We start from the raw sequence: 72,089 nt of genomic DNA, 5'->3' as shown, positions 1-72,089 counted from the left end.
AAAATTATAGCTTTTCTATGTTTTCTTTGGTTTGTCTTACTTACAAACAAGAAGAACTTATTTTTATCTTAATAACTCAATGAAAAATAAAACTAAACATACCATAAAGTAAGTTACTTCTTTGTCTTTGTAATAACCCAGCATATTTTTATTTTAGTACAAATGCAGGTCATTGTCCGTTTAAGGTTTTTACTTCTCATCTGCTTTAAATTGAAAAAGGCACAACACATTCCCCTTTGAAAGGGAACAACGGTTTTATAAACAAATAACAATTAGAATATTGCTTCTAGTTTTTAAGATATTGTTACTATTTTAAAAACCCATGTATGATAGTTTAAAACTTGAGAGATTATTTGATTAATAAGACCACAATTCCCCATTCTACCAACTCTAGCTTTGCTAATTTTTCATAGACTGTTTCTTCTTGTTTGGAGTTTTGTGCTGTGAATAGTTGCACTTCAAATCCTTGTTTTTAACCACAAAATATCACTGAAATAGTGGTCATTGTTCAGCATAAGGGTTTCAAAAAAAAAAAGTCCTTGATTCTGCTGACTTTGAAATCTTAGCATGAATTCACAATTCATTATATTTATGTACTGTATATTTTTCTATAAAACCTGAAGACCTGCTTCTGCTGACACACTGCCCCCAGCAAGTCTCCTTTTCCTAAAGATTCCACAACTTCCCAAACACAAGTTCCAGCTAGGGACATGAGCCTACAGGGGACATTTAGCATTCAAGCCCTAATACATGGTATGATACCTACAATTGACAATAGAGTGTTGGAACATAGCTAATAGAAAGGATTTGCATTTTTCCAAGGAAAAAGTAGTATATGAAAGAGGAAAAGGGTATTGCAATTTCAGAAGTGCTCATTACACATGAATTGAAATACCAAATGTCCCACACAGTGTATACAATTACTGTGTCAGTTAAACCTTTTTAAGCATACATATTTAGAATACTTGCTCTACACTTTGAAAAACTGACTTGACAGTCTTTTCTTCTGCCGTAATACAATCCTTACACTGATTATTACCATTATTTTAATTATTAATAATAATTTCTTTATTGATTCTTTGGGAATTTTACACCATGTACCCAAATTCCTCTCACCTCCCAATTGCCCCATATCTTCCTCTTACCTCTGCAGGGCCCCCCATAAAGAATTTTTTTTTAAAAAATCAAAACAAAACGAAACAAAGAAAGCAAGAAAACAAACAAACAAACAAAAACCTCTTTACTTCTTTATCTTTCCCATGCCTCCAATGCCTCTTCATTCATCCTGGTGGCACTGGGAGCAGTGTGTCACACAGTAGACCTTTTTGTCCAGTCAGCTTTACTAGCGAATGTTCATTTCATTGAGTCACTGGTCTGGTTTCTGGTACACCATTATCACTTCATCCTCACCCAAATTCCTCTGGGATATTCCACAGACACCCTGAGTCATGGAGATCCTGCAGGTATCCTTCCATAGGACCCATAGGACCAGTTGCTTCATGAGCTCTAACAAATCCTAAATAGGTATTTAGGTTCAGGTGGGTCAGCCCATGGTTGTTTTGTTATTGTTGTCTGAAACAAAAACAAAAATAAAACACAACTTCTCATCAAGCTGGGTGCTTTTCATATATCATTTCATGTATAGATACTACAAAATTAATGTTGCTAAATGAATAATTGAATGAATAAATAAATAAATGCCTTAGAAACAGAAATGAAGATAAGATAGAGCATTTTCAATTAATTTCCCTTTGAAACCCAGCGGTAGCTTGCTTTAATAAACAATGCAGTATTAGTTAGGTAACATATTTATATAATAAAAACTTTAAGATATCAAAGAAATAAACTGAATAAGACACCATAAGATGGAAGGACCTACTGTGCTGAGTAGTAGGATTGGTGTTGTGAAAATGGACATCCTACCGAAAGCAATCTACAGATTCAATAGAATCCCTATCAAAATTTCAACACAATTCTTCACAGAAACTGGAAAAAAATTCTTTCACTCCATATGGAAGCACAAAATGCCCAGGATAGCTGAAACAATCCTGAATAATAAGAACTGTTGGAGGAGTGGGCGTCCCACATCCCAAGTTATAGGACAGAGCAAGAGTGAATAACGCAGCGTGCTATCAGCATGAGGACAGATATGGAGAAGGGTGGAACCGAACTGACAACCAGACACAACTCCATACCTAGGGAGACAGCGTCTCCAATAAGGAGGGCTGGTCAAACTGAATGGCAGCGTTTAGAAGAAAATGGAGCCTTATGTATCACCCTGCACAAAAACCAACCCCAGATGAAACAAGGGCTTCAAGATAAACCCAGAGGCCATATTTCTGACAGTAGAGAGAAAGGAAACTAAGTTTGACCTCAGTTAGACTCGTTAGAAGTTTATTTATTGACATTGTGTTTCTCATAGACAGAAATGTTTAGAGAATAAGATATATGTATTCAGGAAAAGGATGGCAGTTGGGTTTTGGGGAAAGCCTGAAATGCTCTTGCAGGGGTTACTGTTGTTGACTGACTTGATTTATGCCATTCAATAGTGAAGACTCCATGGAGGTGAAACACATTTGTGATGAAATAATAAAATTATGGGGCTGCATCCTTGACTCAGTGGCTAAGAGCAGTGACTTATCCTCCAGAGGACCTGATTTAACTCCCAGGACCCACAGAGCAGTTCATAACTGTCTGTTACTCCCCCATTTGACCCCTATTTCTGGCCCCCACCATCACTCTTTGCAGACAAAACCCTCATACACATAAAATAATTAAAAGCCATAATTAAATTAGGTGGTTGGTTTTAAGTAGGCAGCAATACAATTGAAATTGCTAAATTATAGAAGTGTATAAAGTAATTTATGTAAGGCAGTTTAATATGAAGCTGTAATATTGATCCTTAGAATGAACAGCACCTCACATAATTAAGCGTGACTATAAAAGTCACACAGCCTGCTGAACGGGAGGAGTTCTCCTCTTGGTGTTTGTGCCTCAGTAACAGCAGAAGCAGGATGTTACCATCCGTGGATGAAGGTAAGCATGTTTTGGTGGCTCTCTTATTCTTCGAAGGACAATGAAAATATCTCAGTTGCCAAACAACATGAGGTTTTTGAAATATAAAATAAGTATAATCACTACTGTCTTAACATATATAATAAAATGCAAGTTTCAGTTTCAACTCTAAATTCATAGTTTCCCATCTTATATTTATTATCATTTGGTTTCAGGGCTATTTAGATCCTAGTGTAATTTAGACAAGATAAAAATGTTGCAATAAACTTGCTTCTATTTGAATTGTTTGAGTTATTATGGTGTAAAGTATTTTAAAAAGTTTTATACAAACTGAGACAAACCCAGGTAATAGATAAGGAGAATTAGAAGTACTTCAACCAGAATGTCTCTTTCAACCGAGGACAGACTTTGAACTCTAGAAAGTATGGTGTTAGCAACCGGAGACAAACCCAGTAAGACACGTCCATGTGATGTTTAACTAGCTCTGTGACGAGCGCTCCTCTTGAGGAACAGCACTAGGGTAGAGGCCAAGAAAGAGCTCCTCTTTTCAAGCAGACTTCGCATTTGAAATCCCGTGACTATGAATTCTATGAAGAACTAATAACATTGCCGTGCAGAGGAGGCTTATAAACAATGGGTGTCTCCAAACGTGTTTCCCAATACTATCAGGCATACTGGAATCAGCAGATAACATTCATATCACAATTGCTGAAAAGTATCATTAAAACATATTTCCAACATAAAGATAAATGTCAATGTCTGATTAATGAAATGTTTGCATTTATAAGCATTAACATCAATAAACTAGATTTATCTGTCTTAGTTCATTCTAAAACTTGATATGCTATCAGCTTTTCCGTGTCTGGAGACCAACTTAATTAACTTTTTTTAATGCCTCACATTTGAAATGAGCTAACCAGATTTGCATTGTTATTGACTGTTGTAGTAGTCGTTCGGAGCACAGTAGCTAAGGGACAGGCTGCTGGAACTGGCTTGGATAATCTGTATCACTTAGGTTTTTGTGAAGTAAAAAGTGGGCAAGATTTGTATATGTTTTCTCTGGGATAGGTACTAAATGTTTCTCTGCCCCTTGGTAGAAAAAGGGAGTGGTTAGTGTCACCGTGATTTTGTGTCTGAGCACTGTGTGTGTGTGTGTGTGTGTGTGTGTGTGTGTGTGTGTATTTATTCATGTTTACCCACAGTGAGCAGAATTTTCCAACTGGAACTCAGTTTTTACTAAATTGCGGACATAGCTTGAAGACTTACAGACTCTCAATGAACCTTATTCTCTGCTCCCTTTCTTTCTTTCTTTCTTTCTTTCTTTCTTTTTTGTTTTTGTTTTTGTTTTTCAAGACAAGGTTTCTCTGTCACTTTGGAGCCTGTCCTGGAACTAGCTCTAGTAGACCAAGTTGGCCTCGAACTCACAGAGATCCGCCTGCCTCTGCCTCCCGAGTGCTGGGATTAAAGGCGTGCGCCACCACTGCCCTGCCTTCTCTGCTCCCTTTCTGACCTCCCTCAAACACTGAAAGGACAGCAGCATATAAAATATTTCTCCAGTCCCTATCATTTTTCAGAAACAGAACAGATTTTTTTTTTTAACTGTATAGAAGCCAAGAGAACACAGCTGGCTAAAGACGGTGGTCTGAACACACAGGACCATCGTAGTTCTCATCCCAAAGTCTGTGACAATCCTGTAAAAATACCATTGTTTTTAAGAACCTGTAAGTCTAAATCAGAATAGGAAAAAGATTGTTAATGTCTGGAGCCATCAATGATCAGGAAATGTGTAAGAATTAGAAAAATAGATGATGATAAAATAATGTTCATAAAGTTATTAAATGAGGCAAAAGCCAAGTTAAACATTGAGCAAAGATAACTGTGATGAGAAGATAGGAAGGAGGGCCTGGCCACAGCGCCACACGCTTGAAGTGTTTGTTAGAGATTCTTCCTTGGGGAGAGGCAGTCAGAGCTGATGGGTCGATACCACTCTCCTTAGTGAGGGGCGTGAAACGATGGTGGGTGCTGTTGGTCTGTGGGCTGAGGGAGCTTGTGGGCAATTGGAACCTACAAGGAGTCAGTGCTCCAGGGCTGCTAAAGACAGATGGAGACTGTACCTGGATGGGAAGCTTCTGCACGCTGAACGGCCCCCAGCATCACCTAGGTCTCCCTCCCCCACACACCAAAATCTGTCCCTAGTAACAGATGAGGCAGGAGAATAGAACTATAAGGCACTCAAATGTGTGGATGGATTACTCAACTTCTGAAGGAAGCCAGTACAGCAGAAAGAGAAAGGGGAACGTGAGAGCAGAGGAAAAGCAGGGACAGGAAGTAAAGTGGGTGGGAGAAGAGAGCCAGTCAGAAGGCTCTGTGGCTAAGAGGACTTCAGTCTGTCCATGTGAGTTTGATCACTGGGACCCACAGAAAGAGTGGAGGCGCAAGTGTCCAAAATGCCAGCACTCCTGATGCAACAGCAGGACAACCACGATGGAGAGACAGGAGGCAGAGACAACAGAATTGCCCTGGAGTCCCTGGCTCCAGTGCTGTTAAAAACATTAGAGACCTGCCTCAGTAAGATGGAGACAGGATTACCTGACACACAGACACACACACACACACACACACACACACACACACACACACACACACACAGAGACAGAGAGACAGATAAACATGCACACATGTATACACAGAGAGAGACACACACATACAGAAGACAGACACACACATGCACACATACACACACAGAGAGACACACAGGCACACAGTACACACATACAGAGAGAGACAGATAGACAGACAAATGTGTACACACACACACACATAGCAAATAAAAATTTCAAAATGTGAGACCATATTACCCTTGTAGACACTGGATAAAAGTCTTTGAAATAAAATTTCTTCATAAAATGAAAAGATACAGATATTTGAAAGATGAAGATTAACTAGAAAATGAAACTGTCAGCTCCATGGTCAAATTAAAACATCTTCCTATAATACAGTACAAAAGGACAATGATGTTTAGAAACTCCACGATGGTAATCTTTAAGTGCAAGGAAAATGGGCTAAGAATTTTTAGAAAAAAAATCAGTATAAAACTTAAAATAATTGAAAAAAAAAACCTCTGAGAAGCAGCAGCAGTGGCAAAGCCTTCAAGGATGAGCTTAATTCCAGAAAAGTTAAATTCTGGCTCTAAAATGGACTGCAGAGGAAACATGCTGCAGCAGAGAGTCTAAAATGCCTGGTGAAACTCAAAACTGTCCAGATAAAGATGCAACAAAATGCAAATTATACTCCCCAAGAGAAAACTGTGGGGGAAAAAAGAGACAGATTCTACGAGCGTGTAGACATTAGATTTGACAGTTAAATATTTCAAGTTAACTAATATGAAAATTTTAGAAGAATGAAGAAAACGTATCTAAAAAGTAAGTGAAAATATGGCACAGTGTCAAAACATGTGATTTTAATAGAGAAAAGGAGATTAGAACAAAAATTCAGAAATGATATTTTTAGAGTTGAAAAAAAGTTCTAAATGTTATTTTCACTAGTAGACTCAATGGACAGCAAGATGGAAGGAGAATCCACAAACCAGGAAATATCTCAGTGAAAACCATCTAAAACAAAAAAAAAAAAAGAAATATTAAAAGTTGATGACAGACTCGTGGGGCAACAGTGAGTTTGCTAACACATATCACAGAAGTGCTGAAAAGGGAAGAAAAGAGAGAAGGGGAAAGAAAAACAATTGGAAGGAACAATGCTGAAGAGTTCAAATTTTATTTAGCAGTATTACTCTTCAAACTCAAGATATGAACGTGTCTCAGACAAAACACAGAGACACACACTTAAGCATATCCTTTACAGTCAAGATGATGAAAAAGAAAGACATGTTTTAAATACAGAAAAAAAAATCCCGTTTGTTGTAAGACAGAACGATAGAACATTTTAGCATTTCTTTAGAAACAGTGATGGTCAGAAGTATGGTGGTACTTTAAGTGTAGGGGAAAAGAAAGAAAAGAAGCAAGAGAAAAAGAGAAAGTCACCGAACCTGCCAAATGAAACCTTGATATCAAGCACATAAATAGTGTATATAAGAAATCTGTAGAGGGCTCAGCTAAGAACACAGAGGATCCCTCGGAGACGTGGGTACTGACAAACTTCAAGGAGGAGAACCATTTTCACAACCATAGTGAGAATTCCAGTAACTGAGCACAGTATAGAAAATGACCAGGGATATTAAAAATGTGAACACTATTATTAGTCATCTTCACCTGAATAATGTGTTCGGGGCCTCATCCAAACAACAGAAGAACACATGTTCTCACACTGACTAATCTGAAGGATAGACCACAAGCTAGCCATGAAGCAGAAATTTATAAACTGGTATATATGTCTATTTTAATGATTTATGTCTATTTAAATTATACTAAATGTATCCTCGGACCAAAATGATACTAGATTGAAAATTAACAACAGAAAGAAATGTGCAGAAATCTTATACACTTGGAAATCAAGCAACACACTCCAAACAGTAACTTATGAGTCAGTGAAGAAACCACAAACAAAAGCATACTGAGCAGGATTGATTGCTGCAGCTGTGCAATGCTTGGCCTCTGTTTTGTAAGTGGGTTTTCTTCTTCCAGAACCTCCTGTACGGCAGGCGAGTTCTCTAATGGTGAGTTACTCTCCCAAACCATAGTCTATGATAATATTGTTATATCGAAAAAAATCAGAAAGGAAGAACACTAAGTAGGAAAATAGTAAGAGAAAAAGAAACTCAAAAAAAATGAAAAGATGAATAAAAAATGATAGTTAGCTAGAAAAGAGAGGCTACACATTATTTTTTTTTTAAAGAACACAACAAAAACCATTATTACAGAACTTAGATTCTGGAGAATTTTGTAAACAGGTTTATGTCAAAAAAAAAAAAGACAAATTTCTCAAAAACATATATTACCAAAATTCACACAAACATAAACCAAACTAATTCTATAAAAGTTAAGAAAATAGAATTTGTGATTTATCCATTATTTTTCTTTTTAATTAATTAATTTATTTATTTTTGCTTTTTCGAGAGAGGGTTTCTCTGTGGTTTTGGAGCCTGTCCTGGAACTAGCTCTTGTAGACCAGGCTGGTCTCGAACTCACAGAGATCCGCCTGCCTCTGCCTCTCAAGTGCTGGGATTAAAGGCGTGCACCATCACTGCCCGGCTTCCATTATTTTTCTTATTGCTACGGCCAAATACTAGACAAGCGACAGAGGAAGACAAGTTTATTTGGAGAGGACCTAGGATCACAGTGTGGAAAGCGTGCCAGCAGCAGCTTGATATGGGGCTGGTCACATCACATCTGTAGTCAGGAAGCAGGAACAGACAGGAAGTGGGGCTGGCTTATGAAACCTCAGCATGTGAATCTCATAAAACCTCAGGCCCACAGCCCGTGAGTCACTTCCTCCATCATGACTTTGCCTCCCGTTACTAATATTCTAAGACACCTTCCAAAACAGCACCAGGACCAAGTGTTCGAACTCTGGACCCTGCTGGAGACAGTTTAAGTCACAACAGTGATGAAGTATCTCCCCAGAAAGCAAACAAAGAGCTGTCCTGATGGGTTCTGCACGGAATTTGGAACGCAGTAGAGAAGTTCCCCAGTACTTCTGCAGGAGGTGTTCTAATCCTTGATGCCCCGACACAGGGATGGCACATTGCCGCATTATTAAAACCCTGTCATCTTAACTAAGCATTTGTATATGTGACAAGTTTTGGGTTTTATTTTGCTATTTTGAAGCCTAACATAAGTTTGCTTTTCGCTCTTAACAATTCATAGATAGAAAAGTATTCATAGCCTAGTTATTGGCATATAATTAATTTTTCCTTCACTAAATCAAAACCTCTCCTCTTTTCCCTCCCTCCCTCCCTCCCTCCCTCCCTCCCTCCCTCCCTCTCTCCCTCCCTCCCTCTATCTCTCCCTCCCTCTATCTCTCCCTCCCTCCTTTCCTTTCTTATGCTTAAAGGAAACATTTTACCCATCTTATTTTGGATATTGGAACTAACAGAATGAGGATTCTCATGTTTTGAAGAGGGAAGGGAAATACTGTATAAAATCCAGGTTACTTGGAGACAAGGACCGGCTTGTGGTAGATGACTTGGCTATACAGTAACTAAATAGCAGAACAACTTTATAGCATGGAGACACTGGGAAGTCATTCATTCATATCCAGAGTGGCAGCAAGCAGGGAGATGCAATATTTGATTACACCATACAGAAGAGTACATGGTTTAGAAATTATGAATTGTTTCTCAGAATTTCTACCATCTGGTAGACTATTAAGATAATTTAATATTTTTAATGGTGAACACCTCTCCTCTAAGATGGGAGGACAAACTATGACATCTACTCTTCATGTCTTCTCAAGTGTGCCAGAGTGTGTATAGATTGGTTAGAGGTGTAGAAGGTAAGTATCATCATAAGATATAACAGTTGGTTTCTGTTTGGTTTTTCTTTTTTATAGACAGGGTCTCACCATGTAATTAAGGCTGGCCTTGAACTCCATATACATCCAAGCCTGGCCTCAAACTACCAAACCTGCTGCCTCTGCCTCCTGATCACCTTCTGGGATCACAGGTGTGTGGTACCATTCCTAGCTCAGACAAAGATGGCATGTAAATCATCATCATCATCATTATCATCATCATCATCAATTGTGTATATGCTCATGAGTGTGTATGTATATGCAGATGCTTCTATTATGGGATCATCAACTATCAAGCACTTTTTCCCTCACTGGCTCTCGGTGTCCATTTATATGCATAAATTTCTTTGAGTTCTTTAAGAGAAACTACTAGGATTGATGAACAATACTTGTGATGTGTAATCTAGACTTGTATGAAAATTCCATTTTTTTTCCTCTGTAATGACTTCAGACCGTCTCAAAGAAAAAGTGGCAAAACTATTCCATTCCAAGTCATTCAAAGCTATTAAAGTATTAGGAACACATCAGACAGAAGTGCTCATGACAAACAGATACAACACTTAAGCCTGTTGCTGAGAGACTTGAGGGTGTATCTATCTGTACATATGGGGAAAATCTCACTCATGGATCAGAACACCCAACGTTCAAACATGGCATTTTCATTAATAAGATCTGTAAATTCAAACATAATCACTTAAAAATTCTAGCATGATTTTTAATAGCAACTGAGAAGCTGATCCTAGAATTTGTGAAGAAACACAGAGGATTTAGAATATTGCAAATCATATGGAAAATGAAGGAAAAAGTCTGGGTGGTTCAGATCATCCAACTTCAAAGTTTACTGTTATGAAGCTACAAAATCAAGGCCATGTAATATTGTCTAAAGTACAGACTTATTGTATTAATATATACAATCCAATAGAATAGACATAGACCCTAAAATTTGTGATCAATTAATATTTTAACAATATTTTCAACAAATGGTATCAGTTGTTCATCTAACTTCACAGAAAGAACATAGGCCTATGCCATACACCACACTAAATATTAGCTCAAAATAGATCTACGACAGAGCTAGAACTATATACTCTTCCAGAAGGAAATATTGCAGACAACTTGGAATTAGCATAATCAGACATACCTACATATGGCATCCAAAGAACAAACCATTAAAGACTCACTAATTAGAATTCTACCACAATTTAAAATTTTGATATTGAGAAGATATCACTGAGAAAATAGGAGTTATATATTCTGAAAGCATTTACCTGAGAAGAATCATATCTAGAATGAAGGCCACTATAACTCAATGGTAAGGAGGCAATTTAATTTTCAAAGAGGGACAAATTTAATAAGTGTTTCATCAAGAAGACTAATGAATGACTGATAAATATGTGATTACATGGACAGCATTATAAACCAATGGGGGAAACGCTAATTAAATGGTGATGTCATCATATGCAATGCTATTAGCATGACTATAATAAAAGTTGATAATTCTAAGTTTTGAGAACATAGAGTAATTGGAATACTTCTGCAGTGCTAGGAGCTGTGTGAAGTGGTTTAGTCACGTAGCAAAAAACAATCTATTAACTTCGTGAGACTAAACATATATCATACAAGTAGATAATATCATTACTATGTGTCTGACCAAGTAAATGAAAATGTATTTCTACAAGAAGTTCTACACAATGATATTCAGAAATAATCAAATGACCATTAACTACCAAATAGATCAAGAAAGATAAGAGGGAGCTCCACTGTAGGGTACAACTGAGAATAACAATGAAGAGATTCTTTATATTCAGGGCTACTTTTGGGGATCCCAAGTGCATTACCATAAGCAGAAGCCATAGGAAAAGTCTCTGTCCGTAGTGCATGACTCCATGTGTCTGACACGCCTAGCAAAGAAACAGCTTTAAAGATGGAAGCCATTGGGGACAGCCAGGTCAAAAGTTGGTGGCAAGGAGGGCCAACTGCCTTTGGATTCAGGAACTTTTTGTATTGATGGAGGTATTCTAAAACCGGAGCATGACTGTTGTGCAATTGTACGAATTTGCAAAAAATATATCAAACTGTACACTTACCACAAAGAGATTTTAGTTATTTTTTAAAGATGCAAAAAAATGTTGCATTCCTCAGTAAGTTTATAATGTTTAGATTAAAGTAGCCAGTTTTACTTTTAATTGTTGGTACTAACAAAATAGATTTGAAGGTAATGACTGAAAAATAGAAATATTTTTTGTAATTGGCCAAGTCAAGCAACTTCGTTGGAACAAAATAAAGACAACTTTGGATGATCTTGTTAGTTGTTTTACAGTTTCTTTCACCTGAAATACCCAGAGTTTCCCTGGGAATTTAAATAAAAGCATTTAGTTTTCTTTTTTGAATACGGCATTATCTAATGTCAAAGCATAATTTGGTAATAAAATACACCTTCTGGAAGCATCTACAAAGTTTTTTCTGCTAATAACTATAATTATTTTGAAATTATCACTGGCAAAATAATTCTATTTATTTCTACTCATCAATAATTAAATTTCAAATGAAATAAGAGCCTCATTGTAAGTGGCCAGCTAATGTCTTAGTCTGGCTGTATTATGTGTCTTAAAAGTTCAGTATTTTGCAGGAAAAGAAGCTCCATTTATGAAAAGAGGATTTTTGTTTTGCTAGGCAGGAAATGTACCAATTAGTTAGAAATGACCACAGAAATTCCTGATTGAAAAAGGCATGAAGTAGACAAGTCCTGCAGAAGATAAAAAGAGAGATTACTAAACATTTCGATTTCCTAGCAGGAAGGAGGAGATTAATCCTAGCATGCTAACCAGCTGTCTTCCAGCATTAAACCAGGAATGGGCAATCAGTCTTTGAAGGACCTTGTCTATCTTTGAGGATAGGTGTGTATAAATGGGGAGCGCCGGCAGAAGGTGTCATTCTATAGGAATTTTGTCACCAAGGGATACAATAAAAGAGTGATGGTGGCTGCTGGTGACCATTCTTCCAGCATCATTCCCTTGCTGGAGTTCCTTGACTCCACATTCTTCTCTTAGGCTGACAGCTCTCTGATTTTTCTTACCACCTCTGCCTCACCACCACCACCACCACCACCACCACCACCACCACCACCACCTGCTAAGCTACATTCCTTTGTTCTCTTTGAACTTCTATTACACTTTATGCATTGGGGCAGAAACAACTAACCATGGTCATTCATAATAACGGGAAATCTTGTTCACCCAGAGAGTGGATCTCATACGCATACGTTTTCCTTAGTTGGGTTTTCCATATGAATTTCGTTTATCACCTTCTTCAGACAGATCCCTCCTGTGCTGTTAGCAGATGCTGGTGTGAAGCTGTGCATGGTGAGGTTCAACACCTCCATCCTCCACCCTTTTCCCAGCAATCATCACCCCCATCTCAGGGGTGGAACTGGTCACAACTTGGTGTATGGATGAGAAGACTTGGAGAACAAGCCTTTTCATGATTTCTTGATGTCCTTAAACTTATTAGACTCATCACTAAATTCAGCCCAATAGAACTAGGTCAAACAGGCGACATTTCCTGGGTGTAGCTTTGTGTTGTAACTGGCCCTGCTTCCTCTGCATTTTGGGATTAGGTGGTAGTGATCTGCGTTGGTGAGAATCAGATGCTCTGGAATCTTAAAGGAGCTCAATTTGTTAAAGCAAAATTCTGTCCTATACAAACTCAGCTCACTTTGACAAAATGTTATCAATGCCTTCTCTCCTTGGGCAAGTGGCAGCAGTGGTAACACAGACTTCCTGTGTAATGTCTAATACAAAACGAGCCTCTTTGATGGGGCAGACACCCTTCTTTGTCCACAGTTTACACCCACGCTGTGGATGAGTGATTCAGGGCAGACCCAGGAACACAAAGCCCTCAAACAATGCTACTGACAACCCCCTCCACAGATCAATAGCAGTTTATAATTAACCCGACATTTTTATTAACCAGTCTTAAACGTCAAAGCCGCAAAGCAGAAGGCGGCGTTAATAATGTTACCTACAGGAAATGAGATCTGAGATCCGAGTCTAGTACCAATTCAAAATTGTAATCACCTTATTCCGACATCTGGGAAGAGAAATTTTGCTGGGACTCTTACTTCCCAAAATTCCGGAGACCTTCCCTTCTCTAGGAGGTGGGGATGGATGGGAGAGCCCCAGAAGCTTTATTGTACTGAGACAATCACAGGTAGCCTAGGCTGACTTCAAACTTGCTGTGCAGTTCAGGATGACCTTGAACTTCAGAACTTTCTGCTTCTGTCTTCCCAATAGTGAGACTATATACAGATGGTAGGATTGCGAGAGGAACTGCACCATCATGCCGGGATTATGCCCAACTGGGATGAAACCCAGGACTTCCTGAAGGTTAGGCAAGCGCTTCACCCATTCGGCAATATCCCAAGTCCAACTCCCAGATTTTTAATTGGGGGAACTTTTTTCTACAAGTTCTGGATTACATTCCCTCTCTCCTTCCCCACGCTTTCCTGTCCCATGATTTCGTCTCCACTCCCTGCCATTTCTTTGATGGGTTGTTTTGTTTTGTTTTTAAACAATTTCACTGGATTCGCACCAATTTGGAATCTCACTGTGTTCCTCCAAAGAGGCAAGTCCTGGGCAGATGCCCACGTGGTTCATTTCTGGATTCCCGAGCCCCGCCTGCGCTGCTTGCTCTACAAGTAGCCCTGCCCGAAAGAAAACTCCTTACAGAAGTTTCCTCCTTGCCTGCAGCAGAGCTGGGCTTTGGGTGCAAGGATCTCCCAAGTGGAGCCCCAGTGCAGGTCCCAAGCTTGGCTCCAATTTACAGTGCCCTGTCACCAGGTGCCGCCTTGTGGGGAGCAGCTGCACCAGCTGGCGTCCAGGTGGAGTCAATGAAGTGCAGCCTGAGGAGAATGCTGCGCCCAGAGGAGAGGAAGGAGATCCAGGGCGTTGCCTATTGCGGCGTGAAGGAAGACACGGACTGCTTTAAAGACTCCTTTAAGGTACTGGGAAATCAGTCGGCGGCCTGGAGCATGCTAGGACCCTGTGGGAGGTGGGAGGCTGGGGCTTTCCTTGCCAGGAGTATTTTGATTCATTGGCTATACAAGTTCAGGAAGCAGTGAGTGTGGACAGCGCAGGAGACCAGTGTATCAGGGTACTGAGCTCTATGGTAAGTGATGCTTAAGTTTGTGGACCCTGGGGTCACACTAGGAAAGCGCCAGTCACCATGCTGCCAGATGGTCCTTTGTTTTGCTTACCTGTTTGTTTAACCCCATCTTGCCAGGAGATGGATTGATGCCAGAGATGTTTCCCCGAAATACTTTTGATATATAACAGAATTAGAATCCCGGGACGGCATGAAGCCAGAACAAATGTGGAGGGTGTTCCCTTCCACTTGGACGTTTAAGTGGAGTTTTCCTTTGAACTGAGGTGGATGCTACAGCTGAGGATGTGGTAGTCAGACAGAGATCCAACAAGTGTCTGGGGGTGGAGAAGCAATTTTGTCTAAAAGTGGAACAAAGAACTCAGCGCTTGCAAAGGGTACCTGATGAGGACAAATGGAAGCAAGACCAGCAGTGGGTGTGTCTGGGTTCTCCTCAGAGGGAGACCTAGTGATTACCTGAGAATAGCTGTGATGGGGGCTCCAAAGAGATCTCACTGGATGCTCTGACTTACAAGAAAGTCGCACACACGACCAAGCTGATGCTGAAGCCGCCACTCTGCACTGGCTGTCAGCTGCCCAGAAAACCTATTAGATATCCATAGCTTGATAGCAAGAAAGGGAGGGGTTCTTTTGAAATGTCAAGATATTAACTGTGGTTTTTCAGCACCCATTGAGAATTCCTCTCCACTGTGGAACCATGTTGATAGTTCCTTATGCATTATTCAGGGGAAAACAAAATGCTTGTGCAAACACAAACTTTCACAGAGTTTTCTTTAGCTTACAAAGGTATGAGCTCACAGAGACTGGACTTTAATTCACACATTAAGTAAATTTTAGAATACTTTTCAATTCAGTACTTAGAAAGTTGCTTTTTTTTAAAAAAAATAAATAACTGCTTTACAACATTCCATTGTGGGGGGATCACATCATGTTTTATTTAACTACTTATATACTGATACATACTTTGGTTATTTTGTTTGTTTTGCCGTTTTACTTAGCTTTGATTTTTTTAAAAAATCTATGACTGTAAATGTGGTTTCGCAATCTGTATATTTGTCCATTGGCAGTTTTGCCCTAACAGAGGCAAGAGTGTCAAAACAGATTTAGTTTCGGTAGACATTGCCTGACCGGCATCTAAGATGCTATTCCTGCCAAGTCAGAGGCGTCCTACCTCACAGAAACTTATACTTAAGGCCTCCAGATTGAACACTGCTCCCCATCCCATGTAAACTTAGCATGTAAACCAAGGCCTTTTGCTTTAGTAGGAGGAACCACATCATGGGTGAATTTCAGTACTAAGATGCTATCATTACAATTAATGTGGGGCAGAAAAGAATTTTAAGATTTCAAAATATCCTCTTTGTATTCAGTTTTCTAGAGATCTGTAGAGGAATTTCTGCCATCTAGTCCCAATATTTTCTTTATGTTTTTATTTTAGTATCTTTAGGTTTATTGACTGGCTCAATGGATTAACAGAAGCTAATGCTTTTTTTTCCTCTTATTTTACAGTCCAACCACAGTTCCCCCTCCCCCTCCTCCTCCATCCCACCCTCCATCCACTCCTCCCAATGGGTAAGGGCTCCCATGGGGAGACTCTGGAACACTAAGTCTGGCCAGGACCAAGGCTCTCCCCCACCCTCCTGCATTAAGGCTGAGCATGGCATCTCACCATAGGGAATGGCCTCCAACAAGCTACCAGGGGCTTTAAAAAATAGTTTGGCATTTAACCACGATTTAGCTATATATAGTTTCTCCCTTTAGTTTTCTTCCCCTTTTGATTTATTTTGATTAGATATATTTCATTCAAACAGACTAAAACAGATGGACCTGAAGTCTCTAATTTGAAGGGCTTGACTTAGAACTGATTTCTGTAAAAATAATCTAGTGCCTAGTGTTGTGAATATAATCATAGAGATCGGAATTCAAGAGCCTAAGAGCTTAGGGGGTACTCAGAACTGGAAACTATTCTAGATTAATTATTATATGTAATCCACCAGAGGCTTAAATATATAAACTAGGAAGAAATAATGAAACCACACGGCAGTTCTGGGATAACACTGAGATTAAAACGATTTCTTAGTGTGCTTTCCAGATTTGAAAATATGCATAATTTTTTTCAAAGATATCTCTTAATAAATAAATATCCTGTTACAAAAAGCAAAAACAAAATGTACTACAAGTCAGTAGCATTAAACGGTTTTATTTTATATAATAATTTATCTATAAGTATCTCAGGTCTGTCTTAAGAACTTGCTTAAGAAATTTCCTGATGATAGTTTAAGTTCTGAACAGAGAGGGCTTAGAACACTTCATGAGTTCCTGTGACATGTTTGTAGACTGCTTTGTCACTGTGAACTCAATAGTATCTTTCAAACCTCTGAAGCTAGTCCTTTCTCTAAAGAGTGTGGAGTGTTTATGTCCATTACCAACCACACAACAGACTTAGAAATTGCTCTTTTCAGCACTGGCGATGGGCAATAGTACCCCATATTAGCATTCAAAGAAATCGAATTCAAGCACTAAAATGCTTTCCAATTGATTTAGGTGAGCAACTTCTTTGAGAAGGCAAGGCGTTAAGAGGAGGCGGCTCCATTTCGTCAGGAACCTCAGTTTAATTATTGATTATGTGTAAATCTGAGAAGGGCTGGATGTCTTTAGACTATCCTATAGTCACTAAGAGCACATGGAATTGGTTTTTAGTTGGAAAGTGCCACATTTTTGTTCAAGATACTGCCAACACAAATTGTTCTTGTTCTTTATTTTTTTAAGTTCTATTATATGACTAGAAGAATAAGATCCAAAGTGGGAAATGTAGATATTTTAGGTTCTTCAGTCCTCACATTTAGTGAATTAATCTTAACATGCCAAATCCATGACTGCTCTATTTCATAATTTTTCATTGCAATAGTGAAGTGTTGCAGTTTTATTTAAAATTACAAATTATCTTTTGAACAGCTATCTTATGAGGCAAAGGGGACCAGTCATAGTCACAGGGAGAATTCAAAGCAACTTTCTTGATCTTCTGTTTGGGCACTGTTTCTGTGGTTTGAGAAACATTTATCAAGCTATCTTGGTTCTCTGCAAAGCTGTTGCCTTGTGGTTCATTTGGGTCTTTGTAAAGAAGTAGCTATTGAGAGAGAGCTTCGGAAACAACTTAGGGTGGTTTTCCTTCTCTCATATTTTACACCACAGCCTCAGTTTCCCTCCTTGCACTCTGCCCAGTCCTTCCCCCACCTCTCCACTTCCCCAGATCCGCTCCTCCTCCTTTCCCTTTCAGAAAAGAGCAGTGCTCCCAGGACATCGACTGAACATGGCATAGCAAGTTATAATATGACTGGGCACAAACCCTCATATCAAGGCTGGACGAGGCAACCCAGTAGGAGGAAAAGGGTCCCAAGAGCAGCAAAAGAAGGCAAATGTTTTTACTTGGCAGGGTGATTGTAAATCATTTGAATCTTGGTGTTGCCCCAGAACTACAATGGACTTCTGTGAATTCTTCCTATTTTTTTTTTTTTGCATTTAACCCTCTATGAAACTAAAACTCACCAAATAACCCAATGTGCACAAAAGTCTGTATAGAGGTGAGGTGTAGCCCCTAGAAAACTTGCCTCGCACGGATGTGGACGTGGGTTTGCATCTGAGCCTTGAATAGACTTAGGTGGTTGTACAAGCCTGCAATGCACTCAAGAATTAGGAAGAGGACAATCAGAAGTCCAAGGTCAGCCTCAGTTATATAGCAAGTTTGAGGCCAAACTTGTCTTACATGTGACCCTGTCTTAAAAAGCAAGCAAAAGTCTTTATGTCCCTCTATGTTCTTTGTGAAGACTGCTTTCTTCCTCCATTCCTCTCTGAAAAAGAAAATTATGCATATGACTATCACGGAAAACAAAGCATACAAATGTGTAGCAAACACTGCACATGGTGAACAAAATAAAAGAGGAGGAAAGAATAAGAGTGCTTCCCAAACCTTTGTCTTAGAAGTCGTTTGAGTTTGAACACTGTCTAGGAGAGAGCCTGGTTGTGTGAGCTACAGCTACTGTGTATTAGAAAGTGGACACAACCTAAAAACAGACCAGGTGGGGTGGCTCACACTTATAGTCTGAATGCTGTGTAGAAGGGGGTCAGGGATTTTAGGTCTTTTTCAGTGACACAGCAGGTTCAAAGCCAGCCTCAAGGAAGGAAGGAGGGTGTCACCATTCACTTGCAAATACATCAGTTCAGTCAGATGGCAATACACAGACTAATAGAAATGGGTTAAATTAAAATGTAAGGATTAGCCAATAAGAAGTTAGAGCTAATGGGCCGGGCAGTGTTTAAATGAAAAAAAAAAAAGTAATTCTAGATGCAACTTTGAATGGAAATCTTGTTCAAACAATCGGGGAAAAGTTAAATATTTCTGTAATTATTGATTTTTAAAGTTCTCTGCTTTCTGTGTCAGGCAGATGTTTACAAATTTCAAGAAGCCAAATAAGACAACTGCTTGTTGTCATTATGCATATTAAGTGGAAATTCTTGAATTTTGGCAGAAATTACTTGTGCTCAGGAGTAGGGTAGCAGTTTTAGATCCCTGAACAAGTCCTTAGGATGCCTTGGGATGATCTTAGCTTCAGAGTGTAAGGAGAGGTTTGGTGCAGACTGACTGCAAGTAGGAGAAGCCAAAAAAGATAAAATACTTTAGATTCCTAGACTTAATAACCCTCACATTCATAGACACCCCTTCTTATTACTTTAGTCAGGGTCTATTAAATACAAAATAAGAACTTTCAGATACCATTTCCACATTGCTTTACTATACTATGATCATTTTCAGCCCTGCCAGTTCTTTTTTTTTAATTGATTTTTATTGAGCTCTACATTTTTCTCTGCTTCCCTCCCTGCCTCTATCCTCCCATTCAACCCTCCCCCAAAGTCCCTATGCTCCCAAGTTACTCAGGAGATCTTGTCTTTTTCTACTTCCCTTGTAGATTAGATCTATGTATGTCTCTCTTAGTGTCCTCATTGTTGTCTAAGTTCTCTGGGATTGTGATTTGTAGGCTGGTTTTCTTTGCTTTATGTTTAAAAACCACTTATAAGTGAATACATGTGATAATAGTTCAATTAAAAAAATGGAATACAGACCTAAACAGAGAACTCTCAACAGAGAAATCTAAAATGGCTGAAAGACACTTTAGGAAATGTTCAACATCACTAGTCATCAGAGAAATGCAAATCAAAACAACTCTGAGATTCCATCTTACATCTGTAAGAATGGCCCAGATCAAAAACACTGATGACAACTTAATGCTGGAGAGGATGTGTGGCAAAGGGAACACTTCTGCACTGTTGGTGGGAATGCAAACTGGTATAGCCCCTTTGGATGTCAGTGTGACAATTTCTCAGAAAATTAGGAAACAACCTTCCTCAAGACCCAGTAATACCACTTTTGGGTGTATATTCAAAGGATACTCAATCGTGCCACAAGGACAAGTGCTCAACTATGTTCATAGCAGCTTTGTTTGTCATAGCCAGAACCTGGAAACAACCTAAATGTCCCTTGACTGGATAATGGAGAAGGAAAATGTGATACATTTACACAATGGAGTACTACACAGCAGAAAAAAAATAACGGCATCTTGAATTTTGCAGGAAAATGGATGGAGCTAGAAAACATCATTTTGAGTGAGGAAACCCAGACCCAGAAAGACAATTACCACTATCACATATATCCAGTAGTTCTTGATTCCTCTTGTTGGAACTGAAATACATTTCACCCAGCAAAGCAAAGCCCTCTGTAGTTTTTAATATATTCTTTCTCAGCACATTTTAAAAATTTCCTTCAAAACTTTTCTCGAGGCCTTTGTTTCAATAATATATATAAGATTATGGTTGAACAAATAAAACATTTGTTTAATATATTTATCAATGCATAGGCATTTGCTTACTTTATGTCTATATATACTGCATTCTTTAAGAAAGCTATTTGCAATCAGCATGGCAGTTTGAATACTTGTAAAGTCATAAGGCTATTACAAGACTAATTTTATATTTTAAAATTTTGTACATGGCTGTTTTAGGTAATGGACTTTTTATACTCCTCTAGGTGGACATGGAAGGAAATACGTATAGACTAGAAGACTTCATAAAGAACCGAAGAAAACTAAGCAAATTTGAAGATGAAAATATCTCCCCTTTACATCATGCAGCAGCAGAAGGGCAAATTGAGCTCATGAAGATGATCATCCATGGGTCTTCTTGTGAAGGTAACCAAGGGCCGCAGTGTGGGTTTGTAAAGCCATCGACCTCTTAGGTGGGTGGATGACCAGGAAATTTGCCCCGGGATGTCAACTGTGCTTATGGGTAGACTGAAGGTGAAGAGCAGGTGCAGGGAAGCCGGAGTGGACTTGGGAGTTCGACTTTAGGAGATCAGGTGAACAGCTTGACCAACTGGACCAAACAGGAACAAAGTCAGTGTGACTGTGTGAGATTGAATTACTCTGAAGTTGGGTGTGTCCTCTTGGAAATGCCATGCACAATCAGAACTGCAGAGGATGGAGTCATTGCTCTAAGACCTTGCATGGATAAAGCTAATGAGATTGAGGACATGCATGGGCATCATTTAGGACCAGGGATCATGAATAAGGGGTAGCTAGGGGGACTGACAATGGCAGAGGAAGAATGGAGTAGACAAGAGGGTGGTGGGACACAGGCAGGAGAGAAAGTCACCCGGATGATAAGTTTGGGAGATCAGTTACGAAAAAGACATCAAGTAGAAAGGAGGTCACAGGAAAGTTCTGCTTTAGAAAGCCCCCGTGGTTATAGGAAAATGAACTGTGAAAAGGGGTCAAGCTAAAATCTCTTTCAAGTTGTGCATTGGTGAACAAAGCTGTTTAACTGTTCGAAGCTGAAAAAATATTTTGTCTTGCTTAAGCAGAGTGGGAGTCTAAGGTGTATTGGGGGAGGAGTGGATTGAGAATTAAAAAGTCAAATGTATGAAAGGAGTAGAGAAAGGAAATTTTAGAAGAGAGAGAAACAGGAAACCTGGCTGCCTCGTGGTTCCTACTACTGTTGATTGTTACCAAGTTTCATTCATGAGTGAGCACCTTTTGTTTCTTCAGACTTACCGTTATACCACCATTACCACGTTATCCCAGCCACAGGGCAATGCAGGATGAGGGGCAGTCTATTCTCACACAGCATTCACAAGGCGAATCACACCATGTGTTTACTGTACAAAGATGTGGAAAGCGTGTCCACCACTGAGGGCTGAAAATCTAGCTCAGGAGTTTAGTGATGGCCTGCCACTCTTCTCATGAATATTTTTGAAATCCTTGCCATAGGCCACACACTCTAAGATATTTGCAGACATAACCCAATATTATTCTCCCCACAGCTTTGTAAGGAATGTGTGTTTCTATACTTACAGATACATATTTGGATATATGCTTATAAGCCTTACCAAGCTTGGCTGACATAGTAGAGTGATTCATATAATTCCTTAGTAGCAGTGTGCTACTTTCAGTCCCTCTAAGTTTCAGCATCTCCATCTTTTTGCCTATTTGTCCTGGGAACATCTTTGGGACAATTGTAAGCTTGATTGAAATCACAGTCACATGGTACCTAGTTAGGATATGCTCTGATGGAATCTCAGAATTTGCTACAGTTATAAAAACAATATACAGATGAGAATTTAGCAATAAGAGAATCTGTTTTTACAAATATTACATAAAAATTTAACCCAATTTGTAATATCTGTACAAACTTTCATATATTCTCCATCAGTGTTCATTGGATAATTTTGAGAATTAAAACTATATCCTATTTCTATATTCCAAGACAATATAGCTAGTTTTATAAACACTCGACAGTGAGTTTTGAAGTGGGTAGTTACCCTGGAGGTATTAAAAACATCCCGAACACAATCTGATGTCTATTTTGTTATTTCTTTAGTACTGAATATAATGGATAGTTGTGGAAATACTCCACTACACTGGGCTGCAGAAAAAAACCAAGTCGAAAGTGTGAAGTTTCTTCTTAGCCAAGGGGCAAATCCGAACCTCCGGAACAGCACTATGATGGCACCCCTTCACATAGCCGTACAGTCCTCATACAATGAAATGATCAAGGTGAGGCTACTGGCCAACTGGGAGGGGGGCTTATCTGACTTGTTTCCTGTTTCAGAATAACCAACTTCGAGTGTCATGCAATGGCAAATGAAACATAACAACAACGATGCTATTTCTCACCAAACGACGGTGAGGAGGAGGAGGAGGAGGAGATGGAGAATTCTAATGGAGATCCTGTGGTGCTGATGATGATGGCCATGGGGAGGAGAATGGTGGTGGTGACACTGGAGAGTGAGATTGGGAGAATGGTGGTCATAGTGATCAGAGTTCAGCTTTGCTTGAGTTTAAACTTATCAGACATTTAAAAAAGAGCTTTAACTTCTCATTAAAAAGTATAAATTAAGACTATTAGTATCTCTATTTCATAGCTGAGTAAAAGGCACAGAGAGAATTAAATAACTTGCCTACAATTACACAACTCCAGCTCTAGGCTTGGCCATTTAGGTCTCTTTTATTCCCTGATTAAAATGCAAAGGATGACTGGCACCTGAGCGAAGGCAGGACTCATAGCTAGGATATGCCAGTTTTGTTAGATGAACAGCCTAAAAAAGACAGATCAGTAACATGTACAGAGATCGTAGGTGAAAAGTTTTGATTTTCAAGGCTTTAATTTCATGAATTAGAGAAATCCCTGATAAATTCTTGGGTACGACTCAGCCCATCACTTTTAGATTATACTTCATAGATTCACAGGCACATTGGAAAGGAAATTTGCTTCTTCAAAGAGGAATGTCATAAACAGATTGACTGTGTTCCACAACAGTTGTCATCGGGTTGGAGCCCCTTAGTGGGGTCACATATCAGATATCCTGCATATCAGATATTTACATTATGATTCACAACAGTAGCAAAATCACAATTATGAAGTAACAACCAAATAATTTTACGGTTGGGGGCACTGCAACACGAGGAACTGTATTAAAGGGAAAAGTTGAGAACCACTGTTCTAGAAGGTGTTTTTGAAGTCAGGCTGTTTGGAACTTAGCAATAGATATTTCTGCAGACAGAGACATCACTAGAAGTGATGTTTAGAGCAAACGTGCTAACCCACACCCAAGACAATTGTTAACAAATCACAAAAGAGAGTCCAAGGCTCCTCTGTCACAGAGCTTTCTCCCAGCTCTTGCCCAGGTCTGAAGTCTAGCATGTGGAGAGAGAAAGGAGTCCCTTTCATCACGCCCACTGTGATTTGGTTTTGAAATCCTACCTTAATTTTTTTTGTGACATGACAGTGTCATTAAATGTTGATGTGCCCCGGCTGGCCAGTTATTTTTGAAGGAGCGACAATGTCTTATTTGTCTGAACAAAATTATAACTCTTGACACTGTCCTGATAAGTGGTAATTATTGGAATGAAATAGAAAAATGAATAGCAGAGGAGGTGGCTAAAGCGTTGGTTATTGTGAAGACTGGGCAGGAACCCTGAGAAGGGGCTAGAAAATGTCCTTGGAAACAGTTCTTTGCCTTCTTCTTCATGCCTGCATCATCCAAAAGCCAGATGCTGCTCCCATCAGCAGCAGCTGCAGGTCCGCCCAGTGGTGCCATCTATTTCCTCACAGAGCTCTGGTGCTTTCCCTGAAGACTTTTTCCATAAATAAATGGTCATTAGCTTCATTTCTCTTGTCTTTCAAGGTGTGTTTTGGGAGTTCGAAGGCAGGTAGTTGTTGAGAAACTACTGTTAACGAGGAGACTCCTCAGACCAGTTGTAGAAATAAAAGTTCAAAAATAAAGCCCACAGCTAATTTGTGAAGTCAGTGTATAGATAAAAACAAAACAACAAAACTAGTTGTCCTGAACAACACAAAATCAAGAGAGCCAGAGAGTTGGGTTGTTTCTGCCTTAGACAGTCTTTGTATTCTCAGCCATAACCATGTCTTAGAGTGTTCTTATCTGCCTGCATCGTGACTATAGGAGGAAGAGGAGAAGATTTGCTCATAGACAATAATGCTATCCCCAGCCTACCCCTCTAGCCTTGCCTGTGGTCTTGTCTGTACCTATACAACCTTTCCCAGTCCAAAAGTCTTTTTCACTGTTTGATCTACCCACTTTCCCCTAGAATATCCAACGTTATCTATAAAGTTAAGAAGTTTTAAAAAACCAAAACCATCATTTATGAATCACCTTGAGTTCTTCCATAGGCAGTATTCTCTAGGGACCATTCACCAAGAGGCTTGGACATGACCTTATTTCTTGATGGTCTTTGTCCTTGGGGCTTAATTTGTTTCAGTAGCTTAAGCCTTTCCTTAGATTTTCTGGCTTCTTATCAAAGGACCCAGGAGAGTCCTGTAGAGCTTCTGGACATGTCTGGTCATGACTGAATGGGAATAGGTACATAGTTAGGTTGCACTCTCTGTGACCACTGCCTCCTAGAATTTAACCCAACCTTTGAAAGATTATGCTTATGACGGAACCGTAATTACATCCTGCAGATCTGTGACCTGCAAATGTGAGGGCAAGGATGGGAAGGATCCTGCTAGCAGACCTTGGTGGGTTCCTTTGCATGTGAGACTGGATTTGAAGAATAGCCCCTGAAGGTGCCTGAAACCCATGGAGAGACCCTTTGATTCTAATTTCTCTTCACCTATAAAGAACTCCCTGTTTGTTCTTCTGCACCAAACCGCAGCTCAAGTTTTCTCCTATGGACTCATTGGTTAGCTAATTCATCTGCTGAGGGTCACTTTGGAGCACACCCTGTTGGAAAGGAGTTCTGCTAGGAAGATGTTGGTTTTGAAGAAGTAGAGATTTTAGGGAACAGCTGGTTTGATAAGCTTTAACATGTAAACAAACAACAATAACAAACCCAATTTAACTGCCAGGCCAGCAGCATGGCTTTGCGATCCAGTGGTACAGGGTTTAATGAGAAAGGATAGGAAATTCAAGCCTTTGCCTAAGTTACACTGCAACATAAAGGCAATCCTGGGCAATCCCTGTCTCAGTCTTGAAACTAAATCCACAATTAAGGCTGGGGAAATGACTCAGTAGTTGAATACTTTCCAATAAGCATGAACAACTAGGCTTAGTTACCGATACTGGAAAAAAAAGATCTCAAGACCATGTTGAGTTTTATCATAGTATTCTATATATTATGTATTTGGTGGAAGAGGAATTGGAAAAGACAAGTCAGACCTGGTGTTTGGCTGTCATGTCTGGGGGGATGTGGCCCTATCTGAAAGGTAGCAGACTAGCTCTTTCCCAGTGATGTCTTCCTTCTGTCCAGGTCTTGACGGAGCACAGCACCACTAACATCAACTTAGAAGGAGAGAACGGAAACACAGCTTTGATGTCCACATGTGCCAAAGACAACAGTGAAGCTTTGCAGATTCTGGTTTGTAAATCTATCACACCCTGAGGCTTTCTTTCTGTGAATCAGTCATAAACTGTGATTTAAGAAGCGTTTCCTGATATGTGCTGAGCAGAATAGAAAGCATAGAAGATAGGTCTAAAGAACTTAGATCTCAGTGCTTTTGATGTGGATACAGCTGGAGGATCCAATACAAACCCTAGACTGTATATAGAAGATTAAAAATGAAGCATGAAAGAAAATAAAACAAGAAAAATCAAGGTATAAAGAAGATCTAGTCAGGGATTAAGATGGATCTGGTAGTAGGGCTAGAATATAAAACCAAAATATGGCAACCTGTATGACCCTAGAGGTGTGTGATCCTGGGGTTGAAGAGATGACTCAGTGCTAAGAGCCCTGCCTCTTCTTCCAGGGAACTCAGGTTTGGCTGCCACACCCACAAGGTGGATTACAATCTTCTGTATCCACAGGAGATCTAACACCCCTTCTGATCGGTGTGTATCAGGCCCACACATTGTTTACATACATTCGTATAAATAAAAACACCCATAAACACAAATTGCTAAAATTTAAACCATTTGATATTGAGCTTTTAAGTGTTCAAAGAGAAAAAGATGAATCTAGTCAGTTCTGGAGTTATTTGCCTTCTAAGGTGAAAGTGGAAGAAAAACACTGCATTCCCATTCCATGGCACTGTTGCTGTGGTTTCTCCGAAGCCTGAATCCAAAAGCCAGGCATCTCTCTCTGAAAAGTCACACCACGACACTGGAGATGCCTGTCTCGGGGATGGCTTCTGTCCTGGGCAACACACCTGATGAGGGCATTACAGGAATTTCACCAAATTAGCTTTTCAACTGTTTCTGAGTTACTTACCTGCTATGCAGAACTCCAAAGATATGCAAATATATCCTGATAGTCACACGTGCAAATATGTGTTCCTACCTTGCTTTTATTTGAATATTGGGCACTAACAACGTAGAACAACAAAACACTGTAGGAAGTGAAGGCATATAGAGTATTCCAGTCTTTGAAATTTTAAAACAGTGGGTCATCGTGCTTCAGACTTTCCCATAAGTGATGGCATCTGAACCACCCTTACTCACCACACTAGGTACTTCTGCTGGCCACAAGCAGCTATCTTAAAATGTATAATATCTATATTACTCAAATAACCTGTGTTTTAAAAAATTAAATATTTCACATGAAATGGAAAAAATATACATTGAACTTGTTAGGAGATTAAGACTTATATTTTTGTATTATGTGTATCTTCATCTTTATAAGATAAGGTGTCTCTATTGTAGTTACTTGCACAGACAGCATATCTATAGAGCTTTCTGCATGGTCTCCCCCAGGCTCTGCTAGCTGGAATGGCCTGTTAGAAGAAATGGCCTGTTAGGAGCACAGAATTTCTTGCCTACCTCTGTCACTTAATTAGTGTCACCGTTTTTTTTTTTCTTTACCTCCAGTTAGAAAAAGGAGCTAAACTGTGTAAATCAAATAAATGGGGAGACTACCCCGTTCACCAGGCTGCATTTTCAGGTGCCAAAAAATGCATGGAATTAATACTGAAATATGGTGAGTTGATGTTTTCTTTTATATTCTCCATAGTAAAGAAACCTTTATACCCGTCATCTAAAAAAGGATAGACTTTATACATGGGCCTTTATGTAGTTCGACATGTCCTGTCTTCAGGATCCTATTCTTTCCACTGTTCATCTTAAATGGTGATTTCTTCTAAAGGCGAAAAGCATGGCTTTAGCAGGGGGACTCATATCAACTTCGTGAATCATAAGAAAGTCAGCCCGCTCCACCTCGCAGTTCAAAGTGGTGATCTGGACATGATTCAGATGTGCCTAGACAACGGTGCACACGTCGACATGATAGAGGCAAGTGAAGTGTTCAGTCTGTGCGGCGCCGTGACTTGAGAATTCCCATCTAGTATTTCCCAAATGTTTTGTGGCTCCTTTATACTCGGGTAAGATTCGAAATACATCTAGCACAAAGAAATTTTGTTCCTCGGTCCATTCTGAGAAAAATATTCCCTAATTTTATAAATTTCAATACTCCAAAGCAAGCGACAAAGCAGATGCAGCAATAGGTCCCCCCTTCTTAACTGCATGAGCTGTAGTAAGGCCTAACCACAATAATAATAGCAGTAATATTCCCAGCCAGGAGCCCTGAAGCCCATTCTGAATGTCCTGGGTTCTAGTTTAACAACTTGCATCTTTTAACTGAGGATCACCTAATTCACTTCTAAGGATATGTATGCAAGATATTTGACTGAGTCTGGGTCCTGACCGGATGATAAGCCTAGACTACAGAGACTTTTCCCTAGAGTGTTCTGAGTCAGTTACCACAAGGGCCTTTTCTTCCTAAAGGAAGCAGAACTTGGTTAGTAATCACATGAAGCTTCTTCCTATTGCTTCCAAATTCTTGGAAATAGAAATGACCCTATTCATATGAAATTATTCCATTCAGCTGCCGCAGTAGCCGCAGAAATGAAAGGGACTCATATTCCTTGAGCAGAGAATGGTATTTAAGTAATGGTGATGGAAGTGCGTGCCAGGAACACTCGGGTTGCTAAGAAGTACTCTTTGCCAGAAAAGCCTCCATACTCATGGTTTTCAGTAAATCAAAGGATGCAGCTCATCACCTTCTGACATCCTAGATCTGGGAAGAATAAACTTCCTGCTGAATTTACCTGTTTTAGGTCCTTACCTTGGGATCTAAGCTAATGCTGACATCAATCTTGTTTATAGAATGGCAAATGCATGGCCCTCCATTTTGCTGCCACCCAAGGGGCCACTGACATCGTTAAACTCATGATCTCATCTTACACTGGAAGCCGTGATATTGTGAATGCAGTCGATGGCAACCAGGAGACCTTGCTTCACAGGCAAGTAGCCTTTCACATGTTAAGTATATATTGCTGAAAAAAGTTAGCCAGTATGGTAGTTAATGCTCTAAAGTTTTATCATTCATCTCAAATGACAAGGAAGCAAAGGAATTTTTCAACAAACCTATAAGCAACACTTTGCAATGGTTAGAGAAAAAGATAACTATTATCATAAAACCATACCCATAAACAAAGCCTATACATGAAAGATGAAGAATCACACAATCAGAAAGTCAGAAGACCTTAATAATGAATAATTTAATAGAGGCAAAAATGAATGAATTTGGGCATTTCTAAAAACGTACAAATCAATGGACAATTACCAAAGTGTCAGGTGGAAAATTATGCCTAACAGTAAAACCTTGAGTAATAGATTAAATTCACCAGTCAAATGACATCAACAAGATTCAACAACACAAGCAATTCACTTCATTAGTAAAGTTACATAGAAACAAAAGTGGGAAGGTTTGAAAAAGACACATGATGCAGTTAAGATCCAATCAAGTTGCAGTAGCTATATGCCTTTCAAATACGTCGGGCTTGAAGACAAACATGAAAGGGACAAAGGTCAGAGGAGAATTTATCACAATGATGTGTTGCAATTAGAAGCTCTAATGTCCTGCAGGAATCAAAGTAAGATGGTAAATAGAGCTTTACAGAAGAGCAGGGACATACTCTGGGCCAGTCATTGATCCTCTAGGAAGGGCTAAGGAAGCCCACACGTGAGATTATCTAAGCCATTTCTACACTCAGTTCTTTAGGTGTGTTCTGCTGTGGTCTCAGTGATGTGGTCACAGATCTGTGCAGCCTCCCCTGTGTTCCCCCTCTGATCTCTTCTACCTTCACCCACAAGTAGACATAAATGTGAAGCATCTACAGGAAATTCTCTAACCAAGGTTCCAAATAAAGAGAACTGTTTCAGTGGTGCTGGGCAGCAAAACAGGAAGTGTAGATTGGGATTCGATCCCATTGAGAAGACAAGGATTAAATATTCCTTCTGTAATTGATAGCATTGTTTCTCTGTACCTGTCTCTCTCTTCTCCTCCATACTTACTTATTAAGTAAGTAAAAGCCTGGAATGACAGAAGAGAAACAGTAAATTCTCAGTCAGTAATTGGAGCAGGAAAGCTGCATCATCTCTCCAGATAAGAATAGCAAGCTGGCAGTATAAGATGTACTTCTCAACTGGGAAGCAGCGGTAAAATCCAGATGAGCAAGACCACTAGAATGGATCAGATATGCAGGCAGGGTCTCACATAGGATGAATTGGAAAACTACAATTCCATAATACAAGGAGAAAATATTTAAAAAGCAAAACAAAGGAGTAGATCTCCAAACTAGCAAAAGATTTATTTACTTTCAATGACATATAAAATACAGAGCCAGATTGAAAGAGTGACAAGCAAAATATTTCAGTGCTTCAAAGATTTGAAAAAGTGAATGATAAATTATAGGATGACAAAAGAAGAATATAGAAAATGAATGAGTAAGATGTCAGTACAGAAGAGTCCAACAGAAACCTTAAAACCAAAAACGTAGGGCTAGCAAGAGATCTCAGTAGAAGGTGCTGGCCATCAAGATGGCTGGATGTACGTGGAAGAAGGAGAGAAATGACTCCTGCAAATTGTCTTCTGACCTCTACATGTGCACTATAACACACACACACACACACACACACAAATAGATAAATGTAATAAAATAAATAAAAGAAGCAAAAAATTGCTGCACCTAAGAAACACGCAAGAGCTTGGGAGTTCCCAGGCCTGATTCTGACAGCCCAGATTCTATTAGAACCACTCGAGTGTGCTCAGACATTGTTTAGAATATTTTTGATTCTAAGGTTCAGTTATTGGACACCCAGTGACCTCCCATAACATAGTTTAGCATACAAATATGCCAAAGAAACAATTATATTAGGAAAATGGGGCCTTCATGCTATATCTTGTGAACTTTTGATAACACTCAAGTGTGTTCTGAAATTTACGTATGTACATAAATTATGTGTGTATGTATTGGCTTTGCTGAAGCAGAGCCCCACCCAGCCACCCTCCCCGCAGACCTTCTGAGTGCTACAGATACAGTTTAGGCACGTCTTACATGATTCCTACAATTACAGCGATGTCCACCAGTTCTTTCATCTCCATTAAAAGATAGATGGTGCTACTCACTTCAGAATGAAGATTTTATAGGGAGATGGCTCATTAGAAAACGAGAGAGTGATTTTTGTGCTTTTTCCTCATTCTGACACTCAGAAACTGAATTCTTTAAAATAACATTTTGTTATTCAATGTCCCATTCAACTTATTTCTGAATGAAGTAGCTTTAGTTCTCCCATTTATTTAATAGAATCTTAATTCTTTTTTTTTCCAGAGCCTCATTGTTTGATCACCATGACCTGGCAGACTACTTAATTTCAGTGGTAATTACTCAACTGGCGGGCCTAGTTTTCTGAAACTACTAGCTACATTAAAAACGTCATTTAAATATATAGCATGGGTTTTCTAAAAGAAACTGCAGTTCTTTGCTAACATATCTGTATCTGTGTACTTCAAATTTAATAGATATATTTATGGAAATTAAAATTATTTTAATCTTAGACTCAAACTCAAGTATGATAAAAATTTTTGAAGTTCCATTTTAAATCATGACCATAAGAATTTTTCTTATTAATTGCAATTTATACTAAGAAAAACAAAGTATGTGGGGTGGGAGTTAAAGGTTTACTAAAAAGAAAGCCAAAGTTTCCAGAGGTCTGACTGACACATTTGCAGGGTGTTTCCTGTGGATACACAGTAGTCAGCCTATGGAGTTAAAAGAACCGGGGTGTACATTTTGATGTCCTTTTCATTTGTTTGTGCTTAGGGTTCATGGGTCTGTTGCAAAGAAAGCCCCTTGGAGGGCTGTCAATGGGTCCTCTGAGGACTGTTGGGTGCAGACAGTCAGCTGAGTCTTAATAACACTGCTCTCTTGGGAGAGATAGAGGGCAGACCATCAATGACACTTTCATCTTCCAATATAAGCTTTTAGCCCCACCTCCTCAGCATCATCTTCCAAACCATGAAAAACAATGAAGTTAAAAACTATGCTGAAGAAACTCTGCCAACAAAAGCACTTGATACTCTTCACTTGGAGAAGCCAACTTGGCTAGCTCCTCCTGGCTGGCATTTTCACAAATCTGCACTTGGGTGGTTGTGTGGTAGCTTTATTATCTCCACGAGATGGACATCCAACAAAGCTTCACTCATAATACTTGGCCTTTCTTGTGGAGCTAGCAGTAACTACTGAAGTTGTGATATTTACACAGCAAAATTTGGAGGAGCTTCACTAGAACCATGTTTTGTAACATGTGTGCTTTCTTGCAAAATTCCTGGCAGGAGAGTCACGGCTGACCCTCACTCACTGCTATTAACTTCCCATGAAGTTATTGCTGGTAATGGCCCCCGTGCTCTGCAAGAGCAAAGAGAAAGGACAGACTCAAGCAAGGCTGATTTTACTACTCTGCCCAAAGGAGAGAATTCAATCTGTGGAAAAGTTAAAGGCATTTTGTTTCTTATCATGTGGGATATAGTCTCATAACACAGAAAAATAACAAAAGTAATTTTTAAATGTGAATTTTTATATGGATGTTTGGCTAAATTCTTACCTTCATGATTTCAATTCACTTGTCTCAGTTTATCTATTTCAAATAAAGTAAGTATTTTAAGTGTGTGTTTTCTTATTAATGATTTAAAAATAACACAAGAAATAAGTGTGGGAATGCTCAAAATTAGAGACATTTAAAAAATGATGTATGCTAGAAACTAAAATAGTGTTTTAGATGAGAGACTTTTGTTTTTAAAAACTTGAGTAGTAATTGATCTATTGACAGATGTTAATCAAGAGCCTAACATGGGAAAATAACTTCATTGTTGAAATTATGAGATTTCCAATATTAATTGAGTTTTAGAGAAATGTCATGGAATCCTATGATTAGTCTTTAGATCGAGTGCTGGAGTAATGCAGACACTCTACATTTGTTAAGTGTTACAGAATCAACTGCTACTTTGTCTAATCTTGTTGAGCGGCTTGCTTTGTTTTAGGGAGCAGACATCAACAGCACCGATTCTGAAGGACGCTCTCCACTTATTTTAGCAACTGCATCTGCATCTTGGAATATTGTGAATTTGCTCCTCTCTAAAGGTACCGACTGGAAGCAAGCCGATTTCCTTAGATAAACATTTGTCATCCGTCTGTCTCCTGCCAGACACAGGGACATATTCTATACACAGAAATGTTAATGGAATACAGTTTATGCCTCCAATAGTGTTCAGTCCAGTAAAAAAAAATATTGAAAGGATAGTTCATAGCAGTTATATTTAATGTGTATCAGACAGCTATTAAACACCAAAGGTTTGTAGCTTTCTGTCACAGCAGACATATGTATAACTGCTGTCCCTGTCCGCATTGCAGACAAGCCTGGGCTATGGGAACAGAAGGGGCTGTCCATAGCTTCTCCTTTCTTTATCATTTCATATTCTTATTTTATATTTAAAACATAAGGATTCACATATAAATGTAAAGTATCAGATTTTTTCACCCTTTTACTCACACACAAACCCACACATCATAAAGTAAACTTGTTTTTGAAATATGTTCAATTCTTCCACCTAAGTGTAGTTGCCCCTAAGTTAAAGACTTGGAAAGTTGAAAGTCCACCAAAGGCTTTGTTATGAACACAGGAACAGATTTTACTTTTCTTGTTGTGCTTTTTTCCAGGTGCCAAAGTAGACATAAAAGACCATCTGGGGCGTAACTTTTTACATTTGACTGTACAACAGCCTTATGGACTAAAAAACTTGCGGCCAGAGTTTATGCAGGTATTGTATATCCATGAGTTTTTGTAAACTGAGTTGTGTTCAATAAAGAATAAAATTGGGGGGCAGGAGCTGGAGAGATGACGCAGGGATTAGGTGCACTGGCTGCTCTTCCAGAGGTCCTGAGTTCAAGTCCCAGCAACATCGTGATGGCTCACAACCATCTATAATGAGATCCAGTGCCCTCTTCTAGTGTTCAAGGAGAAGATTCATACATAATAAATAAATAATCTTATAAAAGGGGTAAACTGATTTTGCTGCCATTTATATCATGAGAGTGCATTCTAAGAATTCTAGAACTGCTTCCAAATGAAGAAACTTTATTTCCATCATGAAAGTGGGGATGGTGATAATTAGTTGATAAAGATAATCCAGGCTGAGTTTTGAAAGGTGCAGGGGTTTTGTACTCTCATCTATAACTGGGGCCCACAGCTAATCAGTCATTTTCCTTCACCGGCTCACTTCTGTGACTTGCCCATGAGTGGAGAAGCCAAGTATAAAGATGAATCAGTAATGTTCCACCATCAATTAAGAGAACTACTGAACACATCTGAGTCTGACAGCAGGACCGCACTTAGCGAGCAAGTTCATATTCACTACTTTACTATTAAGTGTATGTGATGCATCAGATTTCATAGAATAAGTAGATTTTCATGTTGTTAGTGTGTTTAATAAAGAGTCGAAATGCCTATAGGCTTCAACCTTTAAAACAAAAGTAAATGTTTATGATATAGATTGACTTACTAATTGCATTTTCTATTCTCATTTAATCTATTTTTTTGAAATTAAGTAAATCCAATTTCAAGACCTCCATCTGTTTTGCTTTGCTTAACGTAACATCTTAGGCTGTTAAGTGTTGTTTATGGAAACAATGGCGGAAGAAGCTGAGGGGACCCTGGTCACACAGTTTGGAGAATGCATTTTCCCTAAGTGCAGCGTCTCTCAAAACCTTGACATGACGTGACAGAAGCAAAGAAAGAGACCTCATCTCTATTTACTTTCCTCTCGCTGCCTTTCACATGGTTTGTAGGTTTGTCTTCACTGAATAGACTAGAAGCTGCTATGCTACAGAGTAGATTGAAACCTACCCTATGACTATGTCGGCAGTTCTATTATAACACTCCTCTTCCCACAGATGCAACATATTAAGGAGCTGGTGATGGACGAAGACAACGATGGGTGTACGCCTCTCCACTATGCGTGCAGGCAGGGAGTCCCAGTCTCTGTAAATAACCTTCTCGGGTTCAACGTGTCCATTCACTCCAAAAGCAAAGATAAGAAATCGCCCCTGCATTTTGCAGCCAGGTGAGGATCAGCCTCCCAACACATGAGCATGTCTGCTTCTGTCTTATGTTTTGTCTCATGCATATGAACCTGCCCTTTTCAAGCTATGGACGCATCAACACATGTCAGAGGCTTCTACAAGACATAAGCGACACAAGGCTTTTGAATGAAGGGGATCTCCATGGGATGACCCCTCTTCACCTGGCAGCGAAGAACGGACACGATAAAGTCGTTCAGCTTCTTCTGAAGAAAGGCGCATTGTTCCTCAGGTGAGGCAGGAATGTGTGGGATTGTGTATGTTTTAAATCGAGGCATTTTAGACTGTTTTCTGTAATATTTTAAATTAGGGCATAAGACTTTAGCCACTGATAAATAAAAACTATTTATCTAATTTAATTTTTCAAAACATAAATAATCTCTGGAACACTAAGATGGTTTTCAATATAATTCTCAAATGACAAATTAAGTGTATAGATTTTTATTTATTTATTTATATATTTAAGATTTCTGTCTCTTCCCCGCCACCGTCTCCCATTTCCCTCCCCCTCCCCCAATCAAGTCCCCCTCCCTCGAAAGCCCAAAGAGCAATCAGGGTTCCCTGCCCTGTGGGAAGTCCAAGGACGTCCCACCTCCATCCAGGTCTAGAAAGGTGAGCATCCAAACTGCCTAGGCTCCCACAAAGCCAGTACATGCAGTAGGACCTTGTTGTCACAGAGTAAGTGGCTTTGGACCTTTGAAATATTTTTTTGTATTCTATGTTGTTATTCCTTCATCTTCTTGTACAAATTACAAATACAGAGCTACATTTGTGTGTTTAAGTACATGTATATGTATTTAGCACACATACAGAAACAGAACCATCCAAGAACAAAGGCTTTTCCTTCAGTTTAATAAATGAGAGATGCAAAAAAGTGGCCATGGGCAACATTCAACATGAACTGAACCCTCTTATACTTAAGGGGAGTTAACAAGATTAACAAAACCAAGTTAAAAGAAGAAAGAATAAACCATGTATAGTAATTGAATACCATCTTCATAAAAGGAAAAAATACCCTAGAGACACTTCTCCAGGTACAATGAGCTATCTTCAAGCTCCCCAGAAGTGGCAGAGAGTAAGCAGGTTTTTAGGCTCATGTCCTTGAGCCAGGTTCTTCATCAGTCTACTGTAACACAAATGACAGTTTGGATCTGAGTGCTTTGCCCCTCTTCCTGCTTCTAAGGGACACAGAACATTCGACCTGCAAAAGGGACACACGCAGATCCAGCTCTGTAGTTGCTGTTTAATTATGTACTACTGAAATAACAAGGTGGCTCTCATAACCTGAGCAATTACCAACCAGTAACAAAATTAACTTGTGCAATTTCCTTCCTGTACCGTAGTTTTTAAAGTATCCCCAATCTGACAAGCTTCCATTATATTTGCGTCTTTAATTTCTGGAGAAAAGGGATAAATGCCATTGACAACACCAAAGAACATAGACTGGAAAACTTAGAAACAACATTAAACATCTTACAACAGTGCAATCTCTGGTGACTGGAAGGACAACGCACCTATTATGGAAACTTTTCTGACACAATGTTCAGGGAAACAAGACTGCTATGCTTGAAGCTCCTCATAAACAAACATGAAATACTGAGTTGTTACATCTCATGCCTGGCCATCCGTTCAGGCTACAGCCAGCTTAGAGGCATCACTTTCCATGTTTGATCTGTAAGTGCGTTTACATGACTTTTCTTACCTCTTTAACAGTGACCACAATGGCTGGACGGCTTTGCATCATGCCTCCATGGGTGGGTACACTCAGACCATGAAGGTCATCCTTGACACTAACCTGAAGTGTACTGATCGACTAGATGAAGAAGGGGTAGGTACTAGTTCCTCTGGACCAAATAAATCTTGACATGAAACAAACTTCCAAGCTTGATAGAAAGCATTCTTCATGACCCTCTTTCCATTCCTCATTCTGTTCTTAGTCTTTTGTTGAATTTTTAAAAAGTCGTCTCTTGGAGTGAGGAATAAGTAAAGGAGAATAGACGTAGAGAGGAGTGGGAGATGTGTGTGAGCTGAAGCTTCCCCTTCATTTCTACAGAGCCTGGGATTTGACCTTAAAGTTTTAGCTCTCTCTGAGAACCCAGAAAAATAAAGAAAGCAGAGCTGAGTGTTCATTCCTAAAGAGAGGCATCTGATATGTTAGAGCAATTTGAAAGGATTAACTTTACTGATTTTGATTGGGCTTTATTCTAGCTTTTTTTTTCTTTTTCTATTGCTATGATAAAGCATCCTAACACGGAACTTAGGGGAGGAAGGGGTTTGTTGGACTGACAGTTCTAGGTTACAACCTATCACTGGGGCAGAGGCGGGGCACATGAGACGGGAACTCAAAGCACCTACCCATCACATCCACAACAGAGCCAGAAGAAATGAATGTGCCTTTGCTGCTTGCTTTCTGTTCAGCATGGTTCTTCCAGCCTACAGTGGGCAGAGTCAATTAACACTCAAGACAATGCCCACAGGTGGATCAGATCTAGAGAACTCCTTAACTGAGACTCTGCTCCTAGGCTGGGTTGACCCTAGTCTGTGGCAAGTTGACAATCACCATCATAATCCTACACTTGTCAACTTGACATATAAACACCCTCATGACTTGTAAACCATAGTCTTCCTTTCTTTATATTCAAGTGCTCACATTAATATTATATATAAAATACAATCCAATGTAAAAGTTTCCAGTCCTTATAAAGTCAACTCTTTAAAAATTCAAAGTCTCTATAAAAGTCCAAAATCTCTTAAGTGTGGGATCCTGTAAAAAATAAATTTCATACTTAAGCATGATCAGTCCAAAGAGAAATGTGCTGGCTAGTTTTTTGTATACTTGTCACAAGCTAAGGCCATCTAAAAGGAGGGAAACTCAATTGAGAAAATACCTACATCAGATCAAGCTACAGGACATTTTCTTAGTGGTTGATGGGGGAGGGCCCAGTCCATTGTGGGCAGTGCTATTCCGGGATGTTGGTCCTGGGTTCTATAAGAAAACAGGCTGAGCAAGCCCTGATGAGCAACTAAGTAAGCAGCACTACTCTATGGTCTCTATAACAGTTCTTGATTCCCTGTTCCTACCCTGTTTGAGTTCCTGTCCTGACATCCTTTGGTGATGAATAATGGTATGGAACCATAAGTCAAATAAACCTTTTCTTTTCTAACCTGCATTGGTCATGGTGTTTCATCACAGCAATAGTAACCACAGAAGAAGTGGACCATGACATCTAAGTAAACCCAAACCCCACCAGTTGGATATACAAATCTCGTATCCCACCGTCCAACATCTGAGATCCAAAGAGCGTCACAAACGTCTCCAGCTCTGCCATCCACAGGACACAGTTTTTGTTCTAGGCCTGGGCCAGTCTTGCTTCACACCTGCATCTGGCCTTGGTGGATATACCACAGTATTGGCCTGTCTCCAGGCAGCAGAGTGTTCACCTGCACCAATGGCTTTGTGAGGACTCTCCATGTGGATTTCCATCCTAATACAAAGGGTCAAGCCTCAGCCACTCCATGATCTCCTCAATCTTTCATTTTTCCTGTCTTCAGAATCCCATACCCCCATGGGCAATGTTTTCACTACCAGTTCTGCCTGCCCTCACCTCACCAGACCACAACTGTATTACTTCCCATGTACAAAACCTGAGGAAATGTTTTCCTATTTTCCCAAGGAAGCACAGAAGGCTTCACTGAGCTTCTGTGCCCTCTTTTTAATTACAGCTGATTCTTCAGCCCCAGCATGATCAGCACACAGATTCTTAGCCAAATATCACACAAATGGCCCCTATCTCTGCTATCAATAAACTCCCCCTGTATCATGATCTGGGCCTCCACTATCTGGAGGTAACTTAAGCATTCTTAATGTCCAAGTTCCCACACAAGAATTTCCCTTTAAGCCCTGAGCACTCAATGTCTTTTCCAACCTAAAGTTCCAAAATCACCTACAATCCTCCAACAAAATGATTCAAAGCCATAAAAACTCATGAGATCATGTTCATCACAGCGACAGCCCTATCTCTGTTAGTGCTGATTTCTGTTCTGGTTTCATTTCTGCTGCTGTGATAAAGCAGGCCAACAAAACACAAAAGAGGGTGTATCTGATTCACAATTCCATGTTCCAGCCAGTCACTGAAGTCAAGGCAGAAACTCAAAGAAGCTAGCTATATCACATACACGGCCAAGAATAGAGAGATGAGTGGACCCTGGCTGTCTGGCTCCCATATGGCTTTCTCCTGTCTTTTCTTGTTTAGGAATCCCCACCAAAGGAATGATGCCACCCACAGTGGGCTGAACCCTTCTACAACAATCAACAATCAAGCCACACCCCCTTAGACAGGACCACAGGCCAACCAGATCTAGACAGTTCTTCAGCTGAAATGCTCTTCTAGGTTGTGTCAAGATAGCCATTAAAGCTGCAGTTTTTCCTTATTTGTTTAGGGAGTGTTGAAATGTGTATTTCCTCAAGAAATGACTGGGATAGGCCATCACGATTTCTGTTTCTATTTTAAAAAATATTTTTATATAGGAAATTGACAAATTTGCAACATTATGCCAGTCTCTGACTTCTGTTTTTTTTTTTTTTTTTTTTTTTTGGTTTTTCGAGACAGGGTTTCTCTGTGGCTTTGGAGCCTGTCCTGGAACTAGCTCTGTAGACCAGGCTGGTCTCGAACTCACAAAGATCCGCCTGCCTCTGCCTCCCGAGTGCTGGGATTAAAGGCGTTTCTATTTTAAAAAATACTTTTTATATAGGAAATTGACAAATTTGCAACATTATGCCAGTCTCTGACTTCTTAATGAGCTTGTAGAACACGGAAGTCTGGAATCCACAGTTCTAATAGGTGCTAAGTCCTCAGGGGCAAGTGCTTCTGTGTTTACTATCAGAGCCTTACTTCGGAAGCTTCTCATTTGTCCTTGGGGCATCATCTCACCACAGAAGCAACACAGAACACCATAAAGTAACACACACAGAGTCTTTGGGTGATAAAGCCATTGTTTAAATCATATGCTGGCTACTAAGTAGTTAGAGCTTTGTTCTTTTAAGCAATTCGGCAGTGAAACAAGGCAAGGACAAAGGGCTTTACCACACTCAACCCACTTATGTGCTCTGCTTTTGTCTGAAAGAACACAGCGCTCCACTTTGCAGCACGGGAAGGCCACGCCAAGGCTGTTGCCATGCTCCTGAACTACAACGCTGAAATCCTCCTGAACAAGCAGCACGCCTCCTTTCTTCATATCGCACTGCACAATAAGCGGAAGGAAGTGGTTCTCACAACCATCAGGAGTAAAAGGTGTGTGTCTTCCCGTCTCCCTTGTAACCCTCATCCTAAGGTAGCAAAGGTGTGTGTCTTCCTGTCTCCTTGTAACTTATGTCCGCATGTAACAGGGTGCACCCCTAGCCTGAGGACAAGTGAGAGGGAAGGAACGCGCTTCAGCTATGAATCAGTTTACACAAATGTTCAGTTACTGATAACAATGGCAGCATTGCTTCATCCTCAGTCTTCCTTTCTACAAACTAAGAGTGATAGCCCAACACTACCTGCTTAGCCCTTTGTGAGACCCTGGGGTCCACACACAGGGAATGATCGGCAACAAGGTCAAGCAAACTCTGCTTTGCCTTCCTGGACTTGCCTGCCAACAAAAACTCGCAAACTGGTTGCTGATGAAGATGGGTCTAGGCCTAGGGAGGTAGCCCGTCAGGTCACCATGCCTGCCCGCAAGCCCGGCTACCTGAGTTTGATCTTTAGAACACATATGGTAGAAGGAAAGAACTGACTTCCACAGGTTGTCCTCTAACCAAATAAGCACACAGCCAGTTCCTCCATGCTGCATGTTCCTCCAGACAAACACAATAAACAAATACATGTAAATAATAACAATATAAAAAGTATAATAAAGATTACTAATGGCATTTAATGAAATGTCCCTTAACAACACGTGACCTTTTATAGGTATCTTTGTAAATCATCCTCTAAGGAGTTTACTCTAGTTTTTCAAACATTTATTTAATTTATCGTTTCTGTGTGTGTGTGTGTACCACATGTGTACCTGGTGCCTGAAACTAGCCTTGTGGGTAATTGTGAGGCATCATGTGGGTGCAGGGATTGAACCCAGGTCCTCTGGAAGGACAGTCGGTGCTCTAACCACTGAGCCATTGCTCTAGCTCATACAAAGACTTTGAATGATGAAGCTTGGTGGTGGTCTTTCCATTCTTCAAACAAAGCTCCTCTATAACAGCACAAATAAATATTCAGACAACTTCTGTCACCAATTTGGGGACACAAAGTGACCAAAAATTTATATTCAAGGCAGCAGATCTAGCCTTGATTTGGAGCTTGTGGAATTTTGAGAAATTTGTTAGCTTTGAAACACCAGTGAGGCAAAGTGCTTAGCCATCTTTTCTGATAACAAAGCAGATATTCCACTTGAATTTACTCATGTGTTGGTAGTAGTACCACAAGGCTTATCTTACAGGTATTATCTTAGAGATAATGAGTTCATCTCTGCTTCTTGTTACTGATTTAATTTCTCTTTAAGTACCTTCCAGTTCCATCTCTTTAGAAGGTGATAAAGAAACACTCTGTAATGTTATGTCAGGTTGTACCCTCACTATGACATTCAAGATTTGTTATTTTTTTTTGATTCTACTCAATACATCACATATATGAGTCAAATATGGATGTCATACAAAGTTGCTGATTCAAGTATGTGAATACAACTTTCCCCACCTAACACAATAACCTCTGGAAGTACTTACTTAGCATGTCAGAATTGCAGGTAGGAACTAAGACAAACACATGCCTCTTTAAAAGACATTTAAAGAAAGATAGCAGCCATTCTGAACTTTACCCACATTCCTAATCCCCGTTAACAGATTAGTGTGATGTAGATGAACTGATCTGGGCTTACATGGCTCCACTGTGGTCAGCCTGTGAACATGATGCTATAGAATACAGCTGATATTAGGCTTCTACTACAAGTATAAAATCTTCAGTTTCAACTACAACTCAAAAGGGTGATTAATTATTGTACTTCTCTGTAGTAGGGAGTCCACTTTTTTATTTCCTGACTGCTCAGACTCCCAAAATAACCACACAGAAACTGTATTAATTAAATCACTGCTTGACCAATTACTTAAGTGTATTGCTAGCTAGCTCTTACATTTAGTATGAACCCATCTGCATTATTTTATATTTTACCATGAGTCTCGTGGCCTTTCTGCAAGGTTTCAGTGTGTCTGTCTCTGGTGATGGCTCCATTGCATCTCTTTGACTCCTCCTCCTTTCTTCCAGCATTCAGTTTAGTTTTCCCCACCTAGTTATGTTCTGCCTTGCTATAGGTCCAAAGCAGCTTCTTTATTAATCAGTGGTATTCACAGTATACAGAGGAGAATTCCACATCACTTCTCTTCTGTTTTATTTGCAGATGGGATGAGTGTTTTCAGGTTTTCAGCCATTATTCTCCAAGCAATCGATGTCCAATCATGGAAATGGTGGAATACCTACCTGAGTGCATGAAAGTAAGCTCCTTAAAACAAAAGTCTTTGTGGGGATGTGCTTGACATGTAGTGTGGAAGGAGGGCTTGCTCTTAGAATTTTAACCTTGCAGGAGCAGTTCCTACCTTTGCAGTTTCTAATTTTCAAAGACTAGCAAATAGTTAACGAGGGCCTGCTTGGAAAAATAATACTAACAATTATTTCCTGTAATATAATAAAATCTGGTAAATAGATTTTCTTCTTCAAATAATTCATATTTAGGGCAGAAACACAGTAGTATTTGATAATTGAATGAAAGCTCTTCAAGTTTGCATTTGTTTCTAGCATTTATATCTAAGATGCCTTTCCTTAAGGATACAGGCACCTGACTTCCTATAGGAATCAAAATACCTAGGACAGCCTTCTCAGACAACAGAATTGCTTGGTTGAACACCAGCTGCTTCTGAGTGTAGAAACCTCTCCCACATGGCACACCCATTTCTTCCTTTCTCATGCTCAGTTAAGTGGTAGTGGTCATATATGGTTATTCTTATGGAACTGGTTTTTTTTTTGTACTAGGAAGATGTTGTTCAATATATGTAACTATTCAAACATGAAGATAACAGTTTGTGGCTTGATCAGCAAAGAAAAACCTGTTTATAAGGCTCCTGCACCCCATATGAACATATAACCTAAAGAACCATATTAGTGACAGGAAGCAAAGTCATGTTTTTAACTCGCCATGGCCTTTCCTAGCGCAGCAATGCCACTAAAGAAAACTCTCACTTCTGTGTTATTCCTGGAGAAGGTTTGTAAAGCAAAGGAAAGCACGGAACCAGCTTGTATATGATTTTAGACATGAAACAAAGTCCTTTCTCATGTGCAGCCTGCTCCCCCAACATCTCAGCTGGGTTTTCTTTCTCAAAGGTTCTTTTAGACTTCTGCATGATACCTTCCACAGAGGACAAATCCTGTCAGGACTACCATGTAAGTTTATTTTATTATGATAATCTGAAGTGTATTTTTTTTTAAAAATTCCTTGAAATATGAAAGTGGTTCTACAATCTATAGTAGATGATGAGTATTGGCTTCATATTGTATTATTTGTTTATGAGAGAATAATCACATTCTGTTTCCCCCAAATATTTAGTTATTTCTAATCCCATTAGTTAGTGTTGCTTCCAGTGTTTACACTTACTTGTATATTTTATGGGAAGAGTGACTATCTAGGAAACTAATGTCTCATGGGCGTGGCTGACCAGTTGTCCTAAGAAGTCTGGGAGCTTCTTAGGCATATATGAAGCTATCTTGTTATATCTTGTTATTCCTAGCTCTGAGAGGACAACATGACAAGCAATCATTTTTCCCCTCAGGATTAAGAATCTAGACCACCAGATTTTGGGTGACTTAGATCATTTATATAAACAGGGAGCCAATTTTTTTCTTCTTTCTGTAAAGAAATTAAAAATACATTTCCAATTTATTTATTTTTATTAATTACATGAATAACTTGGCTTTCTTTTCTCCATTTGAGATTACTACTAGTTATACCAGTTGACTTTCAGCAAAAGTTTGAGTTTTCATATTTGATTTATCAAGAAGGAGTGACAGGGGTCTAGACAAATGGTTCAGTGGTTAAACACACTGACTGCTCTTCCAGAAGTCCCAGGTTCAATTCTCAGCACCTTCATTGTGGTTCACAGTTGTCTTCAATTCCAGTTCTAGGGGATCAAATCCCTCTTCTGGAATTTGTGGACACCAAGTACATATGCATTATGCAGACATATATGTAGGCAAAACATCTATACATCTAAAATAAACGAATACATCTCAACAAACATTTTATAAAGAAGTACTTGAAGAGCTTTACTAGGCTGATTATTGACTAATACTTTAAATTTATGTCTTCCACAGATTGAATATAATTTCAAATATCTTCAGTGCCCACTAGCATTGACCAAAAAATTAACAACTACCCAGGATGTGAGATATGAGCCTCTTGCAACCCTCAATGTAAGTCTAGTGCTTGTATTAACTGATTTGTTTCCTCTTGGACTCTGAATTGATTGCCTACAACATGATGGTTGGAAATGGAAGAGCTCTGGGGAGATAGTTTTATAGTTCAACGTCCATACCTACCACCTTCTGTTGCCCAAGCCTGTATTTTTTCACTCTGGCCTTCCTAGGATTCATCTGCTCTGTAGGATATCCTTTCTAGGTTGACATGCTCATCTGGCAAGGAAGATCCTTCTAAATGAGGATCTGTTGCTCACCAAAGTATTATGTCTATGTATTATAGTAACATTAGCGTTTTCATGAATCATAGAGGATCTGGGGGGGTCTTTATTCCCTAGAGATTATTAATTTTTCTTTATATAGGCCTAGGATAATTAAAGTATAATAATTTTGATATAGATACTTGTAGTTACAAATAACACCCCCCAGATTTATAATGTATATATTATTTTAACTGCTTGTATGTGCCCTATTGACAGAATTCCTTCTAAAAAAGTAAGGCTGAATTTCTTCAATGACAGAATGAGGGTAAACCCTTGCCAATTTGTCTATAATTTCTATTTCTGCTGTAACTCTATTTTAGATCAATAAGATTATACCATATGATTGGGACAGAGATTAAAAGGGACAGACTAAATCAAGTGGTTGCACCTGCATAAAAATATTGACTCTGACTCTCTCTCTCTCTCTTTCTTTTCATTCTCTCTCTCTCTCTCTCTCTCTCTCTCTCTCTCTTTCTCTCTCTCTCTCTACCTACCTATACATGTATCTCTGTCTCTCTCGCATTTTTTTGAGACAGGGTTTCTATGGGTAACCTTCTCTGTCCTAGAACTCTCTCTATAGGCCAGGCTGGCCTCGATCTCACAGAGATCCACCTGCTTCTACATCCCAAGTGCTGGGATTAAAGGCATGAGCTACCACTGCCCAGTACATTTTTAGTTCCTGTGAAAGTTTAAACTTCTCAGATTTTTTTTAAAATAAGCAAACATTGCTCTTACAGTACCATAATAATATTATAAATATAAAAGCAAAGCAGAAGACTCAGTTCATCCTCAGTTATTTAACACCACTGTGTACTTATTGCTCTTTCCTTGTTCAGGTCATGGTACAACATAACCGCATAGAGCTCCTCAACCACCCTGTGTGTAAGGAGTACTTACTCATGAAATGGTGGGTATCAGCACTTCTGCTTTAAACAATGTTACCCTTGATTCTATTCAAAGCCTTCTCAATCATTTTATTGCAGTTGTATTTTGTTGTTTTAGATATTATTATATTGTAGAATTTAAGAAGAATGAGCATTGAAGACAAATTTGTCATTAAAAATTATTGTTTATCTTTGACTCTAATACATTTTGAATGTGTGTTTTTTTAATGTGAGACAAATCACCCTCTGGGTCACAAAGTTTAGTGAGCAGTGAGACAATAGGGGCACAGTACAGGAAGGCTCAATTTGCAGCTACGACACATGGATGAAAGATTTATTTTCCATGAACTAGTAAGACATTGCCATTTGCTCAGCAACTGAGATTCTATCTCTGAAAATGAGGAACATAAATTAGAAGAACTTTTGGTTGTAAATATGAGGAATTTATAAAATAGATGTCTGAAATAGATCGTTGCTATTTTCCGTAGATATCTGTAAATATATTTATTTGAGATGACTCAGTTATGATTTGTTTATTTTTTTGCAGGTGTGCCTATGGATTCAGAGCTCATATGATGAACTTAGGATCTTACTGTCTTGGTCTCATACCTATGACCTTTCTTGTTGTCAAAATAAAGCCTGGAATGGCCTTCAACTCAACGGGAATAATCAACGAAACTACTAATCATTTGGAAACAGTAGACACTCTGGTATTTCAAAACTTCAACATTTTAAAATTAAGGATTGTAAAATTGTGTTTTTCTTTAGAAATAACAAGTTTATGATAAAGCTGACATCAGTTATTGTTAATAGAACTTATTTGTGGTATAAATTTCTTCAAAATTTTTTTTGAGTTGAGAAAAAATATTAACAAATGGTCTTTGTGGAGAATGCAGAGAAAGGGATATAGGAAGAGCTGGTTCATGAGTCCAAGCTTTTATGAAAAAATGTAAAAACTTTGGAAATAATTGTGATGATGATGTAATGGTATGAAATGGTTAATGAGAGGAATTATATTTCTATAGTGTAAAGAAGTATTTAAGATGTAGATTTTTTTAAAGTTACAAATTAGGAGGAGAGGCAGTGAGATGGAGCAATAGCTAAAAGCACTTGTTGTCAAGTCTGATGACCTCAGCTCAATACCTAGGACCCAAATGATAGGAAAAGAGAACCTACTTCTTCAAACTGTCCTCTGATGTCTACCTTCATCCTATGACATGAGCGTATGAATGCATACATGTGTGTGCACACACATGCACACTAAATAAAGTAACAAATATATGTAATACTATTTTAAATCAATAAATTTTATGATGAGTACTTTACCATACTTTTAAAAAATATGTGTAGACTTGCAGATCTGTGTCCCTTTATAATTCACTTGACAATCTTTGAACATATAGTAATAGGGATGTTAAGAAATGAGTATATTATCTCTACTAAGTGAGAGAAGGATTGGCGTGATGAGAATTTTCAGTTTAATGCAATTGTGGACAATGCATAGAAATGAAACAAATATAAAATGAAATTTACTATTGGAAAATTATAGTGGAACTAAATTTTATCTACTCAAACCCCTCATCATACTTTCTGTTTCAGAATTCATTTCCAATAAAAATATGTATGATTCTAGTGTTTTTATCAAGTTTATTTGGATATTGCAAAGAAGTGGTCCAAATCTTCCAACAGGTACATAATTCAGTTTGTATTTCTAAGCTCTAATCCTTTTAATATAGAGAATTAACTAATAAACAATTATTTAAATGGTATTTGCCATATTCAATCCACACAGTGTGACTCATGTAGAAACTTCAAATTGTAGAAATAACGTAATTTTTTTTGTATTCATATAAGCTCTAATGTATTCAAACATGAACAGTTTCAATACATTTTTCTTAAATGATTCTTTAAGAATTATTAATGTTTGCCCATCTTAGTTTCTTTTCCTTTTCTCCACTCTCTTGATGTCACTGACCTTTACCCTATATCATTAATTTTATTTTGCAAGCCAAATGATTCTATCTAACCAGGTACATCCTATCAATATTGTGCCGAGCCAGCAGCAGGCATGCAGTTACAAAAATAAAAGAGATTCAAGCACTATGATTAGTCCTTCGCAATATGACACTTTTAAATTTTTGTAATCAGCTGACTGTTTTATGCCATACCTATGATATTATTTTCAGGTGTAAGTCAATTTTTAAATTATTTGTATATCACCTTTATGTGCTCAACAGTTGTAATCTTATTCTTTAGAAATTCTAAAAATGGATATGATTATCTAGCTTTTTTTTATTACCAAAAGTAGATTTTTTTTGTATTATTTTTTTTTATTGAGAAAAAGAGAAAAAAAAACAAGTTTCCACCTCCTCCCAGCCTCCCATTTCCCTCCCCCTCCTCCCACCCTTCTCCTCCTCCTCCCACTCCTCTCCCTCTCCCTCTCCAGACCAAAGAACAGTCCAGGTTCCCTGCCCTATGGTAAGTCCTAGGTCCTCCCCCCTCCGTCCATATCTAGGAAGGTGAACATCCAAACTGGCTAGGCTCCCACAAAGCCAGCACATTAAGTAGGATCAAAACCCCGTGCCATTGTCCTTGGCGTCTCATCAGCCCTCATTGTTCGCCATGTTCAGAGAGTCCAGTTTTATCCCATGCTTTTTCGGTCACAGTCCAGCTGGCCTTGGTGAGCTCCCCGTAGATCAGCCCCACTGTCTCAGTGGGTGGGTGCACCCCTCGTGGTCCCGACTTCTTTGCTCATGTTCTCCTGAAATGACCCTATCCTAGAGCAATACTGATGAATATCTTGCATATCATCATAGAACCTTCATCTGGTGATGGATGGAGATAGAGACAGAGACCCACACTGGAGCACTGGACTGAGCTCCCAAGGTCCCAATGAGGAGCAGAAGGAGGGAGAACATGATTATCTAGCTTTTTAAATTTTTTTTTTTATTGAGAAAAGGAAAAAAAAGAAAAAAAGTTTCTGCCTCCCCCCCAGCCTCCCATTTCCCTCCCCCTCCTCCCACCCTTCTCCACCTCCCTCCACTCCTCTCCCCCTCCCTCTCCAGTCCAAAGAGCAGTCAGGGTTCCCTGCCCTGTGGAAAGTCCAAGGTCCTCCCCCCTCCGTCCATGTCTAGGAAAGTGAACATCCAAACTGGCTAGGCTCCCACAAAGCCAGAACATACAGTAGGATCAAAACCCCGAGCAATTGTCCTTGGCTTCTCATCAGCCCTCATTGTTCGCCATGCTCAGAGAGTCCAGTTTTATCCCATGCTTTTTCAGTCACAGTCCTGCTGGTCTTGGTGAGCTCCCAGTAGATCAGCCCCACTGTCTCAGTGGGTGGGTGCACCCCTCGTGGTCTTGACTTCCTTGCTCATCTTCTCCCTCCATCCACTCCTCATTGGGACCTTGGGAGCTCAGTCCAGTGCTCCAGTGTGGGTCTCTGTCTCTATCTCCATCCATCACCAGATGAAGGTTCGTAGCCAAGAGGATAACTATATGTTTTTCCTTGGGTTCACCTTCTTATTTAGCTTATTTAGGTTCACCAATTGTAGACTCCGTGACCCTTATTTATGGCTAGAAACCAATTTTGAGTGAGTACATCCCATGTTCATCTTTTTGGTTCTGGGTTACCTCACTCAGGATAGTGTTTTCTATTTCCATCCATTTGCATGCAAAATTTGAGAAGTCATTGTTTTTTACCGCAGCATAGTACTCTAATGTGTATATATTCCACACTTTCTTCATCTATTCTTCCATTGAAGGGCATCTAGGTTGTTTCCAGGTTCTGGCTATTACAAATAATACTGCTATGACCATAGTTGTACAAATGCTTTTGTCATATGATAGAGCATCTCTTGGGTATATTCCCAAGAGTGGTATTGCTGGGTCCAGGGGTAGGTTGATCCCAAATTTCCTGAGAAACCGAAACACTGATTTCCACAGTGGTTGCACAAGATTGCATTCCCACCAGCAATGGATGAGGGTACCACTTCCTCCACAGCCTCTCCAGCAAAGGCTATCATTGGTGTTTTTGATTTTAGCCATTCTGACAGGTGTAAGATGATATCTCAAAGTTGTTTTGATTTGCATTTCCCTGATTGCTAAGGAGGTTGATCATGACCTTAAGTGTCTTTGGCCATTTGAACTAATTCTGTTGAGAATTCTCTGTTCAGTTCAGTGCCCCATTTTTTAATTGGGTTAATTAGCGTTTTAAAGTCTAGTTTCTTGAGTTCTCTATATAATTTGGAGATCAGACCTTTGTCTGTTGCGGCGTTGGTGAAGATCTTCTCCTAGTCAGTAGGTTTCCTATTTTGTCTTAGTGACAGTGTCCTTTGCTTTACAGAAGCTTCTCAGTTTTAGTAGGTCCCATTTATTCAATGTTGCCCTAATGTCTGTGCTGCTGGGATTATACATAGGAAGCGATCTCCTGTGCCTATCTGTTGTAGGGTACTTCCCACTTTCTCTTCTATCAGGTTCAGTGTGTTCGGACTGATATTGAGGTCTTTAATCCATCTGGACTTGAGTTTTGTGCATGGTGATAGATATGGGTCTATTTTCATTCTTCTACAGGTTGACATCCAGTTGTGCCAGCACCATTTGTTGAAGATGCTTTCTTTCTTCCATTGTATACTTTTAGCTCCTTTATCGAAAATGAGGTGTTCATAGGTTTGTGGGTTAAAATCCGGGTCTTCTAAACGATTCCATTGGTCGACTTCTCTGTTTTTATGCCAGTACCACACTGTTTTCATTACTGTAGCTTTGTAATAGAGTTTGAAGTCAGGGATGGTAATGCCTCCAGAAGATCCTTTATTTAACGTAATTTTTGATAAGGTCACTCTGCCTTTTGATACACATGAGAGAGTTGCTCTACCCTTTCAGAGTCCAGGTGGGTCTGTCTTTCCACTGCAATCATTAGAAATGACTTCACCGTGTTTGCTCTTGTATTATTTAGGGTATTTTTGCTTATAGTCAATTTTAATTGTACTACTAAAATCCAATTTAAAATTTGAAATATAAGTACTTTTAAAGAACTTCTCTAGACCCCATGTCAAACAGGTCTATCTTTGAATCACTGCCATAAGAGGATTTTTTTTCTTTTTATTGAAAGCCAAATTGTTATAAAATTTGGAGCCTTTTTTGAGCTGGGGTTCTTACTCTGGCTGAATCTGGCCTTGAACTCACAGTCTGCTTGCCACCACCCTTGGAATCCTGTGGTTATCTGAATGTGCCAACCCATGGCTGTAGTAATATGTGCAGCGGCGGGGCTGCGTCCCCAACACCCCAGCCGCCTGCCCGGCTAGCTTATGCCCTGAAATAATTACATGGACACTGTATTCTTTTAAACACCACTTGGCCCATTTCTATCTAACCTCTTCTAGGCTAATTTTCACATATTAATTTAGCCTTTGTAGTAATAGGGACGGCAGGGCTGCATTCCCGGCACCCCAGCCGCCTGCTCGGCTAGCTTATGCCCCGAAATAATTACACGGACACTCTATTCTTTTAATCACTGTTTGGCCCTTTAGCTCTAGCACTTACAGTCTAATTCTCACATCCCGATCAACCCATCTCTAATAATCTGTGAGAACCGGTCTTACCGGGAAGATTCTAGCCTATGTCCATCCTGGGTCGGAGCTTCATGCTGGGAGCGGGGCATGACGTCTCTGCTGAGGCGTCTGCTCCGGAGAGCAGAGCTGTGGAGTCTCTGAGCTCACTTCCTCTTCCTCCCAGCATTTTGTTCTGTTTACTCCTCCCACCTATCCTCTAACCAATAAAACGGGCCAGGGCAGTTCCTTTATTAGCCAATGACCTTCCTCCATCACATGGCTTGAAATTTTTTCATGGCATTGTCTCTTACTTAATTATTCTTTTTAAGATGAGTTAGGTTAGGTGCAGCTTAGATATATAAATTACATAAAGTACCCAAAGATCTTTTCTTGGATTGACAAATGAGAGAGAGTCCGTATTTCTTTTTTTTTTCAAGGTTTATTTATTAATTATGTATATCGCATCTGCTTGCACATATCCCTGCAGGCCAGAAGAGGGCACCAGATATTATGGGTGTGAGCCACCATGTGGTTGCTGGGAATTGAACTCAGGACCTCTGGAAGAACAGTCAGTGCTCTTTACCATTGAGCCATCGCTCAGCCCTGAGAGTCTGTATTTCTATGTATATAGTTTGAAAATTTTCATTTATAACTTTTGTATATTTTGAACTTTTTATAAATGATAACTCTTTTATAGCAGTACATTTTTAAAATTTTCTTTGTTGTATAATGTAAGTCCACAGATATCCGTATTAAAGACAAATGACATTAATGCAAATTTACATTCACTTTCTATAATGTATCAAATACCCTCTAGTGTATGTGTATTCTTTTGGTCAGTGAATTGTCACACTCCTAAGAGTAAAGCTGCATTGTTGTTTTACTTTAAATGATTTAAGACCCATTATTCAGACTCTCTTATCTTCTCCCATCTTCCTAACTTTACATTGCAATTGATAGTTTAAAAACTCGGACATTACACACTTTCTCTGTTAGAGTTGATCTCCCTCTTTCTGGCTTATGTTGAAATGGTCTACAGTATGGAGCATTTAACGTCCAGAACAGTCCACTAAGCACCCATTGTGCTTTGACTTTGTTCTTTCATTTTCAGCTCATGTCTCAACCGTCTTTATAGCTGGACTTACTCACAGAGCCTGACCAGAAACGTGTGCCCTAAGAGGCAGAAAGATCTCAGGAATTATGAGACCAAACTACAGTTCTTTAGAAGTTCCCTAAAGCTGGGAGGTGGTGACACATGCCTTTAGTCCAGCATTTGGGGGAAGATGCAGGAGGATCTCTGAGTTCGAGGCCAGCCTGGTCTACAGAGTGAGTTACAGGACAGCCAAGGCTACACAGAGAAACCCTGTTTTGAAAGGAAACAACAACAGTAAAAAGACCAAAAAAAAAAGTTCTCTTAAGAGGGAATAGGCTATACAACACAGACAGGGCAAATAAGAAAAAGACTATAGCACTTTCTTAGTTGTCAGCTACTCGTGGCACTAGGACAGCCAGTGCCTCAGCCGTCTCTAGCACTGACGGTAAGTCACTCCAGAATGACAGATGTGAAACCAGGTTTCTCCATGTGGTGACTCTCCATCCTTCTCTATGCAGAAAAGGAACTACTTCCTGGATTACAACAATGCTCTGGAGTGGGTCATCTACACAACCAGTATCATCTTCGTGCTGCCCTTGTTTCTCAACATCCCGGCCTATATGCAGTGGGAATGTGGAGCAATAGCGATATTCTTCTACTGGATGAACTTCCTGTTATATCTTCAGAGGTAAGACCAGTTTGGATGATTTTTATATTCTCTAAACTTTTAATGTCAAAGAAAGACTATTAGAAGTGATGTGAATTTGTAACTTGCATCTTGCTGTTTCTAGTTGTTTTAAATTTAAGGATTTGAACATCTAAATCTTGAAGGGCTGAGTGTGCAGACTGAGGCTTTAGCTCCTCAATTTGGGACCATTAATTATTTTCGGTGCACGTCAGTGTGAAGAGGGAGCAGTTCTGTATATGCAACCACGTTGTGTGTAGTGAACAACATTCCAGAAGTCTCCCCACTAGATGCCAGCTGCAGATCGCCATTCTCAGTGTAGCATTCAAAGGTACCCACCCAGACATGGCCACAGCCCCTGAGTGCCAAGTCTACCTTCATTAGCAAGCCTGTAACAAACACGGACAGAAACCAAAATGAGAGTGTTAGTTACTCTTGTTTCATCTGACACTTGGTAAAAATTTACTTTGGGTTAAAACACTCAAATTAACTGAATAAAAGTAATAAAAAAGGGAATAAAATTTGGATGTTCACCTTCCTAGATATGGACGGAGGGGGGAGGACCTAGGACTTACCACAGGGCAGGGAACCTGGACTGCTCTGTGGACTGGAGAGGGAGGGGGAGAGGAGTGGGGGGAGGGGTAGAAGGGTGGGAGGAGGGGGAGAAGGGTGGGAGGAGGGGGAGGGAAATGGGAGGCTGGGAGGAGGTGGAAACTTGTTTTTTTTTTTTTTTTTTTTTCTTCTTTTCTTAATAAAAAAATTATTAAAAAAAAAAGTAGTAAGTGATTCAAGAAAGAGAAAGTGGCTAAATTCTTGTTTTAACAGTTACTGGTGTTGAGTTAAGCATCATTTTTTTACATGTGTTTATGATAACAAGAAGTAAATGGCACTATCTGCATTGCATCAAAGAAGAAACATAAACACTGAGTATGGGAAATTTACCGAAGGTCAGCTAGTAAGTTGAGAAATAGTTTGGACCGAAGTATTGAGTCTCCAGGGATAAGCTTACTCCTATTTGTGTACATTTATGTAAATAGTGCAGCCATGCTGACTGAGGTGTGGGCCCTTGGAGAGAGGGGATAAAGAGCAGTGACCCAGAAGGAACACAGATTCAAATCAGCCACTATCAGTGATCTCGCCACATTTCTGGTCCTTTTTGGGAACATAGCTAAATTTCCTTTCAGATTTTCAAAAAAATGTATGTTTAGATTATGGTATAAATTAAGTAGTGGGATTTTGTTACATGTGATTCCTTCTTCTGAGAGTTTTTGACAAAGGAAGAATGCAAGCTCATAGCCAGATGTTGCACTTGTGTGTCAATCACTTCACAGTATAGTATGCTGGGGGTGGGTTGTAGGGATGGATGAGTGTAAATGTGTATTTGTGCCCAGTCTTGGGGACTTCTGAAAACGTGATCTCCTGTAATTGATCTCTATTTGATCCACCACAGGGTTTCTGTCCCTAATGCCTTTATTAAACAACTGACATAATTTTCTTTTATTTACTTTGTGATAGTTTCTGTTTATTACTTAGAGAAAACTGCCATCACCTTGGTCAAGTGGTAAAACGATGAAAGATGGCAAATATTATATTAATAAGAAAGAAATACTCTGCCCAGGGCTGCACAGAGAAACTCTGTCTCAAAAAAGAAATGAAAGGAGAAAAAGAAAGAAGGGAGAGAGGGAAGGAGGGAGGGAGGGAGGGAAGGAGGGAGAGATGGAGAGAGCAAGGAAGGAAGGAAGGAAGGAAGGAAGGAAGGAAAAAATAAAAGAGAATCAGAAGAGGAGGAGGAGGAAGCAGTCCAATAGTCAGTTTGAAAAGATTTGGTTACTTGCAGATTTGCATTTGTTTGTACCAAAAAGCCTTGCTTTAGCGATTTCATCTGTTAAAAGTCCTATCTGACTTACTCCACAATAAATATAGAATTAATACCCTTTGACACCAGAGTAAGCAACTGCTTTCTTCCTTTTGCTTTTCTAGGTTTGAGAACTGTGGCATTTTCATTGTTATGTTGGAGGTGATTTTTAAAACTCTGTTGAGATCGACAGGAGTGTTCATCTTCCTCCTATTGGCTTTTGGCCTCAGCTTTTACGTCCTCCTGAGTTTCCAAGTGAGATATTTACATCTCTAGTTGACTTCATTACTAGTAATATTGGAAACAGATATTTACACTTAAATCCTAATGGCTTAGTAAATTAATAACTTTATTTGGATAGTTAATGTTAAGTTGGGAGTGTAGCCCTCAGCCCCTGGCATCCATCCCAGCCAACCTGACCTGGTTTGATTTGACCTAATTGGACTTATTAATATAATTTTATCAGATTTTTCTCTGGTTAAGAAATTTATATTTAAGCATTAAACTGTCTTTGTATTTACTTTTGTTGATTGTAGTTAATAATACTTCTCATGACTGTATCTTAAGAGCAGCATTGTGAATTTTAAAAAGTATTCTTAGTATAATTCTTATCACTTAGTCATCAGGAAACCCTTTTTCATGATAGGAGATTTTCATTTCCTGTTTCCTTTCCTTCTTTTTTTCAGGACGCCTTCAGCACTCCGTTGCTTTCCTTAATCCAGACTTTCAGTATGATGCTGGGTGACATCAACTATCGAGATGCCTTCCTAGAACCATTCTTAAAAAAGGAATTGGCATATCCAGTCCTGACCTTTGGGCAACTTATTGCCTTCACAATGTTTGTCCCAATTGTTCTCATGAATTTACTAGTAAGTGGCACCTAATTGTTCACTCTGTTAGTTACTTGGGACATTTAATAGTACTGACTTAGTTAGGGCTTCTGTTGCAGTGAAGAGACACGCTGACCAAGGCAACTCTTATACAAAAAAACAGTTAATTGAGGGGGTTCACTTACAGCTTCAGAGGTTCAGTCCATTATGATAATGACAGGGAGCATGACACTGAGCTGGCAAACATTGTGCTGGAGTTGAGAATGCTACATCTTCCAAGCAACAGGAAGTCAACTGTCACACTGAGGGAAGCTTGAGAAAAAGAGACCTCAAGGCTCACCCCACAGTGGCACACTTCCTCCAACAAGGCCACACCTCCTAATAGTGCCACTTCCTTTAAGGGTCATTTTTTTCCCTCTAAACTACCACAAATACTAAGGATTCTTAACCTCTTTAAGAATTTTTTTTCGTGGGGGGGAGGGTGTATTAGTCAGCTTTGTGTTGTTACAAGAAACTTCAGAGGGCAGCAAACTTAGTAAGATACGGTTTAATACCTGCTGGTTCCCATGGTCCAAAGGCCCTGTGTTCAGATCATGGAAAGTTTCTCGGCCTTTGCTGCTCTGTGACTACCACAGCTTCCTCCACTTGGCCTGCATCTTCAGGGCACTTGCTCCGTCACAGCAGTCACTGGAGGAATCTCCTATCTCATTTCTCTGCCAAGTTCTCCCCACTCATTGTCACTAAAGAGACAGCTAACCAAAAGCTCATCATTTCAATTTAAAGGTGGGTCTGTTACATTTGTTTTCATGACTCCTTAGAAGCCAGACCAGACCCGTCTGTTCTGTATGCTTGGCTCACCACCATCTTGATCTCACCCAACTCCCATCTTCCCCAGGACTGTTCCATTTTTCATTCCTGCCTCCAGAACTCCTGTGTAGGCTTTTCTTTCATCCTGGAAAACCCTCCCACCACGAGCTAACTCTTTCTAATCTTTCAAAGTTCAGTCCAAGTGCCAGGGCTTTTGAGCGGACTTTCTTAGTCAATGGCTCCATCCCCATCACTTTAATCTGAACTGGATGCTGCTTCCTTATCTTATGTCACTACTCCACTTTGGCAGAGATCTTGACACGGTGTGAAAAAGACATGAGGGAGCTCGGTACGACCTTCGACCTTCATGCCCGCTATTGCTTGAGAATACATAGATAACACTGTGTGCAACACTGAATCTGCTAACACCACCATTTTAGACTTCCTGGCCCCAGAAACGTAGAGAGAAAATTCACATTGTTTATATTATATGATTTGGCCCACGGTGTCTAGTTGCTTATATACCATTTATTCGATGGTATTTAGTTGTTGAAGCTTGAGTGGAAAGTAAGACTTGATTAATTGTATTGTTTGTTGTGCTCTGATTGATCTTTTGTCTTACTACAGATAGGTTTGGCAGTTGGGGACATTGCTGAGGTCCAGAAGCATGCCGCATTGAAGAGGATTGCTATGCAGGTATTATAATTATTAAACACGTATTGAAATCAACACTCTCATGAGTCCTTGTGTATAAGAAGAGCTGATTTACTAAGAGGCCTGTCACTTAGTGTGGCTATTTCTCCATATGGAGAATTGCCGCCTGTGCCTGTTCGTGTGTTCTCTGGTATTCTTGTTATAATCAATAGATCAGAAAAATCACCCTGGAGTAATCTACCCAGAAAAAATAGAGAAATTGTTTGACAACTTGTATCAGGTTAATGTATGATAAATTGGAGAAACCAGATTAATTATATGCCAACCCAAAAGCAACATTGGTTTGAGGGTGTGTGTGTGTGTATGTGTGAATGTATCTGTATGTATGTATGTATGTTTATGTCTCTATATGTGTGTATGCAGGTGTGTATGTATAGGTGTTTGTATGTGTGTATCTGTATATGTATATGTATGAGCATATGTGTGTATGAATGTGTGCAGTGTGCATGTGTATGTGTGTGTATGCATGTGTGTAAGTGAGTGTGTCGGTGTAGGTGTGGTGTATGTGTGTGTACATGTGTACAGGTGTGCGGTGTGCATGCATGGCTGTATGTAGGTGTGTTTGTGTGTGTATGTATGTACGTTTGTGTGTAGGTGTGTGTATGTGTGCATGTGAAGGGGTGTATGTGTAGGCGTGAGTATTCCTCCAGGCTGATCTTGAACTCTCTTTGTCACTGACTTTGGCCTTGAGCTTTTGATCCTGTTGGCCTAGCCTCTTGAGTACTGGGCTGATAGGCCTGAGTGCCACCATAATCCAATATGAAGAATTCTTTCCTACTGCAGTCCAAATGTTCAGCTCAGGGATGCTCCTGTTAGTTTGCCATGTGACCACACAGTCCATACACATATTTTATGTTGAAGTTCTATCTAGATTTATGAAGGTTTGTTCACTTGAGTTCTCTGTATTATATTGTTAGGCATTTTAATATAAAGTCCTTCAGAGTGAAAAGACTTGTGGATGGGTCTTTGGCTACTGAATCTTGATGTAGTTTTTTCTTTTAAGGTTCTTAGTGTCATTGTCTTTAAATTTCAACTGCGAATGGCACCATGGATGCTTCCGGAATATTTAATTATCAGTTGAATATATGCAACTAGAAACTTAAAAAGTATATTATAATTAGCTTCAAAACACATATAATTAAGTACTCATTATCAAGGTGTGATTCCACCCACCATTGACTTATTTCTGTCTTGGCTCCACGCTGTGTTGCAAACTGGTCTTACAGGTGGTAAAAACCAAGTGAAATATCTTCCTATCAAACATGCTGCTGGCATCAGGGCTCCACCCTTTCCTGTCCTTCAGAATGGAACCTGACTCCAGTGTTTGAACAGTCTCATAGGCAAAGAGGCCTGGGGAGAGACAGTGTTTCTCTTTAAAGAAGCTTCTTTCCTGCCAGTGTGTCTGCTCTGCAGGGTGACTGAAAGCTGAAAGGTTGTGGGCAGTGGATCATGAGGGCCTGGAGATGTTGCTCTATGGTAAAGGCATTGGCTAGCATTTAAAGACAGCGGGCTTGATCCTTAGCAAATTATCATAAAAATTAAAACAAATATTTAACCAGAATTGTAAGCAAAGCACAATACAGATGTTTTGAAACACAAACGACTTTACAGTCTGTAAAGGGTTGTGTACATCACAATAATAAACGGTAAGCCACATAGTCAGTGTGTCCTCCTTGGGGCACACTTCATTTGAGGCACTCTGCTCAGGACTATCTTTACAGTTGACTATTTCTAAAGGTCATTGAAATCCCAGGTACTGAAAAGCAGTGTGAACTTAGATTAGAACATGAGTACCGCTATGCGGTTGTCACAGCCACTGTTTACAAAGAGACACCAAGGGCTGGAATACAGGAAATGTGAAAGACGGAGGGCTCTGTGGAAGACTATGTGAACTCTTTGCTGAGCATGTGTAAAGGCCTGGGTTGGATCCCCAGTACTGCTAAAAAAAAAATAATAAATAACAGGGGAATTAAACAAAATACAAGCTCAAAACAAAAACATTAAAGAGATAAAATACTGTGCCTCCAAAAAGAAGTTATATTCAGTATATGTCATGAGTAAAACTTTCTATATCTGCTAATATAGAAAGAAAAACCCACAGAAGGAGCTTGCATTTTTGTTTTCCTTTTGTTTTGTGCATTTAGCTACATTTGTCTTCTCACTTTGTATCCCACCAGCTAAGCCACCCTTCCTCTCCTGTCCTGGGCATTCCATACCATTCGCACTTCCCACAAGTACTGAACTTTTGGCACTGTAACACCCTAAGAGTGCAGGCTCTGCCATCCTCCTTGTATCTCCAATGTGGATTACAGCCCCTGAACACTAACCACCCACTTGCTTACATTAAGTTCTTCAACCATTTCTTCCACGTTGCTTGAAGAGTGCTTTCTGGCCTCATGGAGGATAAGACGAGGGAGGGACAACTAGGTGACTGAGCTATGGAAGGTGGCGGGTGAAGGAAGCCAGCTCAGTCACTGTGTATGAATATGGACACAGGAATTCATTTTTATTATGCCCTTGAGGTGATATTTTTAGATACTAATTAACAGGTCTGTCAATAAACCCAATGTGCGTTTTAGGTGGAACTTCATACCAACTTGGAGAAAAAGCTGCCACTGTGGTTCCTACGCAAAGTAGATCAGCAGTACACCGTCGTGTATCCAAACAGACCTCGGCATGGCAGGATGTTAGTAAGTACTCCTAAAGGAAAGCATACCAAGAGATGTTGCATGACATCCATTCACTGTGTTGGCCTCAGCTGTACTCCCAGGGAGGCTGTGGATCTACTCTGCCTGTGGGAAAGACGTGGTTCTGTTTTTGCAAGTGCACAGAACATATCAAAAAACAGGATGTCGGTAGGGAGACAAATAATCATACACAGCATCGCATCCCTGTGAGCTCAGGCAGACACATGGGCCAGCTGTACCCTTTCAGTAGCTGTCTAGCAGGGTAGGCGTTCCTCATCTGCTTTTCCTAATCACTTGCCACACACGTTTATGTGTATATTTATGTCCAGATGTGTGTGTCTAAGTGCAAATACAGAATGCAAAATAGAGAATATGCATGAGAGTGTCTACTTTAAAAGACATGAAAAATAATAAAAAGCCAGGTCAGTGTGGTATAAGAGAGAAGAGCCATACTAAAACTCACAAGTTCCAGAACCTAACTTCCATGCCCAGACTGCTCATGTCTTACAACTTCTCTTCCTGAGTTCTTTAGGTGGATTTTACCTTGTGTAATCACAAAATGATAATCTCTGCACAGCAGTTTAGGCTTTATTTTGTCGCCACGCTATCCCCTAACCTTGTACATGGTTTCAATCATCATCTATACCCAGAATCTCCAGTAACTTGTCTCTCTAGCTGAGAGCTTACTTTTAAGGTCCAGATCCCCATGTCCAACTGACTACTTTTTGTTTCCACTGTCTGTCTTAAAGCCTCTTTAAATTTAGCACACTCAAAGCCAATCTTCACATTCACTGTGTTTCACCCTCTCCTCTCCACAGTGAAAAGGTTCCAGTGTTTTCCTAAGGTTCATTTCTGCAATTCATGTCCATGCAATTCGTCAGCCTGGGTAGGACAGCCATCCTGGTTATACAGCAGCCCCTTACCGCTTCTTCTCCTTCTGGCCCACTCTATTTCTATAGAGTTCACTTGAGTTCCTCTGTGTCCTGGACCCCTAGAATTAGCTCACTCTTGACCACTTCACATTCACTCTTGACCTTCTCTAGTCAACTGTGATATAAAAGGTTGAGCTGGGGTACAGCTCTAGGCTAAAGAGCTTCCTCATCGTGTGCAAGGCCCTGTGTGTTCTGTTCCTGGTACCAGGAAAAAGAGGGCACTAAGTTAAAAATTACTAAAGTTAAAACGTCTATATGTGAAATATTGTTCAGTAGTTGAGTTGTGATGACTAATGAGGCAGAGAATTTTCAAAGAATAAACATCTTGTATATGGAACGGTATTGCACACAGTGCAGATTGGGCACTTTGCACGAGTATTTGTAAAATGGTACAATGAAGCCCTTTCTCAGAAGCCCCTATTCCCTCTTCCTCTTATGCCTTCTATAGCATTTGCATTTTAACATCTTTCTCTTATAGATAACTTCGCTGTAGTTTTTGGCCTGATGGTTTCCCAGGTAGACCAGGAGCTTTGTGAGGCCATAGTGGTAGCCTAGGAAAATTCATTCTGCGGAGCCTGATTTGGGGACTGAACTTTTGTGCATGCTCATGAAATAGTTCTAAATTTAATTCACCTTTAGTAACTTCCATGTTTTACCCACAGAGATTTTTTCATTACTTTCTTTGTACACAAGAAACACGGCAAGAAGCACCAAACACTGACATGTGTTTGGAAATAGAAATATTGAAGCAGAAATACAGGTTTGTGTTTCTCCATCTACTGTCATATGAGAAATAAGATTCAGTTACATTATGATACTGGTATTTATTTTGTATATGAAATTAGGCTTTATTGAGGGATATTGCTCATGCAGTGAAAATCAGGAGACATTTTGTAGGACTGAAATTACTTGTAACAATTCGCCAGCCAGTTTGTCCTCCAAGGAATAAATAGGTGAGGATTAAATGCTAATTTCCTTACTACTGGGTAAACTATCATAACCTGTATTCTTCATAGTCATCTTAGTTCATATAACAGAAGCATAAGAAGACTGGGAGGATTCCTTGAATAGCTACCTATTGGACAGGAGTTATGCAAGAGGGCTCTACAGTTTATCTGAGTTTAGATTCCCAATCAACTATTTAGTAGCTATATCCATAGGAAGGCAGCTAAACCTTTTTATGCAGGTTTCATATTGGTAACTGAAAACAATAGCTAGAAACAACAGCTAGTCACAAAGAAGACTGGAACTTAGGGAAACTCACTCCAGCTTCAGGAATGTGCTGGCCACTGTGAGGCTACAAGCCAAGCACAGGTACTTGGTATAGAACATTTCTAGTCCCTAGTCCTTACTGCAGTCAGGGACTAAACACGGGGATGGGAGGTTGAAAATAAGCTCATGACACATGTGTGCTCTCACAGGCTGAAGGACCTCACTTCTCTCTTGGAAAAGCAGCATGAACTCATCAAACTCATCATCCAGAAGATGGAAATCATCTCAGAGACAGAGGACGAAGATAACCATTGCTCTTTCCAGGACAAGTTCAAAAAGGAGCGGCTAGAACAGATGCAGAGCAAATGGAATTTTGTGTTGAATGCAGTTAAGAACAAACCACACTAAATATTATTAGATGTTAAATATTATAAATATATTAGTCCTAAGTGTTATTCACCCAGGCCTTTAGTGGGATGCCTAATGGGAGTGGGGGCTGCTTGACTTACTTCAGTGAATTTCAGTTTGGAAAAGCAAAGAAATAGGAGTTTGGCAGATGCCACTGCATGGGAAACTGTAGTTCCTACAAATTGTCTCTATATGCTCATATTTTCTGTCAACCACTCTGTATTGGGAATATCCTTTCTGACCTGTTCAAGTTGGACTTTAGTGAAGGGTAATCTCCTCTGACTGAGTTTGACTCATTTGAAAGCAAAGTCGTTAGAATACACATTATGAAGGACAGGAATAAATGAAACTATTAAGCCAGGACACAAATGTCAATATTAGATTCCTATTCAATATTTATTGATATAATGTAATCGTGTGACTATAGTTTATATATATATATATATATATATATATATATATATATATATATATGGTGATATAACATGAGATGTCTATAGTTCCAAGTATTAGATTCAAACTTCTCCCATGTAAGGCCTTCTTGTGTTAGAACCTGGGATGGGACACCGTAATCTCTGTCCCAATAGTCCCGCTCTTCATCTTCTTCTCATTAGCATCACTTTAAGACACTTAACTGAAGTCCTAATCAGTAAATGATGATACACGTGAATGTGACAGTAGCTGTGTGTTCCCCCTCTGCTTAGTCTGTCAATTGTGTTGACTGTCAATTGTGTTGGCTGTCAATTGTGTTGGTTGTCAGTTGTGTTGGCTGTCAATTGTGTTGACTGTCAATTGTGTTGGTTGTCAGTTGTGTTGGCTATCAATTGTGTTGACTGTCAATTGTGTTGGTTGTCAGTTGTGTTGGCTGTCAATTGTGTTGGCTGTCAATTGTGTTGACTGTCAATTGTGTTGACTGTCAATTGTGTTGGCTGTCAATTGTGTTGGCTGTCAGTTGTGTTGGTTGTCAGTTGTGTTGGTTGTCAGTTGTGTTGGTTGTCAGTTGTGTTGGTTGTCAGTTGTGTTTGCTGTCAATTGTGTTGACTGTCAATTGTGTTGGCTGTCAATTGTGTTGGTTGTCAGTTGTGTTGGCTGTCAATTGTGTTGACTGTCAATTGTGTTGGCTGTCAATTGTGTTGGCTGTCAATTGTGTTGGCTGTCAGTTGTGTTGGTTGTCAGTTGTGTTGGTTGTCAGTTGTGTTGGTTGTCAGTTGTGTTGGTTGTCAGTTGTGTTGGCTGTCAATTGTGTTGACTGTCAATTGTGTTGGTTGTCAGTTGTGTTGGCTATCAATTGTGTTGACTGTCAATTGTGTTGGCTGTCAATTGTGTTGACTGTCAATTGTGTTGGCTGTCAATTGTGTTGGCTGTCAATTGTGTTGGTTGTCAGTTGTGTTGGTTGTCAGTTGTGTTGGTTGTCAGTTGTGTTGGTTGTCAGTTGTGTTGACTGTCAATTGTGTTGACTGTCAATTGTGTTGGCTGTCAATTGTGTTGGTTGTCAATTGTGTTGGTTGTCAATTGTGTTGACTGTCAATTGTGTTGACTGTCAATTGTGTTGGTTTAAACTAGAACTGTTGCCCATGCTCATGCCTTTGAACCCTTGGACCCTGGTTGATGATTCTGTTTAGGGAAGTTATTCAACTTTGCTTGCTCTCTACATTCTGGGTGTGGGTGGAAATGTGACCAGTCAGATTCCTGCTCCTGCTACCATGACCTCTTCCCCATTATCGACTCTTGCTCTGGAGCTATAAGCAAAAATAAACTGTTTTCCCTCAGATCGCGTTTGGTCGTGGTGATGGTATTGTATCGTGGCAACAGAAAGTGACTTACATACCAATGGTCTTAATAAAGGATAAGGACTATACAATCATCCCTCAGGGACAACAGTATGAATTGTTTTTGCATTTAGTTTTATGAAAATTGCAAATGTCCTTTGTCAGATCCACACCTTTATTCTTTCCATGTGTAATACAAAGGTGTGAATTCACATATCCTAGCATCAAACTTCATATGGTGCTTCTCATGTTTATTCTCTCACCAACTCCAGAACACATTTACTCTATGAGCATGACTTTGGCTATGCATGTTTTTATGTTATATGTGGAAAGTGTTGTTTCGAAAGTTCCCCCATTTTATTTATTTTTTTAAAAGGAAAATAAACTATCTTTCTTCATTATACATACCAATCCAAGTTCTCACTCCCTCCCCTCCTCCCATTCCCTCTATATACCCTCTCACCCCACCCCTACCCAATCCTCAGAGAGGGTAAGGCACATTGCTTTGGGGAAGGTCTAAGGCCCTCCATACTATATCTAGGATGAGCAATTATCCATCCAAAGAGATAGTTGCCCAAAAGCCAGTACATACAGTAGAGGTAAATCCTGGTGCCACTGCCTGTGGCCCCTCAGTTTGCCCTAGCCATGTAACTGTCAACCACATTCAGAGGGACTAGTATGGTTCTATGTTGGTTCCTTCTCAATCTGGCTGGAGTTCGTTAGCTCAGGTAGACTGTTTCCATGGGTTTCGGCGTCATAGTCTTGACCTCTTTACTCATATTCTCATTCCTCCCACTCTTTAACTGGACTTTGGGAGCTCAGTCCTGTTCTGCAATACAGTTCTCTGCCTTTGTTTCCAAATAGTTGCTGGATGAAGGTTCTATGGTGATTATTTAAGATATTCATCAGTCTGACTACAGGGCAAGGCAAGATCAGGCCCCTCTCCTCTATTGCTTAGGGTCTTAGCTGGGATCATCCTTGTGGATTCCTGGAAATTTCTTTAGAACCAGGTTTCTTACTAACCCTATAATGGCTTCCTCAATCAAGATAACTCTTTCCTTGTTCTCATCTCTGTCCTTCGTCCTTCTCCACTATCCCATGTTGAATTTAGAACAGATCTTGACTGCTCTAATGTTGATTTTCCGTCAAAGATTCCAACATTCTCTCAGGCCCCTACTTCTGAAATTGACATGCATCAACGTCTGTTGAGGCATTCTTCCTAAGGAAAAGCTCCAAGGTTTTATAGCCACACTAAAGTAATATCTCCCTAGTAAAATGCTTTCATGCTATCTCTGAAGTCCCGAGTCCTTCCCCAGTATTACTAACTAAAGAGCAGAGATCATAGAGACCTCTCTCCTCCACAGCAATAGCATAGCCTTCTTTATCTACTTTAACCACTTCTGGTAGGGACTCACTCTTCAAAATGTTTGTGATTTCCCACCTCCCTCCTCCTACTGTCTTCTGTGTAGACCACTCCCCCTCCAACTCTTTCAAAGTTTACTTTCTGTGGTGCCTTCACATAGAAATCCCTCTGAATTATGCTCCTGGTCTCTCCTACTTCTGCCCATGATGGTGACCATTACCTGCCTCCTCCCCTTAACCAGGCACTACCACTACATAGATTTGTTCATGGCTCACTTCAGTCTTAGGTGACACAAACTAGGACACATTTCTTTCTTCACTTTTTTCATACTTTGTGTGGTTTCTAGAAGAACACTTTGCACATAATTGGTGCTCAACAAATGCAAACACCAATCAACAAAAATCAGTGAAAATGACAAGTACAGAAAAAGGAGGTAAGGAAACTGCCCCAAAAGTGGCTTGTGCCCTTGTGCTATGTCCCTGTCCTGCTCAACAAAAGACATCTTCCTGAGGAGTGCAAGTGTCATGAGAGCCACGTGACCATGCTTTTCCTTCTCACTACTTCGATCTGTGTGATACACACACACACACACACACACACACACACACACTTAACTATGGTCAGAATGGACAATAGAAAGAGTTTGTACTTCAGACTAGAACAGTGTGTCAGTGTGTATGCCTGCGGACTTTAGTTCCTATTAGTTCAGTAACTGACTTTTCTCATCTCTACATTGATGACAATAACTTACCCCTTGTGTAATTGGCAAGATTAGACAGTGTGTACCCAGGATACCTAGCCAAAAAATGCTAATTTAAGAAAACTGGTGCAGTAGATAAAAGTAGACATAAAACTTTGGAAGTTTTGCATCCTGCCAATTAAATCTTTAATTTTCCTTGAAGTTAATTATCATATTGCTATAAACTGAAGTTCCCAGATACTCCTAGAGCCCATTATTCAGGATATAATATAAATCACACATATCGTTAAAATATTTCATTAAAATAAAACTTCTCAACATTTTAGACTTATTTTTGCCACAGATGCATATGAACAGACATTGCTGAGCACTGACCACAGAGCAGCATCATTGAGCGTTTTAAACTATCTTAGACATTTTACAGGATCAGGTTAAATAATAACAAGGAAAAGGTTTGTGAGGGTTCCTGTCGATCAGACCCTGTTAGAAACCCACATCTCAACTCTTGAGATTCTCAAAACAATATGTAGATGTTGATGACAGCTCCTGTTTTATGAAAATACTCGTAATCCTTCCCGGTTGAATGCCAAACCTGCAGTCACATAACAGACAGGGACATGACTACACCTTTCCTGATTTTGTGTTCAGTCAGGCACATACATACTCTCTTTAAAAACAAACAAGAGAAGGGGACATTGTTGCACCAATGGCTTCCTGCTTAGGTTATTGAGAGGACTCAAGCAGGGAAGGAAACATTGTAATTGCTGGTATTAGAAGGTTGGGGGATGACACAGGACATGCAGGCAATGAAATCAAGAGTGCAGGCTTGCCTTCTCGGAGACTGCCTAGTGCCTTCTATTCTGTAGCTGGCTGTTAGGTTAAATAATATCACATGTCTCACAGAGATACCCTAAAAATTAAATGAGTGAATAGCAGTACAATATTTGAAACAGTGACTTGCAACATAGCACTCAATAAATACTATGGAAAATACATTAGTTACGAAGATCTGAAAATTATGCATTTATTTAAAGATTATTTTTCTTCTAGACAAAGGAAAATAAAAACTATGCAAATCTATCTCAAAACTTTAGTGATGTATCATATCTTACAACGTTTTCCATCTTGGTTCCTGATTTCATAAGCATAATTTGATTGATATACTCAATGTGCCATCACTATCTCATCAGGCCGCAAATGACACGTTGTAAGTTGTCAAAACTGAAACAGGCAAGTTGCTTCTCTTACTGTGACTCAAATAGACTCTTAGTCACCTGATTTCAAGGGAAGATGATTCATAAGAAGGTTAAAAATTGGGCATGGGGGTAAAAGAAGAAAATGAAGAGAAAACATGGAATTTGAGAACTAGGTATAAATATTAGTGCTTATATGCAATCCCCCAGCTTCTCTGTCAAATGTAATTAAGCCACAGACTTATTTGAAATGATACTTTTAGGCACAGTATTATTTTAAAATGCAGTTTAGACATTGTTGCATCCTTTCAAAAAAATGATGAGAAAACACTTTTTTTTAAAATGATCCAAATACTAAGAAATATTTATAAAACCACTTAGTCAGAATATGCGGTGAGAACTGGGACATAGGTCCAGATGCCCAGCTTTCTACCAAACTCTGCTTCAAGATCTGAAATGTCTTTGGGAGTAAACTGAGAAAATCAGGAACTGAAGAACTTCCAGATCACATGTAGACACAACGCCTCCTACCCAGCGACATCAGAGTCCAAAGGCAGAGGACTTGTTTCCAACTCCACGGGGCTTTCCATTCAGCTCACTGTGTAGTGTCATGATGGTTGACGCTTCATTGTGTCATGTTGGACCACTGCAGCCTAAAACATCTTCATTGCATGTGTGTGCTCACATGCATCTGGGTACACGTGTGTAGGTGCCTGTCAGGCCAGAAATGTAGTTAGAGTTAAATGTGGTCTATAACCTCAGATCCAAGGGCAAATCCTCATAGCAAACAACTCACACATTCACAAGATAGCACCACTGAAGCCCATCTCCCAAAGACTAAGCCAATATCTTCCTGCTCTCAGGTTGTGTCTACTATGAAATAATTAAAATTACTAAATAAACCAGGACCCACAGAAGTCCTAAAAAATAATCAATACTGCATAAACTAAAATAAAGTTGTCATTTCTGACAAAATTAGAAAAAATTCAAAAATAAAAGGCAAAATAGTCTCCATTTGCATTCAGGAGTGGTTTCCCGATTCTGACGTAAGTTATTAAAGGTATATAAACAAGGAAGTGGACATAGCAGAAGTAGCAAAAGGAGTCTAATACAAAAACTCTAAGGAAAGTACAAATTTAGATAAAATTATTACTTATGCTAAGGGGTGTTTTGCTGACAGAGAAATCATGTTATCACTCTTACATTTTAAGTAAACTAACAAAATACGGTGCTGATGGAGATAAACCGTATGCAGAAAAATGGAAAGCGTTATCATGTCCGCACTGGTCTGACCCATCCTCTATTCTTACACAGCATCCCACCCGCAAAGGTTATTAAAACACGGTTGCCAAGCAACCAGGAGAGTCTGCTAAGATGAGTCAGTCGGCAGAGGATGCCAGCTGCTAGACTGATACAGATGTTCAAATGAACTCCCCAAACTAGCCCAGGGCCTGGCCGGGAAGATGGCATCTATGAGAGAGGAGGGCTTACAGCTCAGATCAATAGATAACTGTGTTTCCTAGCTAAATGTCACCCCCTCACCTGGCGTGGCTTTATCTATTTTTACATCTGTCCACATTTTGCTCTTTCAATTTTTATCACTTGATCCCATTTAGAATGACTAAAGAGAATATTAATTTATTTATTGTTGTCAGAACTCATGGAATTTGTGCTTGTATATGGAAAGAGAAAATTAGTGAGAACCAAAACTTCACCTGGACTCCTTGCCTGGGTTTTCGTTCCCAAAGTGAAGCCACCTTGGCTCAAACGGCAATGAAGGGTTGTGACATCACTGCTGAGTCCTTTGTGAGCTTAAGTGATTGCCTAGACCAGTGGTTCTCAACCTGTGGGTCATGACCCCTGTGTGATCGAGCAACCCTTTACAGGGTTGCATACCAGATATCCTGCACCTTATGGTTCATCACAGGAGCGAGATTACAGTAATGAGGTTAACAATGAAAATAATTCTGTGGTTGGCGGTCACCACAGCATGAGGAGCTGTATTAAAAGGGTCACAACATTAGGAAGGTTGAGAATCGCTACTCCAGAAGATTCCAGCTTCATGAGGTCTGCCCTCCTTAACTATTTAAATGTAACCTTGTCACCATTTCACTGTAAGCCACTCTTCAAATGGCTTTCCCCCTCATTCCGTCGTCTCCAACTCAAGGGCACACTTGTTTAAATTATTGACCCCGAGGATGAAGAAGAAACGTCCATGGTATCATAATGGTTCCCTGGTATCAAATATTTCTTCATATCTCCAGTATGTTCTTCTACTTTGCAATGCCCAACAGTGTGGAGTCCTAGAAAGGGCAGCATGCCCTTCGGGCTTGGAAGACATGCAGAACTTCAAACCTCGCTTGGAGCTGCAGAAGCAGACTCTGCAGTTTATCGAGAGCTTCTGGTCATCCACTCACAGAAATACGTGCATACTGCACTCTATGACAGGCTCTTATATGGAGGTTTCACAGTGACAGTGCTGGATCCTGAATCTGGCAAAGAGGGCAAAACCCAAAACAGGGCTGCTCTAAGATACGAGTGATGGTGCACATTTTACTCGCCATTTCTGTCCCTCTTCCTTGCAAGCTCAGGCTTCCCAGTGCACGTTTACTTAACAAAGGACTCCTCAAACCTACAGGGGGATGGCAGGGTTGTATCTCAGAGGCAGAGTACTTCCTTGGCATATCCTAAATTCCAATTCCAGCGCCACAAGCAAAGCTGCACAGAGGTGCATCATGACGTGGTGAGACAGAAGGCGAGACGGTACCAAACACTTCCTTTTATCCCACTCGAAAGGGGTGAGATCCCATGATCTAATTTCCTCTTTAAGACTCCACCTCTTCCTTGTTACAATGGAAATGCAGTTTTAACAGGAGTTTCAGACAGAAGGAACGAGCGCACCATTGTGGATGGAAGTGTTGTCTTTAGGAAACATAACTCTGGTTTTTAGGAGGCAGTGTGAGCAGGTCAACTGAACAGAACAAGAGCTTGTCCTTACCCCATTAACTCTGTTAACAATAGAAAATGTCCTTTCATTAACTGAAGGATTTGTTTTCTCCTCCTACATCCAGAAAGTGGAAATAGATTCAATCTCCAACACACCAAATCCAGAAGTATGGTGATAATTACTTTTCATCTTTCAGACAACATGATAGTGAGTGTCATGTGTCTTAGTTTCATGTCTATGAAGTTATTATACAATTGCTCTAGACAAAGTCAGATAGAGCTCAGAATACTGTTTTACAAGAGCAGATTACTTATATTATTAGGAGTAGATGTTTTTCTTTTTCTTTTCTGGGTACTTTTGATATAATACTGTGCTGATAATTTTTGTACAATGAGTTCACTAAGACAACTGCAATGGAATATGAGCAATTCAGTCACTAGAAAAGTTTGAAACATTGTTCGTTTCTTATTGATTTGAGGTGAACAGCTTACTACAGTTAAAGAAGACTCAAGAGACAATATTGGGTAAGTGTTACCTAAGAAGATTTGGAGCTCAAATACATAGCTTTTAAAATTCTGTCTCTCTGCATCTCTCTGTCTCCCCCCACTGTGTGTGGTCTGTGTGTATGTATGTGTGTGTGTTTGTGCGTGCGCGCGCGTGCGTGTGCACATGGATGTCAGAGGATAACCTCCTGTATCAGTCCCTTCTTGTCCTGATGTGCTCTGTATACCAGGGTCACTGGTTAGTAGCTTGAAGGGACTCTATCTGCCTCCCATCTCTCTATAGGCACACTGGGATTACATATGCAAACTGCTCTCGATTCACATGGGTTCTTGAGAGCTGAACTCTGGATCTGGTACTTCCGCAGCAGGTACTTCTCACACTGTTTAATCTCCCTTACAACAAATGGAGAAGTACCTTTCTTAATTATGTCTTTAATTTGTCTGTGAATTATAAACTTTCTGTCCAACAGCTCATACATTTGGTCCTATGAGACTGTGTCTGAAGACAAAGGTCATGAACCAGGCCGGTACTAGTGACAACAGCCCGTGGAACACAAAAAGAGATTAACTGGGGACCTTGAGCTACAAATTGTGCCTGGTTTGGCATAAACCATGTATTTTCAGGGTATAGATATCATAACACTACCCTCAACATGCCAGAGAGATGGTTCATATATTCCATTTTAAACCAGATGTGCAGGTCTGGAAAACTGCTGAGATGATATAGAAAAATCGATGCATCTGGCTAACACTAGATGGCAGTGATTGACAATAATTATTTGGAAATGAATGTTGAGTGTCATTGATGGCATCACAGATGCATATAAAATATCCTTCTTCTGGACAAAGGAAAAAAAAATGCTACCTGATCCATTCTTGCTATTTTTACATTGTTTTGTCTATTGTCTTCAAGGCTAGTCCAGACCAGACCCACTGTTTCCTAGAGGCTCAAATATGACTATGATAATGACATTTATATTTTTTCTTTTACATAACTTAAGGTCATCTCTAGCAATTTTCTAGCAGATGTCTATTGCTGTAGTTTGAATTCCGAATGTCACTGAAAGGCCAAGTGGAAGTTTGGTTCTATCC

General features: G+C 39.7%; 1 protein-coding gene across 1 annotated transcript; it reads left to right on the top strand.

Annotated features, from left to right (window-relative positions):
• Positions 1 to 14,350: 14,350 nt before the first annotated feature.
• Trpa1 (transient receptor potential cation channel subfamily A member 1) lies at positions 14,351 to 62,942 on the top strand. The gene is made up of 27 exons (XM_041667773.1): positions 14,351 to 14,479; positions 20,720 to 20,879; positions 22,567 to 22,742; positions 25,959 to 26,066; positions 27,512 to 27,620; positions 27,786 to 27,931; positions 28,805 to 28,941; positions 31,312 to 31,360; positions 33,021 to 33,120; positions 33,697 to 33,797; positions 34,930 to 35,099; positions 35,183 to 35,347; positions 36,829 to 36,943; positions 40,240 to 40,406; positions 42,541 to 42,634; positions 43,518 to 43,577; positions 44,505 to 44,603; positions 45,706 to 45,776; positions 46,301 to 46,463; positions 47,353 to 47,442; positions 52,911 to 53,080; positions 55,058 to 55,187; positions 55,619 to 55,801; positions 57,197 to 57,265; positions 59,863 to 59,973; positions 61,565 to 61,662; positions 62,324 to 62,942. Exons 1-27 carry the CDS (start codon positions 14,369 to 14,371, stop codon positions 62,520 to 62,522), a joined length of 3,351 nt encoding a protein of 1,116 aa, XP_041523707.1. The 5' UTR covers positions 14,351 to 14,368; the 3' UTR covers positions 62,523 to 62,942.
• The last annotated feature ends 9,147 nt before the right edge of the window (positions 62,943 to 72,089 follow it).

This window comes from Microtus oregoni, unplaced genomic scaffold (genome assembly GCF_018167655.1).
Source record: "Microtus oregoni isolate MIOR12 unplaced genomic scaffold, Mior012 000017F_ref0000208, whole genome shotgun sequence".
Lineage (NCBI taxonomy): Eukaryota > Metazoa > Chordata > Mammalia > Rodentia > Cricetidae > Microtus > Microtus oregoni.
This window is presented reverse-complemented; position numbering and strand designations above follow the sequence as displayed.

Excerpts from the sequence above, each read along its gene's own strand:
- Trpa1 (XM_041667773.1), top strand. The coding sequence starts at position 14,369 with ATGAAGTGCAGCCTGAGGAGAATGCTGCGCCCAGAGGAGAGGAAGGAG. Across the intron at positions 14,480-20,719 it reads GCTTTAAAGACTCCTTTAAG|GTGGACATGGAAGGAAATAC; the intron begins GTACTGGGAAAT and ends ATACTCCTCTAG. Across the intron at positions 28,942-31,311 it reads CAGGAGACCTTGCTTCACAG|AGCCTCATTGTTTGATCACC; the intron begins GCAAGTAGCCTT and ends TTTTTTTTCCAG.